This window comes from Puntigrus tetrazona, chromosome 6 (genome assembly GCF_018831695.1).
Source record: "Puntigrus tetrazona isolate hp1 chromosome 6, ASM1883169v1, whole genome shotgun sequence".
Taxonomy (NCBI): Eukaryota; Metazoa; Chordata; class Actinopteri; order Cypriniformes; family Cyprinidae; genus Puntigrus; species Puntigrus tetrazona.
The window spans coordinates 1445428-1517102 of NC_056704.1; the positions used below are offsets into that span (position 1 = coordinate 1445428).

General features: G+C 37.9%; 4 protein-coding genes across 10 annotated transcripts in view; all 4 read left to right on the top strand.

Annotated features, from left to right (window-relative positions):
• The first annotated feature begins 262 nt into the window (after nt 1-262).
• Nucleotides 263-15188, top strand: kdm4aa (lysine (K)-specific demethylase 4A, genome duplicate a). Of its 3 annotated transcripts, none has more exons than XM_043241484.1 (22): nt 263-379; nt 1496-1655; nt 1749-1924; nt 2329-2443; nt 2530-2723; nt 3260-3309; nt 3397-3500; nt 3584-3721; nt 3802-4193; nt 5090-5268; nt 5349-7189; nt 8390-8480; nt 9182-9363; nt 9473-9668; nt 9843-9919; nt 10198-10253; nt 11211-11319; nt 11611-11799; nt 12486-12656; nt 12932-13051; nt 13126-13218; nt 13763-15188. In XM_043241484.1, the coding sequence occupies exons 2-22, from the start codon at nt 1509-1511 to the stop codon at nt 13898-13900; spliced, it is 4758 nt and encodes a 1585-aa protein (XP_043097419.1). In that variant the 5' UTR covers nt 263-379; nt 1496-1508; the 3' UTR covers nt 13901-15188. The 3 variants fall into 3 exon arrangements, 2 of the variants coding, with proteins under 2 accessions (XP_043097419.1, XP_043097420.1); XM_043241485.1 differs by having other exon boundaries at nt 5093-5268; XR_006251156.1 differs by lacking the exons at nt 8390-8480; nt 9182-9363; nt 9473-9668; ... (6 more) ...; nt 13126-13218; nt 13763-15188 and adding an exon at nt 4715-4755 and having other exon boundaries at nt 5349-5490.
• Nucleotides 15189-15999: 811 nt separating this feature from the next.
• LOC122346755 (E3 ubiquitin-protein ligase RBBP6-like) lies at nt 16000-20217 on the top strand (the record flags this gene model as incomplete). The annotated part of the gene is made up of 7 exons (XM_043241609.1): nt 16000-16153; nt 16369-16468; nt 16569-16609; nt 17234-17336; nt 17409-17505; nt 17585-17724; nt 17806-20217. Coding segments are annotated over 7 exons (1092 nt in total), but the record flags the coding sequence as incomplete, so codon positions are not given.
• A 473-nt stretch (nt 20218-20690) lies between these two features.
• st3gal3a (ST3 beta-galactoside alpha-2,3-sialyltransferase 3a) lies at nt 20691-53789 on the top strand. Of its 4 annotated transcripts, none has more exons than XM_043242043.1 (12): nt 20691-20891; nt 23013-23161; nt 27034-27081; nt 29950-29992; nt 32816-32908; nt 37130-37224; nt 40681-40744; nt 40879-40974; nt 41201-41387; nt 48435-48614; nt 51083-51229; nt 53117-53789. In XM_043242043.1, the coding sequence occupies exons 2-12, from the start codon at nt 23044-23046 to the stop codon at nt 53204-53206; spliced, it is 1161 nt and encodes a 386-aa protein (XP_043097978.1). In that variant the 5' UTR covers nt 20691-20891; nt 23013-23043; the 3' UTR covers nt 53207-53789. The 4 variants fall into 4 exon arrangements, with proteins under 4 accessions (XP_043097978.1, XP_043097980.1, XP_043097979.1 ...); XM_043242044.1 differs by having other exon boundaries at nt 20694-20891; nt 48468-48614; XM_043242045.1 differs by lacking the exon at nt 27034-27081.
• A 7476-nt stretch (nt 53790-61265) lies between these two features.
• Nucleotides 61266-71675, top strand: part of LOC122346563 (neurturin) — an 18063-nt gene continuing 7653 nt past the window's right edge. The window contains exon 1 of one of the 2 annotated variants that reach the window (XM_043241281.1): nt 61266-62952. In XM_043241281.1, the coding sequence (XP_043097216.1) occupies nt 62922-62952 (31 nt within the window). In that variant the 5' untranslated portion in view covers nt 61266-62921. Of the gene's footprint in view, nt 62953-71458 lie in introns of those variants that run through there. The other variant, XM_043241278.1, reaches the window with a different exon arrangement.

The following is a 71675-nucleotide window of genomic DNA, read 5'->3' on the forward strand; positions in this document are numbered from 1 at the left end:
TATAGAGTTATGTATTCAAAAATACCTAGACTATGTATGATTGTCTTATTTGATATATATCACATATGAAGCATGTGAAGCACGTGTAGGTTGTATGAACTCTATTAGAAGGGATTATATATCTAGGATACATGTTCTCTGGGCTCATATGATTCATATTTTCGACACTATCTATAGGGCCCCATATGGTTCACGCGGAGTGAGCTGATTAGGGGGCGCGCGCAGGGGGAACGCCTTCTTCCATCTTTGTAAACAGTGAGGGCGCATGCGCAGTCGCGCCGCACTCTAATGGAGGACATGTCTGGTCTGCAATCGTGTTTTTCTGCGCTGTTTTTCTGAGTCGCGCCCTCGACACCCGTCAGCTGCCCCCTCGACACCCGTGAGTAAACTCCCGTCGTCCTCTCCTGACTCGTGTGATCGGGTGTCTGTGTGTGTGGAGTGCTTTCGTCTGTGTTTTAGTGCGTGAACGCCGTGTTTACAGTAGTTAGCCGTCAGGCTCATCAAAGTTTGGAGCGGATCAACCATTCGTGTAATAACGCAGTTATACGCGACAAAAAGCCGTTAATTACACCGTGTGAGTGGACGTGAGCGTGTGTGTGTTGAGCTGAGGCGGTGTGTGTGTGTGTGACAGGAGTAAGTTTGTGTTCATTTGAGCGCCTTTAGCCGTCAGTGTGTTTGTTGTTATTTTTTGTGATGAGTTTGAGAGATCTCTGGGTGAAAACTTTTAGAGCTCCCGAACAGAACCTGATCATCAGATCACGACGGATTCATAAATATGATGGGGTTTTTTTTATTGAACGCTCTGTATGGTTAGGTATGATATGTTTATCAGGCTAATGTCAGCTAGCATGCTAGTATGAGTTTACAGGTGCCTCAACATTCATGATAACAGCAGTTATTAAAGTCTGCGGTGGGTTATGTTTTATGTGCTTGAATCAAATAGTGCACCGAGTGTATTTATTCATATAAAGCTGCAATAACTTCAATGAGCCTGTCAACTATCAACTATAGTTATTTAGATGTATTATTTCATGTTTAGATCAATAGAAGCGTGATCTTTGTCCTATAATCAACTTTTTCTTTGTGTTTAATCAGTATTTGTTTGTATTTAGTTCCAACAGGTTGGAATATTTATACTTGTTTTATTATTATTATTGGTTATCTGGGTTTCTGTGTGATTTATTGGTTATAGTTATATTTAAATATGATGTTAAAAATGTTTAGAATTACATTTAAATAATATTTAATTAATTTAGGTATTGTATATTTGTTACATTTTTAAGTAATGATTAAATGTATTCGTTTTAAGCTTTTTCTTGTCGTGCAAGTATTTTGAAAACGTGTTTATAACTAAGTCTAGTTTACTAGTTGGTTAGGTGTGGTGTGGTTGTTTTTCAAAAAAACAACAACAAAAAAAAAAACATTGGTACGATACGTTACGTGTTTTGTGTGTGTGTTTGTTGCTGAAATCTTCACCTTCCCGTCTCTCCTGCAGTCCGAGCGGCAGAATGGCTTCAGACTCGGTCTCTCAAAGCTCCCAGAGTCCTGCCACCAGGATCATGACCTTTCATCCCACAAAAGAGGAGTTCAAAGACTTCAACAGATACATCGCATATATGGAGTCTCAGGGTGCTCACAGAGCCGGGATGGCTAAGGTCAGTGTATAAGATTTCCGTTCTGCTCAGACTTTTTTTTTTTGGTTGTTGTGGATGATCTTTGCATGGCTCGCTTGCGTGCTTGTTTGTCAGGTGGTGCCACCGAAGGACTGGAAGCCCCGGCGCACGTACGATGACATCGATGACCTGGTGATCTCCACACCTATTCAACAGGTGGTCACTGGCAAATCAGGTCTGTTCACTCAGTACAACATCCAGAAGAAGCCCATGAGCGTCCGGGAGTTCCGCAAAACCGCCAACACAGACAAGTGAGCAGAAGACTTATGAATAAATATTCCTGATGATAGAATTTAAGAAATGCAAATTGCTTTAAAGTAATACTAACATGCTCCACCTTCGACGTGACCGTTTCTGAACGTTTTGAAAATGGCGAAAACTTTTTTATTAGTTCAGAAGAACAGCATATACATACTTGAAACCTTTTGTGACAAATATAACTTGATAATTTAATGCATCCTTAAGTATTAATTTCTTTCAATAGTGCTAGTTTGAAAACTTTTGAATGTTAGCGAAAGAAACGTGCTATAATAATATCCTAGCCTACTTTTGATGCATAAAAGTAAATCCACTTTTTCACTCTGGACACATGAAGTTAATTCACTGAGAATGTTCTGTCGTACCACAGTAAACATGTTCTCTATCTCGACTGCAGGTTCTGTAATCCCAGATATGCTGATTTTGATGAACTAGAGAGGAAATATTGGAAGAATTTAACATTTAATCCACCACTATACGGGGCAGATGTCAGCGGGACCCTCTATGATCCAGTGAGTAATCTGCCCTTTTTTTATTGCTGAATATTTTTATTTGCACCGTTTACAGTGTGCTAATAGTTGTACGTGACTGTATACAGGACGTGACGGAGTGGAATATTGGCCGTCTCAACACTATTTTGGACACGGTGGAGAGAGAGAGCGGAATCACAATCAAAGGAGTCAACACCCCGTATCTTTACTTCGGGATGTGGAAGAGCACGTTCGCCTGGCACACAGAGGACATGGACCTCTACAGCATCAACTACCTGCACTTTGGAGAACCCAAGTCCTGGTAACGTCACGGCTACATCTTGTTTTTGCTCAGCGGATTCGTTGAGTCATTGCATTGATTCAGACCAGGTTTCATTTTAAAAGGAGCTCATTTGTTCACATTCACGACCATTCGGGGGTTTGTTGTTGTTTCTTTAAGAAGTTACTATATTCAGCGAGGATGCCTTACATTGATCAAAAGTGACAGTAAAGACACTTATGTACATTATCTATTCTTCATTTCTATTTCCAATAAGTGCTGTTTTTTCACTTTCTGTTCGTTAGAGAATCCTGAAAAACATAGAAGCAGCATCTTTCTACATTGATAATAATCAAATCAGCATACTAGAATGATTTCTGAAGGATCATGTGTCATTCGACAGGAAAGGATTACATTGTAAATATATGAAAATAAAAAGCAGTTCTTATAAGAGATATAACAGTAATAATATATCAGATCCCATATATGCAGCGTTGGTGAGCAAATGAGCGAATGCTTATACTATTCGTGCTGGCCTGAAGCTTTTAAAAGCATTTTTTACTTGGTCTCATCTGCAGGTACATCGTGCCTCCAGAACATGGGAAGCGATTGGAGCGTCTTGCTAAAGGTGCAGTGGTCTTCTGAACACATCTCGTTTGTTCCTGTTCCTCCTCGGCTGCTCATTAATGAGCTCTTTTCATTTATATTCATGCAGGATTTTTTCCTGGAAGTGCCCAAAGTTGTGAAGCCTTCCTGCGACACAAAATGACTTTAATTTCACCGTCTATTCTGAGGAAGTATGGAATACCCTTCGAGAAGGTCGGTTGCTTGATTTTTATCATCCTATCCTGTAATGCCTGATTTTATCTCGCAATTTGACTTCTTCCCGCTTAATTCGCCAGGTCACACAGGAAGCAGGCCAGTTCATTGTGACCTTCCCGTATGGATATCATGCTGGGTTTAACCATGGCTTCAACTGTGCAGAATCTACCAACTTCGCCACTCAGCGCTGGATCGATTATGGAAAGCTGGCGACATTAGTACGTTATTTCGTATACATCGTTTATCCCTCGGTTTTCAAGGATTATGCTTGTTTGCTGATGTGCATTTCCTCTCTCAGTGTTCCTGCCGGAAGGACATGGTGAAGATATCCATGGATGTGTTTGTCCGCAAGTTCCAGCCAGAACGCTATAAACTTTGGAAAGCAGGAAAGGACAGCGTGCCCATCGACCACTCAAAGCCCACACCAGAGGCAGCGGAGTTCCTGACGGGTGGAAAGAAAGATGAGAAGAACGAGACAGGAGAGCTCAGTGATAGCAGCAGAGCAGAAACGGCTGGGGAGGAGCGGAACCCCAACACGGACGGCGGAGAGGAGGCCAAGGCTGAAATGTTGAAAAGGGAAACAGGTGGTGCGAAGGAGAAAGAAGAAGCAGAGAAAGGAGGCCTGGAGGTAGAGGAGAAGAAGCCTGTTAGTGACGAAGAACCAAGCAGCACCTCAGAGCAGGTCAACAGGTGTGTAAAAAGAAAACACGCCACCATTTTTGCAATCTCCGTCTCAGATGCTAACAGGAGCTTGCTTTGCTTTTAGTCTGTGGTTCATTTGTTGACACGGTGAGCGTGTCATGATCGTGAAGTGCTCAAGTACTCGTTCACACAATTCCTAAGATGTTTGGGCAATTACATGTTACTGTACAAACCTACCCAGTGCTAAACTTCATGGACACTTTTTATTCGTTGTTCTGTTTCGGATCCTGATGTTGAGCGGGTGTAAATGTTAATGTATTTGTACAGCACTGTTCACGCTATGCTGTGTTGTGTGTAGAGTGACAGCTGAGGGGCGTTGTTAGGTATGGCATGCAGCTAAGTGACGTGCAATACAATGAGACGCCAAGTGCCTTGTTGTTTATATATAATGGTTATAAAACAATAAGAAATATTTAGAACATAAATTTTCATTTAGGATTATTGTATGAAGCAAAATTGTTTGTTTTTTTTGTTTCTTTATTACGAAATGTTTCTGTTATTTTCAATAGAGTGGAACAGGTGAAAACAAACTTGGATGAAGGTTGGAAATGTAAATTTAAAAAAAAAGATACATGCACCAAAACTGATATTTTTTATAAAAACTTAAAATATAAAAATAAGTGTTTTTTCTAAATATTATTAAATGCTGTATATAATACTAAAATCACACTGAGCTGAAGTTGAAGGATATGCTAAAAGATACAGTAATTGATTAGAATATTTTTCTAAAACTAGTAAATACTTTTCTAAAGCTTTCAGTAAATACTTTCCCACAGTGAATATACTATAAACATGGTTTTAAATTTTTTACGATAAATCATCTTAGGCTCTAGTGCACAGTTCTCATGATTCATAATCTTTTTTTTAATCCTCTCCTCATACAGTAGCAGTCCAAAGCAGAATTTGGGGCAGAAACGGCTCAGACCCAGCCCTGATGATGGAGCAAAAGAAGACGACAATCAAGTAAAGGTAGAAAAAGAGGAGGAAGTTGAGAAGAAGAAATCCAAACTCAGCCAGACTGAGGCAGATGACAAGAATGAACAATCAATCTCCGCTGACCCAGGTAGAGTCTCGCATACAGCAGATGATACACGGGCAATGTTGTAACAAAAAGGCTAAAACGGCCAATATGTATTTCTGTAGGTTATGCACAAGCTCAGGAGACAATGGAGACAGACACGCCTCCTCCACAGCAGCCAGAAAATCAAGCACCTCCCGGCGTGGAGGTGGAGCTCTCGCCGTCCTCCAGCAGTGACATCACAATGCAGCAAAGAGATGACGTCACTGCCTCTGAACCCAACGACGTCACCTCATCCTCACAATCCACAAACAGCATCGCTGATGGTGGGACTCTGAGCATTGAGGTCACCTCTCAGTCCGAACACATCACACAAAGCTGTGATGTCCAAAGCAAGCCTGATGATATCACTCCAAACGGTGACCTCACTGAAGCCCAGCAGAGTGACATCACAGCCCATTCGTGTTCCAGTGACATCCCTGCTGTTGATGTTATGCCTCTCACATCTGTAACCAGCAGTATCTCCTCTCTGCATGGCATTACCTCTACCCACTCCAGTGATGTCTCTACAGAACCCAGTGACAGCACTGTAAATACCATCATACCTAGTCCAAGCGAGCCTGGCATTAACTCCTCCCACACCTATGATGTCCATCCAGAACCCAGCAGCATCATCGTCAGCCCTATAAATGAACCTGGCATTAACCTCTCTCACACCTGTAATGTCACCACAGAACCCTGTGACATCATCATCAGCGCTGATGAACTCAGCATTAGCCCCGCCCACAGCTGTGACGTCCAGCCGGAACCAAGAAACATCACCATCAGTGCTGAAAAGGAACCCAGCATTATCCCCGCCCAAAGCTGTGATGTCCACCCAGAACCCAGCAACATCACCATCAGCTCTAAAAAAGAACCCAGCATTAACTCCGCCCACAGCTGTGATGTCCAACCAGAATCCAGCGACTTCACCATCAATGCTGAAAAAGAACAGAGCATTAGCTCCGCCCACAGCTGTGATGTCCAACCAGAATCCAGCGACATCACCATCAGCTCTAAAACAGAACGCAGCATTAACTCCGCCCACAGCTGTGACGCTCAGCCAGAATCCAATGATGAAAACAAACCCAGCATTAGCATTAGCTGTGATATCCAATTTGAACTGAGCAACATCATCAACCCTGAACACAAACCCAGTGTAAACTCCTCCCACACCATTGATGCTCAACCAGACCCTACCAACATCACTGTCAGTGAACACGAATCCAGAATTAGCTCCGCCCAAAGCAGTGATGTCCAACCACAACTCAGCACCATCTTCTTCGAACCTAAACACGAGCCCAGTGTTAACTCCGCCCACACCTGTGACGTTACCACAGAATCCTCCCACATCAGCCCTAAACATGAACCTGGCGTTAGCTCGTCCCCCAGCAGTGATATCCAACCAGAACTCGGCAACATCACCAGCAGTCATAAACCTCAACCTGGCTTTAGCTCCTCCCACACCTGTGATGTCACCGCAGATCCCAGCGGCATCACTGAAGACGAACCCAGCCTTACCTCTGCCTACATCTGTGATGTCCAACCAGAACTCGGCAACATCACCGTCAGCCCTGAACACGAGCCCAGTATTAACTCCGCCCTCGTATACGATGTAATCACTGAACCCATCGACATCAGCGTCGGCCCTAAACGCAAACCTAGCGTCAACTCCATCCACACGTATGATGTCATCACCGAACCCGGCAGCAGCGCCGTCAACCTCAAGCTCAGCTCTGCGTCGGGGGGCGGCGGTCAGGTGTGTCCACCTGCGGTCCAGCACATCTTCCAGAGAACACTGAGCCCCGCAGAGGTGCTGCATGTCCACAGCTACGCTAAAGGAGATTACAGCGATCTCGAGCCGCGCATTCGGCACGAGAGAGACCGAGACAGTGACTCCGATAGCGAGTCTCAAGAGGACAGCAAGGTGCGTGTGTGCTATTTGTTCAAGCAGACGATTTATTAAAAGGAATAGCTGCGTGAATGATATTGATTGGTAGACCAGCGTCTGTCACCCTGGTTCCCTTGACAAAACGCTAAAGGGTTAGTTCACCTCAAAAATGAAAATTACCCCATATTTTACTCACCCCAAAGCCATCCTAGGTGTATATGACTTTCTTCTTTCAGGCGAACACAGTCCAAGTTCTTTAAAAATGTATCCAGGCTCTCTGTCACCAAGTTTCTTCATGATTCGTGATAATCTTCACCGATAAACACAATGAATCCTAAAATACAGTCGCCAAAGTTAAAAGTTAGATTATGACACATTACGCCGTGGTTGCATGACAGTAAGCTTCCATTAGCGCTTTAATTAAAAAGTATTTTCCCAGAAAATTTTTTTAGAATAGTTTGCAAGAGCGAGATTAGACTGTAAAAGAGACTAGTGGGTAGATGAGTGTGGCTTTATTCCCAGACAGCCTCTGTAGTCCCATTTAGCCACTTTTTAGCAATTAGGCCCGTATTTTAAGACGAATAAAAGCTATAAAGTTCTCAAGGGAGTATTGATGTTGTAGAACAAAACGTAAAAACATCTTGAGCTTGTGATCAACACAGACTTTATTTCAGACATTTAACCAAAAACCCGTTGACGGTGGAACCAGAAGGTTTTAGGACTCATTCCCGCAGCACTTTTTAATGCATTGTGAACCCAAAATTAGTTCCTGACATGTTTCTCCCTGAATGCCTGCGCTTTAGATCGTGGAGGATGCAGCAAACTATGTTGTTACGGGCAGCATCACTTTAATGTTTAAATTACACTCAACTGCATCACACACCTGGATATGAACCCACGCTGCTCTTTATCATCTGATGAATAACTCCTGCCATCTATTAATGACATGCATGAATATCCCACTTAATAAAAGTTTGTGCACCACCTGTTTTCCAGGAGCAATAGAAGAGCGATGTTAATCTCTCCAGGCAGTATAATAGTATAATAAACCTAATTTACTCAGAAAAGAAAGTGCTGAAAAGAACGAGAATAACTCAGTATTAACAAATAACTTAACCCCCACGTTTAATTGGGTGTTCAATCACGTCACAAACCCAGTGCAGTTCCGTCCTGAATCACTGGAGGCTTTGCTAGCTCTTCTTGTTGTATTAAGTGTGAATATGTGTTGTCCTGCAGAAAGAAGCTGAACACCCAGTAGAAGCTCAGCACAGACTTCCCAGACTCCCCCGGCACCATCCTCTGATGAAGGACAGCATCAGCGATGAAGGTCAGTTTCAGGCTGTGTCGTTTTTGGTAACTAAAATATAATCGGCAAAATAGAAATATTTTTTCAATCCTAAAGCTAAAATCGAATACTAAACGACAGTACACGATGAATACTAAACATCTAAAAATAAAAGATATATTAATTTGTGGCTACCCGTGAAAACGGGATTTAACTTCAATTTAAGTGATAGTAAAAAATTCTTAATTAATGGCCGTGAAAATCGTTCCTTTCCCCCGTGTTTTCCACAGTAAGTGGAAAAAAGTGATCAGCAATAAAATAAACGAGGTGTTTTCAGAGCTCTCCACAGTGGGATCTGAAACACCACAACTATAAAAAGCGCTCTCTTCATTTTATCAAATGATCATAATCACATTTGGGCCTATTAATTTTTATTATCCTGCTACTAGCCTTTTATTTAGACTAAACTCACTTTCATTCGGGTGAGAAAGCTAGCGTTTGGAGAGTTATTAGTGTACTGTGTATGTCCCCGCAATAGATGCTTTTGCAGTATTAAGGGTAACGATGAATAGATTAATTGATCGTTAATTTAAACAACGATCAAAGTGATTGCAAACGGACACCTCTAACATGAATGCTTTATTCAGCACACTTAACTGGAATACCAGATATTACGGCGACAGAATATGTACCGTAAATCACACTGCTAAAGGTTGATGTAATGGATGTGTGTGCATGCGCAGAGCTGCAGGATCAGGCTGCTTCGGAGGAGGACGGGCTGGACGGAGAGGCCTGGGCGCGACCTTTGACCCAGCTGTGGCAGAACAGACCGTATAATCCAGAAAGAGAGCGAGAGTACAACAGAGAGATGGGTCTGCGGCCTCCGTACTGCGCTGTGTGCGCGCTCTTCCAGGCTCATCAGCGGGTACGCCCGCCTGCTTCAGAGATCTGTGCTTATCTGTTTCCTGCCACTAAGTATGTAGAGTGTCTGACGCTTCCTGTGCTTTCCGGTAAGACGTCTCGCTTGTGTTCAGTCTGAAGGTGGTGAGAGCGAGCCGGCCGTGGTGCTTCCCGGGGGTCAGATGAGGACCAAGCCTCTGATTCCAGAGAGATGTTTCACCACCACCACTGAGGACAGCGCAGATGTCCTGCCGTCCACGGCTCACCTGGAGGAGGACGGCACCAGTCTGCTCATCAGCTGCTCCCTGTGCAGTGTCCGTGTGCACACTAGTGAGTACTGCCCTCACAACCTGCATAGAGCTGTTTTTTTCCACTCATTAGATGCCTGTTTGTGATACTCCTTCCACCCACGATGATGCTGACGACATAAAAGTAATTTCAACATATTTTTCCAGTAAAGTGTGTGTATGGATAATCAGGTCTGATTCATTCACTCTGTTCTAGGTTGTTATGGTGTGGCTCCAGCAAGAGTCTCCAAAGACTGGAAATGTGCCCGCTGTAAAGCTAACGCCCTCACCGAGGTACACCTACACCAGACATGTAGTGGCACAAAAAACATTCACACACTTACAGAAATAGTTAACCCATAAATCTTGTACAATTGAAAGCAGATAGAGTGTTTTACTTGAACAGTGTATTTTTCTTCAAAATTAAATTGAGGTTTTCTTTGTTTCTTGACGAATAGTTTTGGCCTACTCTGCACCTGCATTAAAAACATAGCTGTCTTTTATCACTATATTCATTCATATAGCAGGAAGTGTTGTAAATTTCTGATGTTTGAACTTTTAATTCTTAACAGAGTTGCTGTCTGTGTTCGTTGAGAGGTGGAGCGTTGCACAGAGCCAATAATGGCAAGTAAGTAAAAAAAAAAGTCCACTAGAGGGCAGAACTGACATCTCATGATACACGCTGACCCCTGAACTAGAAGCTACCCACATCTTAAACTGTTAGAAGTGTGTTTTTGAGTGCTTTTTGAGATCACAGAAATCATTCGTTGCTTGGGTTTCATAAAATCTCATTTGGAACACGTTGTAACACAGTTAAATTAAATTAAACATAATTTTTGCTACTGTAGTACAACAGTAAAAAAGGAGAAACATCTATATTTTTTCATCACAGAGAAATATCAGGGGGCTTTCACACTGGGTTGTTAAAGGAACCTAATTTTGGGAACTAGCCCAAAGCGTTGTCCTTCTTAGAACTACATTTTTCCCTAGAGCTGCACTCAGCAGCGTCAACCTGGACTTCGGCATTGGTTAATCTATCACCGGTTTCCATGTTTTTAGAGTTAGTTTGTGTAAGTGTGTGTATAAATAAATGCTAGGCGCAGTGATGCATCAGCTTACAGTAACGTCACTGCTCGTCTCTATTGTGTTGGGTGAGACCTACTCTCATGCAAGAGCTAATTTTGTTTCCCCTTTAGAGGCTTTCACACAGCTAAAATCATTCCCAGTTCCTGTGGTGCAAACACTTCAGAAAGCAGCTATTTCCGTCAATAGTTATAGGAACTATTAACTGTTTTTCCGATGCCAATGCCCAAATGATAATTACAAATAGACTCAAAGGCAAAACAATAAATTACAGTAATTCAGGAAGGAAATGTATTTGTCACGACTATAATAATGTATGATGTCCCGTTGTAAAAAATGTAAGCGGTCCTAAAAATACAATTCTCCGAAACGCAATATAGTTGTTTTGATTCTACGGTCAAATGTGACTTGGACGTGATCTGGAGAGGTTTTGTGAGATTGATCCCGCTGGATCAGTTAACGTGTGTCATCCCAGGTTCCTAACATGTGTCCGTGTGTTCAGATGGGTTCACGTCCTGTGTGCGGTGGCAGTGCTGGAAGCTCGCTTTGTGAACCTCTCTGAGCGGTCGCCCGTGGACCTCAGCGGCATTCCCCTACAGAGATTCAAGCTGGTGAGTTTCTCTTCCCTTCTCTAGCGTCTGTGAACATCACACTTTTCTAAAATGTGGCCAAACCTCCATTAATTAACCGCTCGGTGGGTTCTAGCTCACGCTGTCCATGGTTTGTGTTAAAGAACAACACGTGTTGCGCCATTGTAACTTCAGGATGCTGACTTTTACTGAAAGTGCTTTGGTGTAAGCAGTCACGGGGTTATTTATATCTGCACTCTGAGACCTTTGCTCATGTCCCCCTTCCTCTGAGCTGACTTCCTGTGAGCTAATCTCCCTCTTATGGGCTTGCAGAAATGCTATTACTGCAAACGGCGGATGAAGAAAACGTTGGGCTGCTGTGTGCAGTGTTCTCACGGTCGCTGCCCCACCTCATATCACCCGACCTGCGCACAGGCCGCCGGCGTCATCATGCACCCTGACGACTGGCCCTTCGTCGTCTATGTCACTTGTTGCCGTCACAAAGGGCCAGTGCAATCTGAGGTACGTCGTGCGCTGAAACATGACTGCATCGTAATGTGAGCGCTACAGGTGCTTGTACAAATAACCTCTTCCTGCTTCCCTTTCCCGTTTCCTTTTCATACTAGAATAATGTATAGCTTATTCTTTCTTCAAACCATAATTAAAAAAAATACATTTAGAAGAGTGTGAAAAGACTCAAAGACTGGCCTCTGTTGCTAAAATAGAAATAGCGTATTTTATTTAATTCATATTTAATCATGATCACCGTTTCTGTTTTTTCTGGACTACATGCAGTGTTTACCCACTGGTTATTGATCGTAAGGATCCGCAGTTTTGAATACTTTTCCTTTAAACAGATACATTTTCTTGCTCTGTGTTTTGCTTAATCTTTCCAACCTGGAAACAACATGCACACATTCTCTCCACAGTGCAAAAAAAGTGCTGATATGAGCTGAAAACACCAGCAAACTTGAGTTTTGAGATGTTTTGCAGAAATAAAAGTCTAATGCGGTGCTGTTTGTGTTACTAAATCTGGAAGCAAAGCGTGTGAAACTGCATTAATTTGGATTAAAAGGGCACAATAGTCATAAATAATAATTCTGATTGTATTTTTGGTGTAAATAATCGTGTGTTTAACGACGATTTAGCAAATAGCCGTCCTGTTTGTTTCTGCTGTGATGAGCGATCCCTCTCTTTCTCCTCTCCAGCGTAATAAAGCAGCCATGAGAGAGCTCAGTGTTGGTCAGAAGGTCATCTGCAAGCACAAAAATGGACGCTACTACCAGTGTGAAGTCATACAGCTGACAAAAGAGACTTTTTATGAGGTCAACTTTGATGATGGCTCCTTCAGCGATAACCTTTTCCCAGAGGACATTGTGGTAAGACGTGGGATTTGGTCTATTCTCTGCAGCAGTTTAGAAAAGGTGCATTTAACCAGTTTTAGTAGATCTAATTATCGTTGGCAAGGAAAAACCAGGCAATATTGGTTGCAAAGCTTCATATTTTTGTGGAAAGTTCAAAAGAATAGCATTTACGTGATACTAAAATCTTTCGTAATATTCTAAGTGTCACTTTTGATGCATTTTGAATGATGGTGTATGAATGGCCTCAAAATACTGTATATTTAAGATGTATTTTGCGTGGTTTGGCGTAGAACCGAGACTGCGCTCAGCTGGGTCCTCCTCCGCAGGGGGAAGTGGTTCAGGTCAGATGGACAGATGGTCTTGTCTATGGAGCCAAATTCGTGGCAGCTCATGTTATTCAGATGTACCAGGTAAACGTCCCACAGAAGCGTTTCAGCGGTTCGCTCTGCATTTAGAGGTTTAGTAAACCACTGCTTCTCTTCAGGTGGAGTTTGAGGACGGATCGCAGCTGACTGCTAAAAGAGATGATGTCTACACCCTCGATGAAGAGCTGCCCAAGAGGGTCAAATCTCGTCTGGTGAGCTCATCCGTTACGGGTTACTGCAAGTCAACATATGATGTGACTTCTTAATTCTTAACCTCGTCAATTACAATTAATAATTCAATATCTTCAACATATACAATGGTTCAAAAGTTAAAAATGGGGGAAATTATTTTTAATGATAACTCGATAGCATACTCTTTTGGTGAGGCTATTATTGCAACTTTTTATTTAACAGTTTTTATTTAAGTTAACAGTTTAATTCTGTACACTAATTACTCCAACCAGTTACAGTGACTAAATAAAATACTTAACTATGTATATATAGGCGGCCAACCATTTTAGATTAAATAGTTTTACATTTCTTCGTCATTTTTAATTTGATGATTTCACTTGCCGTGCTTCATGGGATTGTAGTTCTATGTTAAACTTTGAAACTCTTCTAGAGTGAGTGCTGCGCCTTCTCCGACTGACTGGCTTTTTGATTTTTGTTTGCACCTCTTTTTTGGTAATCTTTCTAAATGTGAATGGAAAAAAAATAGTTCAGCTAACGCACTATTTCTGCATGCGTGTGATTCAGTCCAAGGCGTCTGACATGCGTTTTGATGGCATGTTCGGAGAGAAGAAGGTCCAGGAGAGCAAGAGGCAGAGAGTGATCAACTCCAGGTACAGAGGCGACTACATCGAGCCCGTCATCTACCGAGCCATCATGGAGTAGCCAGCGACGACCCAGCCTTCAGAAGAAACCACCAGCACTCATCCAGTGACTCTAGCACTCCCTGCCAGTGTCGGTAGCGCTCAGTTCGCAGGGGTCGCTCCTCGACTCTCTCTTCTCTGTATGGGTCTAGAGTCGAGGCAGGGTGTTCCACAGTGTCTTTTTCAGAAAAAGCAGCTCTTTTTTTTGGGTGTGAGTCACACACGTTTAACCTCAGAGCTGTGAAACAAACACCCTAGAAACACATCAGCGTGCAGCATACCTTTTGGTCGCTCTAAACCACATCCATTTTATACAGCATATTTGTAACCTCCATTTCATAAAATATCTACTTTTATCAAACTGCATTAATTTATTTGACTTAATCGAGGGTGCTGTTCTACCCGTATTTTACCAATCAGAGGTGCCATTGCCATTTTATGAATGCAGATCTCCTTTTTTTTCGTTTTTTTTTTTTTAAAGATCTACACTGCCGTAAAACCGCGCAGACGGATCCCGATTATTGTACATTATTTGGAACATAATGAATTCAGCGTGTCTTTGAGTCGTTTTTTTACAAGCCTATTTATTACTGGTGCTTTACAGAAGTCAATTTTGCAATAGGAGTTCCAGTGCTGGCGGAGTTGGACACCGATAGGTTCTGTTTTTTCGGACCGAGTAGACGCCGTTCTCTCTACGATCCCAGGATAAGGATGTCACTTTCACAGCCGTTCAAGCCCTGCCTTGCACTCTGGTTCAGTACTCTTTCATTCAGGCGTTTCTATTAATGTAGCTTCTTACTGCTGTCGACATTTTATCAGACGCCCCACGGTTTTAATAAGCTATTTTTGCACTTCTCAGCTGTACTTTTATGAATTGCCATCTTTGTCCTCGCGGTAGCCAAGCTCTAGAGACCGAAACGCACTTCTGAAAGCCGAGGAGGTCGTTGTTCGGACTGTCTAGCCGACAGCGTTTGAAGAAAGTAAGGTTGTTGCAGTCCTTCAGTCGTTCAATAGATAGATAGGGCTAATCTTCACTATAAAAAAAGAAAATTATAAAAGATTTTTTCTATTAAGAAGCCTATTTTATTGCTTTGTTTTATAATACATGTTTAATGTTCATATACTGTGAGATAGAAGTTGTATGTAGTTAATTTAAGAAATCTCGAGCTTTCGGCACGTTTCTTCTGCCTTGTGTTGCTTTCAAACATGAGCCTTGTTCTTACTGCACTTCTGAATGCAGAGGCCCTAGGACTTCCATACATGTATTTTGTAAAAATCATTAATGTGCATCAGTAAAAGATGTGAGCTGACATGTTTCTTATACTGGTGTGTCTTTTTTTTTTCAACAGTAACTAGATTTACTGATTTAATAATGCATTGCATTTTATTTATCGAATCATACTTGTATAAGGAAAAATAAAATAAGAAAAAATAAGGAAAGGTGTAATCATACACACACACACACACACATATACATATATATATATATATAATGAAACAATATTTTGCAGACAATTCTAGTGAAAAGAAAATCACTACACAACATTTAAATAGATTTAAGGGATTATGCATTAACAGTGGGACAAATTTATGGACAAGCTTTCAGTAATAGGTTGTTCCTTTTATTTAATTGACTGATAAAATGATAATTTAGTTCAAATATTAAAGCATAGCATAGCGGATGGACGGATTTTCTTTGCTTTTATTAATGTGGAAATTGTGCTGCAACCAGATTTCATAATTGGATAGGCTGGGTACAAATTAAAAAATGTTCAAAATGTGAGAGATTTCCATCCAGAGTCCCGACTACAAACACGGGAAATCTCGCAAAATCTCTCGCGATTTGAGAATAAGTTTTCTTTTTTTAATATATTAAAAACACCAGCCTGTCCTTCCGAGCAGAAAGGGAAGAAATCGGCTCAAAATCAGCCCGATTATCTTGTGGTGTGAACCCGGCCTTAGGACTTTAAAACTCCTGTAGTGTGAGCCCGGATTAAAAATGTAAGAAAGAACGGGAGAGATGCGCGTGAGTCCCGCGTCATTACGTATCCACGGCAACGTTCCGTAAACACGACTCTCATCCACAGAGCTGATAGTTAATCGACCGATAGCGGTTTTTGATCGTTTAGACCAGTTTTGTTTTGCGTGGTGAAATCTCAACGACACGATCTCGAAGGCGTTCACGTCACTGTGAGAGAGTTAAAACGACAAATCATGAGACGAGAGGGACTGAAGCTCTGTGACCTGCGGATCAGCAGCGTGCAAACCAGTGAAGGTGAGTTCAGAGCCAAAAAATACACTAAACATCAAGTACAGACCAATGAAGACCAGGGAGTTCAGATCCACACCGAACTAAACCTCAACGTTTAGAACACAAATCAATGCTTTCACGTTAAGACGCTTGTGGGAATATAGTGCTGTAGTGTTACCAAAGCAAGGGATCGTATTTTGATATGTTTAATAGAATACTGCTGTGTTTTTTGCTGTCAGAATACACTGAAGATGAAGCTCTGGTTCCCAACAACACATCAGTCATCATCAGACGAGACCCTGCTCTTGAGCTCAAATCCACAAATAAAAGCTTTGTCAGGTAAGTCACGTGACACGGACACAACTTTCATCATTTAGATGTACTATAAGGAATCGTCAGTCTGTTGTTGGGGCTTTAGTTATTTTGTTTGGTTTTGCAGTAATCGGCCTGATTCATCATGTGGATCTTCACCAACCGTATGTAGAAAATTGCATTTGGTTTAATGTTTAATAAATGTTCTTTGTCGAATATTCTCTTTTTTAATGATGCTCGATTGTATAACAAACTGTTGAATCAATGACCCAATTCCCCCGAACGATTTTAAATAATATTTTTATTCTTTATGCTCTGTTGTACAATTTTACTTTACATTTTCTGTGAACAACCACATTTTCTGTATGATTCCTGCGACGTTGCACAATAAAACTATTATTAATTCCCTGACATTCAAGGCCCTGCGTGTTCCTTCTGATTGTGTTTCTGTAGATGAGCGTCTCGTTCTTGTCTGATTAATGTCTCTGGTCTCCAAACTCTGTGTCTGACCTCACTATTGTTTTAAATAAGCCTTGTGTCTCGTAGCAGAGGTAAAATTCCTCTTGTGTTCATGTTTATTTCAGCAGCAGGTTGATTCCTCACCAGTTTCACTGGATCTGCTTCTGAAGGTATTGAAATGAAAGAAATACGCTGCACTGTAATGAACCTCAGTGTTTGCGTATGAAGTGTCGTAATGAAGACAATAAGTGCTGAATATCAAAACACACTGACACAAAAGCAGCTTCTTCCAGGAGGTTTGAGTGTCTTGGTGCTAAACATTAAAACGTTGAATGCCTGTGAAACAGACTGAGAATCTGGCCGAGGCAAATGCATCAGAGGAGGACAAACTCAAAGCTGTGATGTTCCAGTCCAGTCTGTGCTATTATTCCAGCAGGTGAGTGTTCAGACACAGACAGACAATGAATCTGTGATATATGAGAGATGCTCACGACCTGACATTCATCAGTGATGCGATGAAGCTGGTCGGACTGCTTCCACCAAACTACATCTGCTTCTGCTGTAGGATTCCTGGACTTCACATTAAAACCTGCCTGAGTAACATGGTAACCGGGCTTTTAGAGATCACAGCTGCTCTTTTCACGTTAGTCTGTCAGAGTCTGAAAGTCACTCGTGAATTCACAGGACATGAGTTGTGCTCCTCATAAACGCATACGGAGATGTGCAGGGATTCCTCCTAGTTTTCTGGTGGAGGTGGATGACCCTGACAGAGAGGGAGTCATGATGGACAGCAGTGGAAAATACGTCATTCCTGTTATGGATGCGTGAGTTTACTGCACTTGGTCTTGCTGCAGGTTCTAGTGTTTGTCAATGTCTTGTGTTTGAATCGTGTTTGATCTGTTCAGTGATGCCTATGCGCTCTGGAAGAAAAAGAAGCCAGCCTTCTCACCCCAGAATGAACCTGCAACCTCAACCTCATCCTCATCCTCATCTGATCCGGTTCCTGCGACGCTGCTGTGTCTGATCTGTAAAGATCTGCTGAACGATGCTGTGATGATTCCCTGCTGCAGGAGCAGCTACTGCGATGAATGTGAGCGTCCCATCAAACAAACATCAGCCAGAAACAATCAGCCTGTTTCTGACCATCTTTTGATGTCAGGTATCATAACGTGTTTGCTGGAGTCTGACGGACGCGTTTGTCCAACCTGCAGACAGCCACAGGTTCCTCCTGACAGTCTGACCGCAAACACTGTTTTGCGTCAAGTAAGACCTTGTTTCTTCTTGTGGTTCATCTTCCGCGTCTTCATTTCAGTACCATTTTTGGAATTCATTTTTTTTAATTCAGGAGGTGGATCATTTTAAAAACGGAACCAGTTCACGTTCTTACCCGAGTCCAAAGCATGCTCCTCAGTCTCAGTCATCCATCCCAGGATCTTCATTGAAGAGGCATTGGGATGAAAGAGGGAATCATTCCTGCTCTAGATCTCCTCAAAAGAGATATAAGGACCAGAAGAGAACGCGCTACTGAAACACTTTTTATTCCTGCATTGGAGAAACCTTGTGAAGTATCACTCCTGAAAATAAACACAAAGCATCAAAATGAATTTGTGTTTGTATTTTTTATATTGTTAGGAAGTATAGAATATTGCAGAATGGAGTTTGTTGTTAAATACTCACATATTGACCTTTCGCTCCCAAATTCATATTTCAACATTAGTTTAAAATAATCATATTTAATGAATATTGATACTGCATGGTATTGTTCTACATAAAAAAATAAGATCAAGTCATGATATTTCAACATATTTTGTTGAACCTAGAACAACATTTGAAATGATCTCTACACCTAATCCTAAACTTACCCATGAGTAATGTCTAAAACCAGGGGAAATGATAGATGAATGTCACTGATGTACAAGCACCAAGCACTGATTGTAAGCCTAACCTACACAAAAACGATCAAATGTTTTCTCAAGTCTCAGTGTTGTTCCAGGAACCCATCGAACTCAGCAAAATCAGGTTCTGCAAGGGAAGACTGCCAAAACCGTCTTTAACGCCTCTTCATACCAATTGTTAACAAACGGTCTATTTTTATTTTTTAGAGCGAAGGTTTCGATATGACGCTGAAGCGCAACAGTATGCTGATCTGTCTGTGACAGGAAACAGAAAGTCTTTTCTTTCATCTTTCATGATTAAATTGTTTCGTAGAGATCTGAAAATGAACTTATGATGACCTAAATTAGCATGAGATCGCTGCTCAAAGATCAACGTGTACGTGCGTGCATGTGTGTGAAATGTTTTCAAGCCAGTTTTCACACAAGCAGGAGCAAACTTAGCCATTAGGCAGAGGTAGGCGAACGCCTTGGGCCCCCAAAAGCCAAGGGCCCTAACATGACTTTCACATATCAGATGCTTAAGTGCGGAAATGCTGAAGGTGGCTGTGTATGTTTTTTTATCACCACAACGACCATCTGGGTGTTGAACGTGCACGTCTTGTGTATCCTGCTTGTAGCAAATAATATTTTTTTTTTCTGCTGCACACACTTATCTATCCATCTCTCTCTCTCTCTGCGTCTGCTCTGTTCAGCTGCGCTTTCAGTTAAAGCATGCTGCTTCTCTAATGTTACATGGTAGTGCTGCAGATATAAATGTAGTTTTTGTCTTTATCTCATGTGTAGCTTATTAGATTTTATCAGACGACGGCTCGGTTATAAATTAGGATTAACATCTTGGAAGAGGCTGGTTATGTAGTCTTAATGGGTCGCGTTTCAGCCATTACTGTCTGTTGTCTGACATTGAAACAGTAAAATATATCAAGGAAAAGTTTTGTTTGGAAATTTAGCTGCATCAAAATACAGTATACGGGCACAGAGAGGCAACATGTAATAAGTGTACATGTTGCATGTGCAGAACAAGTGTAGCCTAAAAAGGTTTGCGTCAGTAAATATATTACATAATATGATATATTACACTTCTGACTTATCCACTTAAAAAAAAAAAAAAATGGTTTAAAAGTTGTTTCTCAATCAATTGCTACTTTGTGGTCCAGAATAAAAGCTAAAATAATAATTTTCATGTCAATAAAAGTATCCCATTATAACACGCAGGCTGCATTCAGTTGATTAATTTAGAAGATTTCGTTTTTTCCAAATTGACTTTAGAATAAGAACAATGCAAACCAAACCAAACGTTCCCTTCCTTTGCTCACAGATGTGAGAACAGGCAGTGCAGTGTGTTATTGTGAAGCGCTCTTCCATCATCCTGCGGATAAGACTTTTTCTAAACTGTCCTTGGATTAGAACAGACTGCGGTCAACATTTACGAGGCAAAAAAAAAAAAAAAAAAAAAGACTAAATGTGCACTTCCACTGAGAATTAACTTCTGTGGAAGTTGGACCTCACTGACATCATAAGGGATTTTCCCTCTGAAAAACCCAGGTAGTAATATCTCTGCATCTTTTGACCAACAAAGTAGTTACAGAGCTAGGTACACAAGCGGATGAGTTTTGTTTTTTAAACACCAAAATCATAAAAGTTACGTTTGTCACCACGTGTACGTAGATCACCACAAGACCTTTAAAGATGTATGGGTGATCTATATTTGTGGTACAGCGCATGGAAAAACTGAGGAACTTGAGCGCAATGGCAACTGTCATTGTCTTCAAGTTCCTCAGTTTTTCGATGGCACTGTATTTTGGTAATTGTCTGACACACGATCGTCTGTCTATGTTTCAGACTGTGTTTTTGGTCTTGTGTGTTCAAGCCAATAGCAGTTCAGGCCTGACAGAAGGTCCTCCTCCTCCTTCTCCTCCTCCTCCTCAACCTTTACGGGATGAACTCTGTTTTCTCTTCACTTCGCTCACCCGGGGAATCGAGCTGATAAGAGATAAAAGACATGCTTTCCCCTTCCCTCCAGACGAGCTGCGACGAGCGACGCGCGAGACAGCGGTGTTTTTACGGACATGTTTACATTATCGCTCCGTTTCTCTGAGGTAAAAGGACAGTTAGCCTTTCACGCGCGCCGAGCGTTTTGTTGACGTTTTGTCTGTTGTAACGGCTTCTTATCAACCCCGTGTGCCGTTTAACGTTAATTGTGCGGTTCACGTACTTGACGCGAGTCGGTGGGCCGAGAGGTGCTTTTAAGATTTAGCTTAAGCGCTAACCGGATGTGCCTGTTACCGTTATGTAGCGGTAGCCCGCGACCGGTAGCCCAGCAGTTTCCATTGGTTACCAGGATTAATCGAGTCGTTAATGATTGTTAAAAACGCTTACTGGTTATATATTTAATTTAAGCGTGTCTCGCAGTTTGGTGGGTTTAAAACACTGAAGTAATCCTATTTCATTTGTACTAAAAGTACTGTGGTGATGCGATTTTTGGACATTTAACAGTTAGCATTATTTGGAAATACACTATAGTGAAGTAGCCTACCTGGGAGCACCATTTAAATACTGTAGTGTTTGATTCGTTTGCAAATTGCGTTTCAGAAAAGATATTGTTGTTATTTTATGCTATGGAATATATAATATTATATAAAGGTGATACATTAACATTAGGAAACACGGTAATCTCCTTATTTGATGTATGTTGACAGTAATTTTATGTTTTAAAGTTATGTTTAGGTATAGGAAGAGTTCAGGCTTCTTTATTATTTTCATATGTAGAATAATCTATTAACATATGCTCAAAAATGACTAACAACTAGTTAATAGTCAATATTTTAATCTTATCAAGCTTAATACAATAATATGGTATGTTCTATAATATTCATAAACATTTTTATCATAATTATATTGGAATATTTCATTTTATTATATTCATTATAAAGTAAAATATGTAATCAAATACAGAATATTACATGCACCACATAGACTTGGTTTTAAATTGCGATGGAAGATACTGTAGGACTATTTTTTTCTTTTTTCGTTATAGGAAGAACTGTTGTTTGATATCATACAGTTACTGTAACATGATATTGCTACTGTACTTTTTTAAATAAGGGTAATCAATTAAAATAATATGTCAGATGAGACCTAATTTTTATATTATGTAAACTTGTTCAAATATATTATCCAGTTATAGTTTATTATAATTATTAAATAGTATAATATACAATTTTATTATATATATATATATATATATATATATATATATATATATATATATATATATATATATATATATATATATATATATAATACGCTGTATTATAGTTAATTGTATATGGAAATTCCCTTCTTTAGGATCTATATTATGGTAAAAGTCCCAGCAGGTTTCATTACTGTATCATGGTATCGGTAAAATACTTCTTTTTGAGGGTAATCATTTGTGTTGAAAAAGATCTTGTTATTAAATTATGTAATAAATAAATTATATTATAATCATTGTAAAAATATTTAATGAAATGGTAAATAATTTGTTGCACAATACACTGTAATTATTTGTTATGTTATTCAATTATATATCCTTAAGAAAGCATACAACTGGAATTGAAAATGTTTTTCTATCCTATTAGAAGCTAATATATTAAACCTGCTGTTATTTTAACATTATATTAATAATATGTTGTTGGTTTTATATTATGGTATATTAAAATTCATGCTTCCGAAAATGTAAATATTAGTTATGGTATTAAAGCTCATGCTTACAAAAAATATTTGTTGTTGGATTTAATGTGGAAACCAATAAAGAGGAAGTTTTTTTTTTAAAATTATTATTATTATTATAACAGACCGCATGGTTAAATCGGGTAGAAATATCTCCTTAAAGCAACAGTTACATGCATCAACTTATAAACTACTTCCAGAATATTTGCTTACATTAGCTATAATCTTAAAGGGTTAGTAGCAACTAGAGTAGTTTGATAGAAACAGGTTATTCTGCGGGCCTGTCACTGCATGTTCTGATCGTATCTACACAAAAGTAACACATCTCTGTTATTCCTGACCCACGTTGAACTCATCGGTCATGTTGCAATAACATTTTACTTTTTGTTTTATGCCATTTAAATAAAAGCCGGTTCGGGATGCAAACTGTTCCGAGTCGAAAGGCAGAACATCAGTTTACGAAGTTGACGAAGGTTACCGATCAGCGTGTTGCGTGCTTGTGCTTTCAGGTGACTCGGCCCAGATGAAGCTTCGAGTGAGATGATCAGGATGAAGTCCACACGGAGCTTCATGTTTTTAATTTGTCCCATCATGGTGCTGATATTCCTCTACTATTCGTCTGGCAGACTGCACCTACGGAGCCCGGTCCAGAAATCTCGTGAGTTTATATGTCTTCACGTGACTATTTTCTTACATGGAACACAAAAAGGAAACTTCCAGCAAACATGCCTTTAAATTGTTTAGTGTAATGATGTTTTCGGCTACAGTTGGTCGGCGGTGAATGAATCAGCGTGATGGACTTGTCTAGCTCTAGTTAGTCACACACAAGAATATCTTTATGTATGGCGCCATTTAGAGAACGTTTGATGGCGGGGATCTTTGGAAATGCATTTTGTCTTTTTGAGGCTTTTTTTTTTTTTTCAATTCTCCAAAAAGTGAAATGTGACAACTGTCGCCTCTCTATATCTGGTTTCCCACCAAAGATATGTAAGGTTAAAATGAAGTCTGTTGGTTTATCGCTTTGTTTTATCGTTTTGATTCTGCCTAGTTTTCTTGTTTAGCATCAGATCACTGAGGAAGCGACTAAGACCCTGGAAAATAAAGGTTTTCTTATGTTGTAATGGCCAGAGGAGGGAGCTAAGGGTCCATCGCTGTTCATGTCCACCCCATGGATTAAGTCAAAAAGGCTAAAAATGGCCAGCTTTAAAAACTAAATAATTCAAAAAACGATCTGCGATGGAAGTTTGCTTAGAATTACGATTGCTCAGCAAAAAGACCTGTTTTTGTTTCTTTAAATATTTCGCATTTCACAAAAGCATGTTTTAGATTTGCTGCTGATAACACGTTTCGTGTATGATTGCGTTCGTGCAAGTAATGCCCTCAGAAGTCACACTGGTAAGACAGCACCAGCACGGTCACACGTCACAAGATAAAATTAGACGCTGTGAAATCCGATATCATTTCCTCCTCAAAACTAATGCTGTAAATGAGGAAATTAATTACACCACTGACAGAATTTGATTCATAGAGCTGTTAGCAACACTACTATTAGAAACTACTGTTTAAAGGTCTAAGGTCGCTAATTTAATTTAATTTTATTTATTTATTTTTTTCAAAGGAAGTCAAAATAGACGCTGACATGGCTTTGAATAAATGTGGGCTGTAATACTTCTCAAAGGAAGTCTCTTGTGCTCAACAAGGCTGCATTTATTTGTTATATAATAATAAAAACTGTTTTGTTAAATATTGCAATTCAAAATAGTGGTTTTCAATTGAAATGTTTTGGAAAAAAAATACATTTGTTCCTTTTAACAAGTTTTCAGCATCATTACTTAAGTCTTCGGTGTCACATTATTCTTCATTCATTATTAATAATGAGGTGCAGTTTTATAAGGATTATTTATTGAATAGAAAGTTCAAAAAGAGCACATTTATTTGAAATGGAAATCTTTTGTAACATTGTAAATGCCTGTACGGTCACTTTTAATTGATTTAATGGATCTTTCTTTAAAAAAAAAAACGCTGACCCTAAACCTTTGAGTAGTAGTGTATATTGGCATGTATTATAAATTGCTTTGTGATTTAAAGAGCAGATATGTTTCATGTTTGTGATAATGAAACAATAGAAATATGAATCTGTTGTTCTCTCTCTGTAATACTGTCCCTCAGGGCTTGACATTAACCAGCCACTGTGGTTAGTGGTTTTTCTAATTTACTAGCCCCTCAGCATTTTCACTGACCCCAATATTTACAGCAATTTCCCCTAACCGTATTAAATGCATGCATAATATTTTTTATAACAAATTCTCAGGCATGTTATTAATAATTTCACCTAATATAACAAGATAATGTTACTTGTTACCAATCGTATGAAATCAGTGCCTACATTCGCCAGGATGTGGGAGCATTTTAAAGTCATTAAAACCTTCAAACGATTCGTTCAGGAGGCTTGATTCATTTAAGAATGCTGAATCATTGACTCAAATGATTCAAACTTCAAAAACGCGAATCTAACAAAACACAGCTGCCCTGTGTCGCAAGTTGCAATTCCAACTTTATATCTCGCAATTTTATGACTGGCAGTTGCGACTTTATTTTGCAATTCTGAGAAGAAAAAGTCCGAATTGTGAGATAAAAAGTTGCGATAAATTTTTATTTTTTATTCAGTGGCGGATACAAGCTTCCATAGATTATTTATCTGGTCGGGCAAGAGAATGCTCTTCTTTCTTGCCTCTTCAAAAAGTCTGCTTGTCTCAGATATGCATTAACGTTGCATTCTACAAATTCAAGCCACCAGAGTGTATTACATGCCACAGCTGACATCCACCCGCATTCGGCTGTTAATGTCAAGCCCTGCTGACACGAAAACATTTGCAGTTATTACATTAAAGAGAACAAAAACGTGGTTGGTAATTAAACCTTGTTTGTAACTAGTAAATTATTTATGGAGTTCAGGTAACAAAGTAGTTTTAACATGCATTGGAACTGGGAATAATCTCTTTAACAAACTCTGATCAGCATTTGTTAGTAATTTGGCTGCATTTTGCTTTTTGGCTCATACAACAGAAGAACGTTTCAGGACTTTTTCTCCTTCACCAGGCTGCCTCAGTCTAAAATTGAACCACAAAATGCTACCATATTGCTTACTGTGCAACTAGTGTAATTCATAAGCATGTAAGTGCAAAAACAGAAAATCAGGTTTTCTCTGTTCACAGTCACACAGACATTTCTAGCTCTGCATTTTGCACACACACATATGGTGCTATGGATTCTATGAATATTCTTGGTTCTCTCCAAAGTCCACCTGGCAGAACCTTTTTAAAAAAAATTGATGTTTGGTACAATTGTCTGTTTAATAGTCCATCAAATAATGCAGATGATCTGGTAAAATATCCCTGTTTTTCAAAACACACACTTGATTATTAGCGTTTTCCATATTTTTCAAAGAATTTTCAAATCTAATTCTTTTTTTTTCCACAGTGAAAATGTATTCAGCTTCGGGCTTTCAAAGATGTAGATGAGTTTAGCATTCCATCTCTTGCTAACCAGTGGATGCCCTGCAGTGAATGGGTGCCATCAGAATGAGGGTCTGAACAGCTGATAAAAACATCACAATAGTTCAAATCTTATGAAGTGAAAATAGATCAAAATATTTCGATTTTTAAAATTTGCCCAAAATATGTGTTATTTCAATAATAAAACTCAAAATCCACCCTCATATTCATCTAAAGCTGTTTCGTAAATGGTGCCGATTATGTTCCTGACGACGTTTTACTGGAGAAATTAGAAATTATAGCTGGAAAGCAGTGATTCTCAGTTAAAATTATGTTCATTATAGGTTTATTTCTTACAGTCTTGCAGCTTTTCACTTTACACGATGTTAATTGCTGGACTGTTTGGGCTCTCGTTCTGACGGCACCCATTCACTACAGAGCATCCGTTGCTGACCAAGTGACACAGTGCCACATTTCTCCAAATTTCTAGCTCATCTACAAATCACACGACCTGAGGGTTTGATGAATTGTTCTTTTAAGCACAATTTCTGTGTCCAATTAATTAATTATAAGTAATTAAAGAGAGGGTACTCTTGAAATACTCAGTCAGTCGTGCCCAGACTGGAAATCATGCTGTACTCGCTAAACTGGTTTATTAGCTGATTAGTTGTTAATTGTATGCATTGCAGCATTCCTCATTTTTTCATTGAATGTAAATGCTGAATTTGTGAAAGCACTGCTTATTCTCCAGTATTTCTCATACGCATAAAAGAATGCATTGTTTTGAACAGTGTGTGTGCCTCTGAAGGTCTGTTTGTTTTTACTTTAGTCGCATCATGTTGAATTTGTTGTCTGATCTGCTAGCCAGCGTATCAGATGTTAAGCGAAGTCACGGCCTTGTTTCGCTGTCGTCGCTCGAGTCCGGGTGCTGCTGCTGTTCAACACCGTTTACAGAGGCACTAAAAGCATCTGATCTCAGTCAAACAGAGGTGATGACATGCCTTCTGTGTGCTGAACTCACACTCTTGTGTTTCAGAGGCTGATTTGGATAGGTTTCTCTCCGCGGGACGTGTAGTAGCTTCAGGTAGAGGTCTACCGTATACTGATTCTACAGTAATTTTGGGAGATCAATTTGCATAATTTCATTATTAAGGCAGATCAGTGTTGAAAGCAGCCGTGCTGAGTCGTGTTTTCTTAAAAATGCATTAAATCGAAATCTTATTTAACAATACATATCTTTAATTTTTGATCAATTTGTATGCAAAAACATTTTTTTTTTTTTTAAATTGTTTTTTTTTTAGCTAATCAAAACAACCCAACTGCGATTTGATTGAGATTAATTGGAATAGACTCTTCGAATGTAAAAAATAATGCTCGTTTTCTCAAGCATCCTGGTTCAGCACCACTCAAAATACGAAAAAGAAATAAAATAATGAAATCATTCAGTTGCACATTTGGTCTCCCAACATTATGAAGCTTCTCCATTGCATTTCTAGTACGCAAAGCAGAATTTTTCCCTGCACATTCAGTACAAAGACATCTGTCGTGCTTCTGTCTGATGAAACGAAGTTAATGAAGATTTATATTCTTATGCTTTGCAGATTTTATGCCATATCAAGCGCTGGTGAAAAACCTCTTGTGAACACTATTAAAAAGTCTTAAACCTGGAATGATTTATGTGCTGTACTAAACATTGGTCTATTAACATGGTCTAGTGAATCCCGGTCTAGTCCTTCCCATATTAAAATCTAGATTACAGTAATGACACTACCGCTAATACTACCAATAACGTCGACATAGGGATGGATACTGACTTGAAAAATGATTATAACAGATGTAACAAATGTATTTGAAGAAATGTCAGATCTATCAACAATATCTGTGACCTGCACATGCCATTTAAATGAATCCTGCAGGTATTCCTCCGTTTCAAAGGCGTAGCGGCACGTCGCAGATGTTGTCAGTAGAGCGTAAGCTGCTTTTGACCTAGTATATATCTGGAGTTGAGCGGTGTGGCGGCAGCTAGCTGACAGAAGCACTGTGATCTTTGTAAGATGATTTCTGCTGTGACTAACACCTGCTGCAGCTCCTGAGACTTCTAATGCAACTTCACCAGAACACCAGCCTCAACAACCCCAGAGATCATGTGCCTGCATTGTCTTTCTTTCTTCCTTCCTTCTTCATCTGTTCTTTTAGCTGTTTCGTTCATTCCAGTTCTTGGGTTCCTTTTTCTATCTTTGGTTCGTTCTTTCTTCTTCGTTTGTCGTCGGTGCTTTAATTCTTTTCTTTCATTAGTTTTTACGGTTACACTTTATATAGTCCGCTTTAGACAATATACCAACTACATTTCAGCTAGTGATTAATCTGCATGTCTACTAACCCCGAGAGTCGACTGTTAGGGTTAGTAGAAGAAGTTGACACATACTTGCTCATTAAAATAAAGTGTTTTTAAGCAGACAGTCTATTAATACTCTAGTGACTGCAAGTTTCTTTCTCTTATTCTTTCGTTTCTTCTTTTTTCTTCTTCTTTTATTTGATTGTTTGTTCCGCTGTCAGTTGCTCATTAGCATGCTAGAATATTAGTTATTAATTAGTGCTAATTAAGCACATATTAACACCTTATTCTACATCCCTAATACCTAAACGTACCTTACTAACTATTACAAATAGGTCAATTAAGAATTTATTGTTATTTGTTAACAAATGTTACCTGTGGTAAAGTGTTATCATTCTTTTTTCGCTTTTAATAATGTTTCTTTTTTTTTGTTTGTTTATATTTGTTCATTAGTTGTTGTTTGTTCATATGTTTTTATGTCTTTCTATTGTTGATATATTTTCAATCTTTCTTTTTTCAGACGATCGTTTTTCCCTTCTTTGTTTATTTTCTCTTTTCTTTCGTTTTGTTCATTCATTCTATCTTTCTTTCTCAGGTCATGTAATCGGCTTATTTGATCAAAAATATGTCTTGAGATATGTCAAAAATATGTCTTGACCTATTTTTAAGGGTTCTTTCTATGTTTATCTTTTTTTGTTTTGTTTTAGTTTTTTTTTTTTTTTTTTACAGATTTCACGTAGCATCACTTCAAAACTGTATTACCTGATTCACTGAACTATGCAGTCTAATGTAGCACTTAGAACAATAACATATCTTACTTAATAGACTTTTTATAATTACATAAACGTCATATTTAATCTTAATTTTATCAGCTTGCATAAGGGTGTGATCATGTCATCCTTATCATTCTCTAGTCAGGTATTCGAATGTATTTTATAGCTAAGATATACAAAATAACACTCCTAGCAGTGCTAGTCATATGCTTTTTACCCGCACTTTTTTTTATTCTCGCATCAAACAGGATTTCATGGCCATATTGCAGCTGTACATATTTTCATTTAAAGTTTGTGAAATGTTTGGCCAAAACATGCAAATGCTTGACCAGTGCACTGCAAGCGCACATTCTCCATGTATTGAGCTGTAGGTAGATCATTCTAAACACATTTATCAATCCCAACAAGACTACTTTAAAATGAATAGTTCACTAAAGTGAGAAAGCTAGGCATACTTGCATTGTACTCTGCAGTGTTTGTGGTTTTTTCCTTTTTTTTTTTGCACAGAGTATGTTTCAGTATTTTCCTTCCTGGCTGTTTAGAGTCAACTCTGGGAGTCATAATCAATTTTGTTTTGTCTGGTTTTTTTTGGTGCTTCTGACTGTCACACATATATATACCACCCATGTTGGCCTATAACAGTAATCAGCCTCTCACATTTCCTACTGTGTAACTGCAATAATAACCTCTTTCTCTGCGCTCTCAATAACAGATATAGTTTTCTGCCGAAATATATCCTTTCCTTCCTGTTGGCTCAGTGACGATAACACACTGCGTCTCTCTCTCTTCTTTCTCTTTCAGGGACGTAAACTCTGTTGATTTCTTGTATCTCTTTTCTCTTTAGAATACGACAAGCAAGGATTTCTTACCAAGCTTGACAGAAAACTGTAAGTAACACATGGCTGAGGCTGTCGGTTCTGTTCCAAAACCTAGCCAGTCGCCTACATAGGCAGCATTTCATACCTTATTTCTTTACGCGCATTTTAAGGTGAGATCTCATATTTAGCCACCTTTTTCCAAAAAAAAAAAAAAGATAATAAAGTAAATGGACTACTTCACCCAAAATTTGTTTAACATTTGTTATGCTACAGTTTAAATGTTAATATTTTACCAAAGCATCGAATAGAAACATGAATAGAATAGAAACATTAATTTGTTAACATTTAATACAAACATTTTATTGTTAAAAACTGAGCCATTTGGGCTGTAACTACATTGATCTATAAATGTATAACACACACGCGCGCACACACACACACACACACATATAATAATTTTTATTGTTATTTATAGTATGTATATTTTTTTTAATTATTTTTGCAATATAAATTTGATTAATTATTAAACATTTTTGAAAATTAAATCTTTCATTTCTGTTTGTTTCATTTTTAAAACAGGGTGTTGATATATGACTACTTACCTAGTCCTTTGGTTTAATATTTCATATAATCATTAATGGACTTATAATGGACTCATAGAAGCCTCTGTGTTTTAATGTACAATAGAAGTGCGGTTAATCTGTTTCTATATATGTTACTGTAGTATAAAACGCACTCATTCCCCCAACATTTAATGCTCTTTTGTACTCTTTTCTAATCTTTCACGAGTTACTGTTTGTATGACACCAAATAACTTCAGTTGGGTCGTTGCCTTCGAAGGCAGCTGGCTATGTAGGGCGAGAGCGCTCACTAGGTTTCGTAACAGAATTTCAGAGTGTGCATGTATGTGTGTAAGTTCACTTTGGCCTGTACTGTCCAGCAATTTGTCTCTCTTTATAACTCGGCTTGTTGTTTATTTGAGCTTTACTTTGGAAGGATAATTAATTGCGCCCTAAAGCATTTCTAATGAATGATCTCTTGGCTCTCACCCAGCCTTGTCTGATTTAACAGTCCTGATTGTATCTGTATGGGAGGTCCGTTTACCCGAAGTAAAACATGGCTCGACCTCTCTTATTACCATTAACGGCCACCTGTATAAATGACACTGTCAACAGGTCATCTTTATATGTCCAGCGCTCACAGTATTGATGTAAACTTACTAGAAAGTTTCCATTTGCCCGCCTGTGAATTAGTGGGTTTATATTGGCGCTTATATAAAATAAACTACTCCTCACACAAGTTGTCATCTCATGGAGCAGGCTTGTACATCATTGCACATCCTCTGGGCACCGTGAGCTCGACACAGCTGCTTTTTCTTCTCTCCAGACTCCAAAGCATTTAGTAAGATACAGAGCTCCGTTTTAGGCATGTTAATCTGCTTGAGAAACTTAAATCAATCAAATTTAAATGAGCGTGGTCTGGGGCATTTTAATTACTCCCAAGATTTATTTCTTTTAATTTTAATTATTATATCAACATCTGTATTGTTCGTATTTTACGTAAAGGACTTGTTTTTTTGTTAGAATAGTTTAAGGTGAATTTTACACCATACTGTTAAAAAACTTGGGATCGGTAAGATTTTTCGTCTTTTTACATTTACACTGCCGGTCAAAATGTTTAGGTCGGTAAGACTTGTAATGGTTTTTGAAGAAGTCTCTTATGCTCATCAAGGCTGCATTCGTTTGATTAAAAATACAGAAAAACAACTAAATGTCATTACAAAATAATGGTTTCTGTTTTAATATGCTAAAGTTGAATATATTTCTGTGAATTTTCTTCAGCCATTGCTGCAGTCTAAAGTGTCAAATGATCCTTCAGAAATCATTGTTCATTTATTATTAGTGCTGCTTAATTAATTTATTTTTTGTCTGGGTATGTATGATGAATAAATAGTAGAGCATTTATTTATAATAGAAATCTTTTCTAACAATATACACTATTCAAAAGTTCAGGGTCAGTACATTTTTATTCTTTTTTAAAAAAAGTAAAAAATGTAAAGTTTAAATTAAACCTTTTATTTAGCAAAGATGTGAATTTATGAAAATTTAGAAAATTTATGAGAGGTGATATAAAAGATTTATTTTGTTACAAACTATTTATATTTTGAATACATGCTGTTCTTTTTCACTTTTTAATCATCCAAGAATCCTGAAAAAGTAATGCAGTTTCCAAAAAATATTTGGCAGCACAACTATTGCCAACATTGATAATTCTTATAATAAATCGGCATATCGCCGTGATTTTAAAGGATCATGTGACACTTTAGACTGGAGTGGCTGATGGACATTCAGTTTTGCATAACAGAAATAAATTATACTATACTAATATATTAAAATACTAATTATTATGTTATATTGTAACAACATTTTGCAAGATTACGTTTTGATTAAATAAACGCAGTCTTCATGAGCGTATACGTTAGTGTATTTAATTAGAAAATCTGCTAAAACTGATATTTTATTAAGTGGTATTATTTTAAAATAATCGTATGGATATATTATATTATAAAATGTCATTTATTTTTAGCATCGTGTTTCTAATGGTTTGTCAGAAATCATTCTAATACGCTGAATTACTGCTCAACTTTTCTGATTATTATCGATGTTCATACTTTTGCAATCAATGTAATGCATCATTGCAAGTTCTTTCACCAAAAAACCTACACTTAAGCCGTGCATTATAAAGAAAAGCGCTCATGTACTCAATGCAGTACTGTGTACTGTACAGTAAAGTATTGTGAAACAGTAAAGAGTTAGTGTAACCTGCTGGGAGTTATCTGTGATACTCTGCTAGGACGCTACCGAATGATCATTTTCTGTCTTTGGTTCGCAGGCCTCTGGAGCTGCAGTATAAATATGGTAATCTCAGTAAAGGCGAGTGTAAACCGGGTTACGCAGAGGCCAAGATGACTTCAATCTACCCAAAGTAAGCTGATCTCATTGTGCGCCGTGACAATTCACAATTTCATATTTGTAAATGTGCATGCAGCTCATCTTCCTGCTATTACAACCTTGCAGAACGACAAAGGACATTTGCCTTGAAAGTGCAAGGAGTTTACTCTAGTTGACCTTTCCAATTAGATTTCTTTATCGCTTCTGTACAAGCATTGCTAGTTAGTGACTAGCGAGCTGGTTAGTGTTGCTTGCATCAGCTTGTCCAGATGAAATCATCTTGAAAGTGCGCAGAACGATCTCATACTGGTAACTAGCCATGTGATATTTAACTAGCTTTACCCAGCTTTGGAGGTTTATTCTGTTTTGGATTATTTATTCATTTTTCAGAAGGAGTGAGAACGTACAGTAGAAAGGTAGAGAACAGTTTTGTCAGCTACGTAGGACTTGACCTTCTTCTTCTTCTTCTTCTTCTTCTTCTTCTTCTTGTAGAATCGTGCATCACTTCATGTGTGTTGCGCAGTTTTGTATAAAGCCATTACAGAGTGAGGATGCAATGCTCTTGAGAGAAGCATAGAATGACATTTCCTTCTTCTCTTTTAAATAATTCAGCGTCTGAGAAGATTCCCCACCGTGAATGCTCTTTATCCCTTATGTGTTGATTTAAGGCATGTTTCAGAAAAGTGTCTGCGGAGCGCCTCGCTGGCAGCAGAAATGATGCAGATCTTTTTTTGGGTCTGTTGTGCTCCTCTGAGCTCCCAGTGCGTGAGAAACCCGTGCTTCTGATTCACGCGACTGACACGCAAAGCTTTCCTTTAGCCGAAAGAGTCCTGCCTGAGCCTCTGAGATTAATATAAACCACCGTTTATGGATCGTATTCATTCTTGCATTATCTCAATCCTTTTTGTTTAGTTTTATTTTTTATCGTTCTTCACTTATTTGTTTTCTGGTTCTTGGATCAGGTCAAAACACACATTATAAAATCAAATATACATAGTTAATAGTGTATTGTTAGAACCATTATGGTTTTAAATTTGTGATAATGTTTTAAATATATATATAAAATGTTAAAAATCACAAATGTCATAATCCAAAAACATGTTTCCAGTTATATATATATATATATATATATATATATATATATATATATATATATATATATATATATATATATATATATATATATATATATATATATCCAAGATGCTTCAAGAAACTTAACTGCAAAGCTACCTAAAAAAACTATGCACAGGTGCACAGAGGATATTTATTTTATTTTTAATAGTGCAGCATGTTCTTATAGTACAGTGACCCCCTAAATGGCAAAAGCTGAGTTGTGTAAAATTGGGACTCAGGACCAGATCACATGACTCAGGTTGGTCTTGATCCTGAACCTTTCTGCTGTAAGTGGAGTCAGATGGGAATATTAAATAGACCATGACATCTACAGTGTTTGTTGAGACACTAAATCTACAGCATTTAGTTGGCCTTGTAATTAGCATTTGCTACGCGTTGTTGAACATGAACCTGTTTACAGCCTGACCACTGCTCTGGAAATAAAATAGTCAAGAGCACACTTGCATTTATGTGCTTACACAACACATGTGAATCATAAATAGCATTAGAGGTCACGCTCAAAAGACTTAGTTCTGTTTAACTCAAATGAGTTCGCTTTGATGCTTAATATTGGTGTCCTTTGGAGAAATGTAAATATAGTAAACATTAAATTAAACATTAATTACTGTCATACAGTTTTACCATGATTTATAGTAAACACCCAATAAAATGTCATTCAGTAAATAAATAAAATTCCTTTAAAATAAATACATAAATATATAATAATAAAAAAAAAAATATATATATATATATATATATATATATATATATATATATATATATATATGTATATGTGACACTGAATGAAGAAGGAACATTATTTCAGCCGTATTTTGATGTTTTATTTTCACATTAGTAATTTAAAATACTAAAGCAGATAGTTTAATTAATGAAATGCAGACACTGAAATGGGACGTCTAACATGGTCAAATATTAAATAAACATGTAACACTTTACAATAAGGTGTCATTTGTTAGCATTACTTAATGTATTAACTAACATAAACAATACTCTATTTATTCATCTTTGTTAATGTTCATAAAGATACAATCATTCATGTTAGTTCACAGTGCGTTAATGTTAACAAACACAAATTTAGATTTTAACTATGCGTTAGTAAATGAGACACTAGCATTAACTACAATCAGTAAATGCGGTAGAAGTATTGTTCATTCTTGGTTCCTGGTCACTAATGTTAACTAATGAACCTCATTGTAAAGTGTTACCAATAAATCTGTTTGGCAGCTCAGATTAGTTGATTTTGTGAGAAACTGATTAAAAATGATTTCCAGGTGCAGTTTTAGTAATTTAATAACTTTAGGCAACAATCTCTTAGAAGCACCTGCTGAAACCTTCTGAAATGCTTCATCTTAACATTTATTCTGTGAAAATGTGGCTCATTTAAAATCGGTATTATGAAATGAATATCCAATTATAGTCAAGGACTCGTGCATGCCGTAATCCTAGTAATTATGAAGGGTTCACATACTTTTCTCACAAGTGTACGTGTTTGGAGGTTCGAGGCGGTGAGAAACGCAGGAGTGCGTGTCACCTTCACTTACAGTGTCGGGACGTGAGGAAGCACAGAGTCGTGGTGCAGCCGTGGGAATGGGATACACCGGACCACCTGTGTCATTAGTGCATTACTCCAGGGCTCGGACAGCTGCGTACGGCCTGACCCAAGTGTTCAGGTGGTGTTTTGTCAGCCACTCAGATGTTCGGTGGAGTTTGTGACGTGGATGTTGTATCAGGTGCACTCTGGGTAGAGGATGTTGACAGACATCGAGGCGTTTCTCCTTGAAATGCAGCTTTGCCAGGTGGTATTTGTGGACAGAATGGGAGTTTTTCCACAGGCAGCGTTAATGATTGTTTGCATAACATGCTATAGGTGTTGCTGCTACACAGCATTAAACAATAAAGCTGTTTTTTGTAAAGACATACCCAAGACCTATTATAATCTATTGGTCGCATTATGCAGTTTTTTTTTAATTCCTTGTACTTTATTATTAGTTTTTTATTTGTTTGGTGTTTTTGGCCATTCTTAAGAAACGATACAATAATTGTTTCACACAGTTATTGTTAAAATTAATTGTAAAATTGTTTTTTTTACATAATGCCACAATACATTTTTTTATATAAAAATACATTTGTTTATAATTTATAATTAAATCTAAATATTTTGCCTATAAATAATAATAAATTCTGTCAAGTTCATTAGTATAAACGCTCTATTTTCGGTCATCAAGCAGCATTGTAACCCAATGTCATCAGAGCAAGAATAATCAATCAGTCTAATCATATTAGTGGCAGACATTCTGATAGCGAGTGTAATAACACTTTAACTAGTGTCATATAGCTTAACCACAAAGATCAAATTTAACTTGGTGAATTATTCAGCTAAAAACAGTTCCCGGTCATACATTCAATCATTTCAGTTTCTTTTCTTTCCAGCGTCAAGTATATAGAAAGTCCTCATTCCTCATTTGTAGGTAATTTCAAGTTCAAAATGCTTTCCATCCATTGTGAAAATAATATTAATATTTTACAAATGGTTTTATTTCACAATTTTAGTCTTCTGACTGAAAATAGCATTTCAGATGAGAATCTTCGGTGGAAATTTTAGTTTTTGTGGGAAAAAGCCATTCAGATTGCAAAAATAATTGTCATCTCACAGTCATATATATATATATATATATATATATATATATATATATATATATATATATATATATATATATATAGTTTGCCTCCTTAAACAGCTTCATTGTAGTAGTTTCCACGGTTTCTTTCATTCTTTTTTTCAGAAATGTAGTTTGGCTGTAGTCTAATGTCTTTAAGTGAGAAGCTTTGTATCTTGGTGATCTCAGCTTCTTATAAGTCTCTCTGCTTGTTTTGAGGAAAGGTCAAGTTTAGGCTGGACTTTCTTAGACATTCCAGCGCTCATCTCTTACTAACTGATAAACACACCGTTGGCCAGTGGATTATGGGTAACGCAAACCTCGTAATCCTTCCAAATATTCCACTGTTTGAGATATTCCACCGGATATCAAAGTATCGCACCCCTTTTCTCATGCGGAGCGATTAGCGTGCTTGTTTTAACTTGCGTTTTCTCTCTTTGTTTTATTATTTATTGTTTTAGGTTTTCAAAACCTGCCCCCATGTTCCTTGATCCAAATTTCAAGCGGCTATCAAAGATCAGCAGTTACCTGCCTCCGTTTGGAATAAGAACACAAGGTATTTCATTCTTTCAATCAAAGTTTGTTTTATTTTACATGAATATAAATGGGTTTAGTTAAAACATGATTTCAAAATCCTTAAAACGTGTTAAGAACATCTTCTGCAATACTCTGGTAAAAGGAGATCATTGGTTTCGTTAACAGACGATCCGATTAAAACATATTCAGTATATCATAAACAACAGAACAATCATAACTCACACACTTGATTCAGGCGGGCCTAGTTCTCCCTGAGGAGGCCAAGTAAATGAGTGTTTCACAAGACGTGCTTTGTAATCTCAGACGCCTGTGTTTTTCCTCACACAAACTCTGAACAAATCACAAAGGAAATCACAACCTGTTGTTCAGTCAGAAAGTGCTCTGAGAAATCAAATGCTAGTCGGATAGGAATCTCGGCGATTGTTGTATGTTTGTATTTTCACAGTTCTTCTCAGATATTTTCAGGTGTCTATGATTATGCATAAATGTAAATGTTGTACTTCATTAAGGGTCTAGTAGTGAGGCAAAAAGTCAATTAAGAATTCAGATGTTTTCTTTAACACTGAAAATAGCATTGTCGTAATGCATCAGTCCAGGCGTTTATTCTGCACATCCATTATTTTTATATTCTATCGTATTGTACACTGCTGGTCAAATGTTTGAATAATTACATTTTAAAATAGTACAATTTACTTATTTGAATAAACAAATTTTTATGTTAAATTATGAAATATGACAATTTGAAATTACTTAATTAGGAGTTTCATTAGAAAGTTTAAGAGATCAGCGTGTATTTAAAATAGAAACCTTTTCTAACATTATAAATGTCTTTACTGTCTCTTTTAATTAATTTGATGCTGCCTTACTGAATAAAAGTGTTCGTTTTTAGCCACGCTTTATTTTAAGGTCAGTTCTCGCTATTAACAAATTAGGTATTTATTGTGATCGTCCATTTTAGACATTGAACTAACTAACTACATGTCAACAAATTCTCATTAATTTGCAACTACATGTCTACTAACTTTCAGAGTAGACTGTTAGGGAAGGTTTAGAGTTAGTAGTCATACTTTCGTATATTTTCAAAGTTTCTCACAGTCGGTATGTTGTGGCCCCGTAAAAGAATTAAGTAGATATTAAGCAGACAGTCTACTAATACTAGTTGCAGTTACTTACTCTTAGTCTAAAGTGGACTATCAAAATAAAGTGTTACCCAAACCATTAACAACATTTTTTTCCTAAAACTCCTAATTAAAGCTTAGTAAGTTAGTTGTTAAATGTAGGTGTTGAGTTGGATTATGCATGGCCATGCAGAATATGTGCTTTATAAGTATTAATTATAAACAGCTAATATGTTAATAATAGGCATGCTAATAAGCAACTAGTTAATAGTGAGAATTGGTTCCTATGCTAAAGTATTAATTAATTCCTTTCTTTTTAATCTTACTCACCCTAGACATTTAAAATGGTAATGTATTATGTGCATAGCAAACACCAGGATACCCCGGTGATATTAATGTTTGCACATGACCTACAAATGAGGAAAAAATAAATATTAGGTAGATGGTTTGTGGATGTTAAACTAACGTCCACTTAGTCACCAGTCACCAAGGGCTCCTGCAGGTAAGGTGGAAGCTATTTTCTCGTGGCCTCTATTCAATCACCTTTTCCGTGGTGTGCTTTCAGATGTTTAAACCAGAAACATGAGGCATTTCTCCTTTCCACTCACCTTCGTTCGTGTCAGCCCTGGAGGTTTTTGGGTGTAATTACCTTCCAGCCTGATTAAATCACGAATGCACATGTTAAGTGATGAGCTGTACTCCGTTTAGCTGCTTTGGCAGATGGTGTGGGACATTAAGAGCAGAGCTGTCGGCATCTCTGCGTCCGTCCCGCTGATGTTTCACAAGCCGTGCCTTTCAGCAGAAACACTTGTGCTTGAGTTACATGTCTGCGTGGGAATTACTGCTGTCTAATGTGCTCTAATGTGATGTTGAGATGAAAAGCACTTAAAATGCCGCTCATGCTTTTAAACAGAGCCCTAACCCTATGGATTAAACTTTTTATGCTGCATGAAGGATGCGTTAAATGGAGTGGCATGTTGAGGAAAGGAGTGATATTACTTTTCCAAGTAATCTGGATAACATTGTTTGGTTAGGCACGGTATAAAATGGAACAAAAGTGATGCAGAATATTGGTTTTGGTGTTGTGGAATTACGAACAAATCCTGTTCTGTTATCTTTAGCATAAAGAGCTTGCCTTTCGGTGGAAGTTTTACTAAATATAGTATGGTGGATTGTGCGCAAGATAAAGAGTGTTCTTAACTTGTTCTTGAGTGTGTTTGAAGCTGCGATGCAGGTTTTTTCCCAGGAGGCTACAGCACCGTCGGTAGCGTGTGACCGGCCTTCTTTAGAAATGTCCCTCATCTAAAAATAAGAATTAGCTGAAAACGTGCTCACCCTCAGTCCATCTAAAATGTTACGGGTTCGTGTCTTGATCAGAACAGGGTTTGAGAAATGTAGCATTCCCTCACTTGTTCACCAGTATACCCTCTGAAGTGAACGAGAGCCCAAACGGCTGATCAGAACATCACAAAGGTCCACAAGTAATCCACACCAGTCCACCAGTTAAAGACTTATAAAATCAAGGGTAGTGTGTTTAAGAGAAATCTTTTGAAGCGCCCCTATATATGGATAAATTACCTTCAAAATGACCTTTTTCATCTCTAAATGAATAAAAACATCCTGCAGAGTTTTAAATCTGAAAGTACACCATGCAAAAAGTATGAGTCGATTCTGAATCATTTAAACGAGTCGATTTTAGAATGAATCCCAAGCCATTACATGTTGACGTCAGCATGAAACATCTGCCCGCCGCTTGTTGCTCGAGCAGATCTTTTGGAATATGGAGCTTTTGCATATAAGACTATGAAAGACTTGATCTTGATCAACCTGCTAAAAATATGAACCTATAGGGGCACTTTAAACCGTCTTTCATTTGCCTAAACTGTTTGATCTGTGCATATTTCTCTCCTGATTCCAAAAAGCTGCTTTTTTCACTAGAGAAAGCAATGATAATAATAGAGGGCTCATATTTTATCACTTGTTTATTTGTGGATTATTGTGATGTTTTTTCAGCAGTTTGGACTCTGACGGCACCCATTCACTGCAGAGCATACATTGCTGAAAAAGTGATGCAATGCTACTATTCTCCAAATCTGTTCTTGTGAAAAAATAAACTCATTCATGTTGCAAAAAATGTGAACGAGTGGGTGGTTTGACTCATTTTGAATCGCACTACGAGTAATATTAGTCAGCATAGATGCCTCAGTTCACCATAGTTTGCAAACAAACAGCTCATGAGAGCATAAACTGAGTAACTGTACTCTTTAGTTAACTAATTTGTGTTTAGTTGTTATAGTTTGGGGTGTTTTATTAAGTTTACCTCTCTAAGTAAATAATTGCATTTTCTCTGTCCACAGAAAAAATCACTGATCATATTTTACAAGCTACAAAGAGATATTCACTGGGCTCAGAACTGGACAGGTAATTAACGTCCACATAATCACCAAAACACAGTCAGACTCACTGCTTTTCTTTTGCAGGAAACAAATAATTAGTTTATTAAAGAATGAACCGTATGAACCATAAAAATCATGTTTTGTCATTTTCTCCTGTAGTATTAGTTGTAAGAAGTGTATTATTATTGGCAACGGAGGCATTCTGTTCAATAAGTCCCTGGGATCCCAAATCGACCAGTATGATGTCGTTGTAAGGTAAGTTATTGTAGAAATAAAATATTTTATTAATTATTGCTTGGAAATTTTTCTCTCTCTCTCTCTAAATTTGGCATGCTAACACAGATCAGTTGAGAAGAAGAGCAAGTTATTTTCAAAGCAAACGTAAACAGTTAATAATGTTCACCGCTGAATCCTGTACGTTAATGGCAGGAAGTAAAAGGAGACGTTTTGGAAGTCATATTGATGTGTCCTCTGGGTTTAGACTGAACGAGGCTCCAGTCGCTGGGTTCGAGAAGGACGTCGGCTCAAAGACCACCATGCGTATCACGTACCCTGAAGGAGCCATCCAGAAACCCGAGCGCTACGAGAAGAGCTCGCTGTTCGTCTTATCTGCCTTTAAACCCATGGACTTCAAATGGCTGCGTTACATGGTGTTTAATGAAAAGCTGGTAAGGCGTCCAAACAACTGACCACTCACACCTGAATCAGATGCTCTACTTTTTTTCGTTATTTATTTAGTCACTGTTTCAGGTTTTAATTTGATTTTTATTTGTATTCAGCGACAGGAATGTAGCATTCTCAGTTGTGTTTTTTTAAGTGTTTAATGCTACTCCACAGATTTCTTTTAAAATTAGCAAAGAAAATGTCTGCTAAAAATGAATTAAACTGTGAGGGTTTATGAAGAACATTTGCTGGTGTACACATTTACCAATAGGGGGCAGCATAGTGTGTTCTCTGAACAATCATTTTAAATATGAATGCCTAGAGTCAAAAAAATAGATAGAAACAAGCTATCTTCTTTACATTTTCCATAATATTTTTTGTTACAGAGCAGCTATAATGTAATCATAAATATCAAACACTTTTGCTGGAAAAAGCATTGCATACAAAGTGGATCATCAACACATTTTTACCAATGCTTTTAAGTCACTTTTAGAAAGCTAGATATGTTTATCTTGCTGACAAATCAGCAGAAGTTACATTAAAACTGTGTTTTCAAGGAGCAGAAACAGATGTGCAAGGTCACAAGGTTTTCACGATGTCGCCGAGTTAAAAACTGACCACTTCTAAAGTTGAGTTTATGAAATATAGGACAAAAGTGTGTCACCACAGGTACCTGTGAAAGTATGTTGGCATTGTGGTTTGATTGAGTAAGAGGCGGATATGGGTTTTGTGTTTGATGTGTCTTTGATATGCAGCTGTGTGCGAGGCCAGCGTCTTTGTGAGTCAGCCAGTGTAGTGTTTCCTCAGGTGACTGACAGGAGCTCAGTGATGTGCTTAATTGTGCGGTCTGGCCCGGAGAATGGCCACCTTATCTCCCGGGTTTGGGTTTAGTCAAGCAGCTCTTTCTCTGTGTTATCTCCAGCATGCTAATGAAAATGGTGCACACATCTGGTCTCTCTTCTGTTAGAGGACCTTCTCCCATGATGAAAGCTGACTCTAGTTCGCTTAGCTCAAGGATATTTCCGCATTATTTGGATCCCCAGGTCACAGCACTCTAGTAAAGGTCAGCGGTGTGTAACCGGTCACGAGGAGCTACTTGTAATATTTCTGTTTTGGCACTGAATGTTTTTCAGTCACTCTTATAATGATAATAATAATGATTATTATTATTTTCATTTATTTATTTATGTTTTTATCCTCATTTATTTATTTATTTATTTATTTTTATTTAATTTAATTTATTTTCAATTTATTTTTTGTAGGCCACAATCGATATAGTGTAGTGAGCAATGTTTTAGTTTTAAAATGTATCTTTTTTACAACTTTTTTTTTCTTTAATGGCCCATTAAAAGTCCCATTGTAGAGATTTATGCAAAGCAAGCCACACAAAGGCCTCACACAGGTAGTGGGAGGTAAATTCAGTGTTTTTGTATCCTGATAAGGTTAGTGGCTGAGATTTGTTGGTATTTCTTTAGAAATACTCTATATAGCACGGTTTCCCTTGGGCAGCAGCTTGACTTTCTCTTTCTAAAAACACCGATAACGTTTCTTCTGCCTTCTATATACTACTCCATTAGAATTCCCACCGCAAGCCGAAAAGCCATTAGGACTGAGAGAGAATCGTAGGTTCAGAGAATCTGGGACATGAGTGTTGTCGGCTGAAGGGATCATAAAAAAAGAATTTTAAGAAAGTTACATTTTTAAAATTTAAACCCACAAAAAAGGATCCTAAAGTATAAAAAAATTGTCTGATTTGCTGATTTGGTCCTTAATATTTAAATTATCCATGTTGAAAACAGCTTGATATTTTTGTTACCGTTGGGTTCTGTTTTCTTTGATGAATTAACTTTTGAAAAAACTGCACTTTTCTGTCACTTTTAAACAATTTAATGCATTCTTGCTATATAAAACTATTCCCTTCCCCGAACAGAATAGTAGAATAGTGAGCCACTGCATTAAAAGTGTTTAAATAGATATTTTTACAGTATACAATAATTGCTGCCTCAGGTGGTGTTAAAAAAAGACAAAAACATGTATATTCATCCGTTATGATTGCACATGTATACGGTAGTCAACATTTGAAGTGGATCAAAACCTTTCATCAAAGTTGTCCCACAACCTAAAACCAATATGCGTTCTTGTCTTCGATTGCATTTTTTGATGTTGACTACTGTATACCACAGTAACTGATATTGTGTTAGCATGTTCGAGTGTTTAGTGGAAAACATGACTAGTGCTATTTAGTTGGTCTTAAATTATTTAATTTGCTTCTAAAAGTCTTAAAAAGGTTTTACGTTTCGTTCTCTTAAAATACAGCTCACTCTGGAGGGGGAAAAAAAAAATAGTTTCGTGCCATAGCGTGCGTTTTAAATAGATCCATTACCGTTTACTGCCAAAACAGTGATTTACTGAACAAACTGAACAATAAATGAACCAATTTAAGTTGAATTCATGTGCAATTTTGCGTAATGATAAACAGACTTAAACCGAAAAACTTTGCGGCTCAGAGCAGCGAAATAAATTCTTCATATAATTGTTTTCAGTTAAAACGTCTCTTCCACTTTGAGAGCATTATCCGTCACTGACCCGTCCATGTGAAACATTCATCCCCGTCCTACTGCATGCTACAATCACAGCTCTAATTTACACATGAAATCAAGCGGAACGTGTTAATTCGGTGAAGGTTTTGAAGTGTGCAAATATTCTACCGTTCAAAACATTCAGACAGGAGTACTGATGAGGATAATTGGGAGGTCAGAGATGAAGTAGATGTTTTTCCTTTGTGTGTGTTTATTGGCCGTAGTCTTCGCTAGTGATTCTTTGACGCGGAAATACTCTCATTACTTGAATCTCTGTTGATTTGGAGTTAAATGGCAGCTATGTCTTCGGAAAGCAAAAGAGCGGCCAAGATGTCTTGTCGTAAATGATGCGTCAAAACAGCTAAATCATCGGCCTGTTTAGACTAATGCCACCATATGTGAGATGTTAGGAGGTTTTGCTCAGCTGTCCAAGCTGAGGACGGGTCGTCGCTGTCCTCTGCTTTTGTCTCCTCTTTGAAATCGGCTTCAAACGTGGCCATACGGAAAGGCAAACACGAGCAGGTGGACGAGGGGTCAGTAAACTAGCTGCTGTCACGTCAGGTGAGTGATCGCAAAGGAACGCTGAAAGAACTTTTTAGTAGAAGGTATTAAAAAACGAAGAGAGCATTTAAAAAGCCATTACAGTCCGTTTGAGAAGATTGATATTTACTCAAGAAGAGAAGGGATTAAGATGATTTGACGGGAATCGACTGTAGGAACTTTTCAAAGAAAATTACAATTTGAAAAAAAATTTTTATTTAAATGAAATGTAAAGAAAAGATGAGATAAAATGTACAAGATTTGACGTCATTTAGAAAAGTACGGAAGAAACATTTTTAGAACCGTTCACAAGATGATTAAAAAAAGAATTAAAAATTGATTTCATTTGACTAAGATGATTTGATTCAAATCTGAGGCCATTTGAGATAGATTACAAGATTTGACTGAGATGATTTGATGTGACTCAAATTTAAAAGCAATTACTGATCTATTCTTCTCTAACTGTTCTCAGATGTAAAAGATCTGGTGTGAAAAGAGAAGGAACATTTAAATGAAAAAGTCTCGCAAGAATATCTATAAAAGATTCAGTTTAACTAAGATGGTGTGCTGTTATTCGAATTTGATAACATTCAAGAAGGTTTGCAATGATTTGAGAACATTTAGAAAGAAAGATTTTGAAGATTTAATTCATCAATGTGACTAAATGTTTTACCCAACAAGCTCAATTTAAAAGCTGTTTAGTGGATCCTCCTTTAATAAGTTTTTTCTGATCTAGGCCGTATTAAGCATGCTGTCTAGGTAGGTAACTCACTATGGATTGAAACAGAGCTCAAGTCTTATGAATCATTAGATGCTTTGTATGACATCTTCAGCTTACACACTGCAATACAATGGTGTTTATGAGTGTCAAGTGTCCTCAGAGTCTGGTGATTCAGACATGAGGAGACAGAGGGCTGGGGGTCAGTGTCAGGGTCAGCGGCCCCTACCGCTCCACAGACGGCTGCAGAAAACCACAGTGGTTTATGAATGCCACAGTGTGTGTCGGCCCGCTGGAAACTGATGGATTGTGTGATAACGTCTGCGACTCGCACCTCCAGAGTGTCAGAGCCACTGAGAGCGGCCATTGTCGTGAATGAGTCGCAATGGCTTCCAGCGCAGGAAAACCCAGGGCCCTCTCCACGCCCACAGGTTACAGCCTAACGTCATCACGCAAAAATGTGTCAGGAACTCTTTTAACCAAAGCAAGGGAAGTTTGAAAAACTAAGGGCTTCGGAAATTACCCATCAGAGAAAGTATGTGTGTGGATATGCACATCAGATATGACTGAAAGTAATGACTTGTGATTCAGTTAGTGAATCACTAAGAGTTCAGTGAGTGACTGGTTCGTTTTGTTGATTCAACTTCAAAGACTTTTTCATTAATTGCAAGTTTAATGGTTTCTGGAAGTCAAGTGCCATTCATTTTGTCCATAGATAAAAAAAGTTTTGAAGTTTTAAAGATAACAATTATGTGCTCTCTTTTTTTTTTTTTAGGACAAAGTGTTTATATTGTCAGGGATAAAATAGCTTGTTATGATTTTATCAGTTGCATTAAAAATTCACACAAAGAAAGTAGAATAATTTATTGAAATGAAAACATTGTTACTGTTAATAAACGCGTTATTTATTCACTCATTCAAGCATTTATTATTGAAGATTAAGTATCATGTTTATGCATCCATCCATGAACATCTATGTACAGTTTAATATTTATTTAAACATACATTTTATTTGTTTGTGTATTTATGTAGTCAACCAATCTTCATTCCAGATCCAAATTTAATTTGTATGTATTTTTTTATCTAGTTATTTATAATGATGGACTGTATATTATCCCTTAATTATGACTTAAAAGAGCCCTAATTTAATCTCTAATATTCTTATTTATATATATATATATATATATATATATATATATATATATATATATATATATATATATATATATATATATATATACACAATTACAGGGGATCAGTTTTTTGAAGAATTATTTTTAAATCTTATATAATTTAGAAAAATATTTCCAAAAGTATGTTTGTGGAAAAAATTTGGAGGTCATGATTTTTAGGACACTTTTTCCGCCTACAATTAAATCTTATTTTTATCTTATTATTTAATTTTATATAAAAAAATTCTTAATATTTTTATTTTTATATTCATTTGTTTTTCTCAGTTTCATCGTACATTGTGAGCTCACATTTCAGCCAAAATCTAGCTTCTGCCACAGTGCTGTACATTCAGCGGTGTGGTCAGATTAGTTTTCCGCTTGTTGCTACGGCAGTGTTGAGTGACCGAGTTTGTAATACAGCACAATGAGCCATTTGGACACATCGGCAGACATTCACCAGCCAGAGTTCAGAGTTTGTAATCATTAGTCAGCTCTTCTGCAGGTCTGTTTCCAGCAGCTGGGTGACAGGTATCAGAGAAACTCTGCATACAAAGGCGACGTAGGAGGTGGATCCTGCCAGTGTGTGATTGATACGGGGTCTTCCTTGCCTTTGTGGCTTTGTTTGCTCTTCTTGTTTTTCATGGGGCCTTTAAATGGCCCCTCTCCTCTGCACCGTGCAGGGTATTGTGTTCTCTCTCTGCCCGAGCCACGTCACATTTTCCACCTGTGTGTTTATGACTCTTGCCCTATGAGTCCAGCACCCAACAACAGATCGATTCACCTCTGCTGCAGTGCTCGCTCGTTTTCAGCATCCTTACTAATGCTGGCCAGGCCTCGAGTACAGCGATGACCTTTATGCAGTCAAATCTGAATATTGCTGTGCTTTAATAAAAAGCCACTTGACTTGACTTTTTAAATTGATTGCATGACAAAAGCTTGTGATCAGTAAGATTTTTTATTGACGAAATTAACGCTTTTGTTCAGCAACTTCTTAAAAGTGACTTTAAAGACATTTTATAATGTTACAAAACATTTTTAAATAAATGATGTTCTTTTAAACTTTCAACTTTCAACGTTTCATTATCAGAAATTATTACTTAGCTGCAAATCAGCAAATTAGAATGATTTCTGAAGGATCATGTGACACTAAAGGGACTAAATAACATTTTCAAATATAGTGAAATAGACAACGGATGTTTTAAATTGCAATAATATTTACTTTGCTTCATTTTTGATCAAATAAATGCAGCTTTGGTGAACGTCGGAGACTTATTTCGAAAACAGGAAAGACGTACCGTCGCTAATGTTTAAATGACAGCGACTTGTTTATGGTGTGAAATCAAATTCATCATTCTTGGAAATCTGTGTATTCAGTAGCATATGTGTGAACGTAACTGACACAGCTTGAGGTCGTATTTAGCGTTAAACCTTCGGACCTTAACGCGAAATAACAAACCTGCGATGTCAGAAGTTAAAAACCACATTGATAGTGTTACTCCGTGACACACGTGGTTTGTATTACACCAAAAAACCACAAGTTAAGGCTCCCTGGGCCAAAGCCCTTGTTTTTGTGTAGTTGTGCGACCCTCAGTAAAGACTGTCCCTCCCTGGAATAAGAAACACGGACAGGACTTAATTACGCGGTGTGTTTATTTGTAGTACAGTGACTCGGGATACAGTTTGACGAAATCCCACCGGAGTCGTTGCTCCTAAACGTCTAGCAGAGTTACTTCTTCCCAGGTGTGTCCGAAAGATCCTTCATCTCAGCTGCAGGTGAAGCGGGCGTCTCACGAGGAGAGCAGGAGCTCTGTGTTCGGACACGCTCTTGGCGTCACCCTTTTTATTCTGATTATCAAAGTGAGCGGCTTATTTACTCAGCTGAGAGCGTTATTCAGCGGCCCCGAGTGACTGTTCTGTGTCAGCTTCACTTTAGGCCTTTCTGCGCTCATAATAGCGCATTCAGTGTTTGAGTGTTTGAAAAGAAATCCTGGTAGCCAAGTCACGCAGGTTTATTCTTTTCATTTGTTTCTTGTATTAATTCAGTGTCTCCTGTGTTCCGCTCCTGATGTCTTTCAGCGGAGTATGGAGGGATTCTGGAAGTCCGTGGCACGTGTCGTTCCCAGAGAGCCAGAAGACATACGGATCCTGAACCCGTATTTCATCCAGGAAGCGGCCTTCAGATTCATCGGCCTTCCACACAACAATGGCGTCATGGGAAGAGGGGTGAGGAGCACACACTGATCAATCCAAAACAGAACGTAATAGAACTGAAAACTTTCTCCTCTTTGAAAAAGACCAGAGGCCAGTTGCATAAACAGATGTCTTAGGAACTAGTTAGACCGTCTGACTTTCGCATTCAAATTAGCCCAGTTTTATTTATGAGTCTGATTGGCTGCAACCTTTTATTTTCTGATTATTACTGCAAATTGTCTTTTAAATAAATATTTTATGAAGAACATAACATTTGCATATGTTATAAAGCTTAAAATATATTATGCACACATACTTTTCTTGTTTTACAGGCTGTTTTAAAGATCATTATTTGGTGCAACGGAATATGTTCAAATGCTTTAACGCTCAAAAAATACATGATATTTCAAATACAGTACACTATTGTAGCTCCTCTATGCCTCAAACACTTTTCTACAAAGCCCCTCCTTCCGACAAGCACCGTCTGCTCTGATTGGCCAGCTGACACAGCGCATTGTGATTGGAACGAACCCCACAAGCACCCCACCCCTTGCCATAATCGCGAATTCAGCTTTCAAAATAAACGTAAAGACAGTTAATAATGTCCCTAATAAAGTCTGAGAGAGGAACAGAGTCGTGTGACACAGTGCTCGTAAGCATTTGCAGCACAAGCCGCACTGACTCCACTGTGATGTAAGTGACCCGGTGTCTCTCACACACTTTCACACACGATGCAGATTGCGCTGCGCTGTGAAACGCATTCATTTAATTGCTTGCTCCAGTCAATAGCAAATACTATGTTTTATACATTATAGAGGAAAAACGTTAGGACCAGCCTTAAAACTTAGATTCGTTTTAAGACTTCTCTAAGCAGTTACAGGTTTATTCTTTGTTAAAATAATAGTGAGTTAAGGTGCAGTGATTTATAAAATGGTTAGTTCCATTCCTGGACTCTGATTGGTCGGCTGTTGTGTTTTATTCACGATACAGAACTGCTTCGCTACGTAAGCCGTCCCCCATATTGTGGCGGTCTGATTTGAAGTCATTCTCCATAGTAATCAATGGATATTCGAAGAGCACAACCTCTCATACCGTATTGCTTACATATAACATGAAATATTTGAAGTATAAAGTATTAATGAACTTTTAATGGAAAATGAATTATGTTCCTAAAAAAATATGTAGAGCGAGAGACAGAGAGACCTGTTAATCATTGCAAAAAAAAGTCACTCTTGTAATTTCAACAAAACCTCATCTGTGATAGATACATATTACAGACATACCAACAAAAAATATTAATAAATGTATATGTACATGATCTAAAATGTACTGAAATGACCCTAGACTGTGTCACTGTGGTCAGTGGATCATCCTTTATTGTTGAACCCTTTGAGATGAAGTTGAAATGAAGTGTTGGACCGTCACGTCTCCACCTGATCCAGAGACTGTTTGCTTTCTGCTGCTATGGAGACACGGTTGGAGGGGCTTGAGCTGTGATGCGTTTCCTGTTATCAGCATGCAGGCGGAGTGTCTGGGGCCGGATTAGTCCAGAGAGTGTCTCTCTGTGGTGATAAGACTTTCACATCGAAACTTGTCTCTCCAGCCTGGACTGGATGATGTCTCTCTGCTGATACACACACACACACACACACACACACACACGTCCTGCTCTGTCTGTGTCTCTGATAAAGTCAGTCACGCAGGGCATTATCTGTACTGAAGTGTGTGAGCAGTGCACTCGACTGCCCTCAGTGTCCAGTCCATCCATTGTTGTTCAGCCTTGGCTCAACTCATTTCATCTGTTTTTTTTCCACTGGACTGTACAGTATAAATTTTACTGAATTGAAATTTTATCGCTTATAGAAAATGACTACTCAAGTACAAATCTTAGTTGTTTTTTTATGTTCAAACAGACATTTTGTGCAGTTGAATACTTTGTTACATTAATTTTGTGCAAACAATATTGTTGTAAATACAAACTACATTCTATATAGAGATGACTGATTTGTAAAAGTATCTTTTTGTTAAAAATGTAGTTTATAAAATTGATCTGAATGGTTCATTCGAATCGAATTCGCATAACGAATCTGTCAGAATCAGATTTGTAAGTGAATCACAGATCGTTTGTACACTTATGTTATTTTAACTCTAATAATCTTGATTTATATAAATTCTTCAAACAATCGTTAATTCAAGAGTAGTTCAAAATATCAGTCACAGGTTTATGAATGAAAGTAGATATTTTATATTAAGCACAATTATATTCTTATTTAATATTTTTGACAAATTTGTATCATTTTTTTCCCACATATACTTGTAATTTTTCCCATTAATTTTATTAAAAGACCATTTGCAGTAATAACCAGAAATATTTATTTTAATAATTGTAATTTTTCTTAACTTTTCTTCACCTCCATGCTCATGTATGACTGCTGGGTATCTTATACGCTGTGACTGAACACTTATAGCCATGCAGTACTAAAAGTGTTTTGTTTTTTCAGAATATTCCTACACTGGGGACTGTTGCAATCACGATGGCTCTCCATAACTGCGATGAGGTGGCTGTGGCCGGATTCGGATATGACATGAACACACCTCACGCTCCTCTGCACTACTATGAGAAACTCATGATGTCTGCAATCAAAGAGGTAAGAGCACCACAGCACACTCACCTGACCTGAAGGATTAAAAGCAGCCTGATTTTCAAGTTAATTGTCAGCATTGAACCCTTCTGTTCTCTTTCCATTAAAAGGAGGGTTTCGCAGTAATGCTATAGAACCATTTTTACCTTTTAGCGAAGAATTAAGCATCTTTTCTTTAATATGAACATTTCGTGGATGTTCATGTAGAACCTTTATTTTGTTTGTTTGATAGCAGATAATGACGGAGATATTCACTGCAGGGAAATTTTGCCCGTCACATTGGAAATCTCTGGGGGATTTTTGTCACTTTCAGTGGCTTTTTTTGTTTTATCATAGTTAACAGAAATGTCCTTGTTTTGGTGTCTAAGTGAGATGAGTGGTATGTAAATTTGTAAATGTGTCTCAATGTGTACATCCTCGCTGGTTGATGATCTTTGGGAATATCCCGTCCGTTGAGTCACGTCCACAAACAGGTCACATGACCTCACGCTGCTCTCTGTTCCAGGAACATGCAGAAACCTGAGAGGTCAGAGTAATGAGGCAGCACTGGCAGTCTGAGCTGTTTGTGTGTCCTTCTTTCAGTGTTGAGGAAACTACTTAGATACTGTAGCTTTGCCAAGCTTCTAATAAAATCAAGCACTCGGATGCTACAAGATACTAACAGGCTTCAGCGATGCCGATGGTCAAGTCAGGCCATGCTTCCTTCAAAATGTAGATGGTTTTCTACAAAGCGTTACACAGGGAAGAAACAGAATCAGCGATGCATACTTGAAAAATAATATTTTGCTGTATAACTGAAAAGACAATAGTCTCATTATTCAGCTCAAGTTGGTTCATCTCTGTTTCAGTTCATCAGCTATAAAATAAGGTCAACTGGGGAAAGTTAAATGCATCACAGAAAATAAAACTTTTATCCCTCATAACAGAGATAAGTAAACATTTCTAAAAAATATTTAGTTTTAAGTAAGGGAATGAAACTCGCTAATGCTTTAAAACCCTCAAAAATGTCAAATATTTAAAAAAATGTTTACAATACTTTTTTGAGATTGAATAAGTTAAATTGGTGTCAAAATATATTGTTAAATATATATCAAACAGATAAATTTAGTTGATAAACATAAGTCTGTGCGCCTATTAGTTTATGCAAGGGAAATTCATTTTTTAGTTTTTTACATTTAATTTTTATTATTATTATAATTTTAAGTATGTTTCAATCGTGAGCAATTTAAAATCAAAGAAAACTTTATTGAATTCAATTAATTTCCATTGTGGTTAATACTGGTAATATATTTTTAGATAAAATTTCAGTTTTGGAAAAAGTGGCTTTAGGTGAATAGCATTCGATTATGGCTTATAAAATAATGATACTTCAGGTCAAAGCAGATGTGTAATATGATAATAGTATGCAGATTTTGAATGCAATATGAGGGTTAAGCTTGCAAAACATAAAATTGCATGTACAAGATTTCATCACCGCTATCTATTTGAATCTTGCAGGTCAGTGCGAAAAACATATTGGCTTTTATGATGCAACATACTTGCAAAATGCTTATCCAAACACCTATGCTGTGTGAAACTGAGCTATTTCAAGTGCAATGGGTTTTTTTTTTTTTGCAATAACAGGATGCATTCTGTGTCTTAAAAGGATGATTAAGCTGAAATGTCAGATCAGTAGATGGCACTTTATTTCATTTTTTCTCTTTGCTTAGAAGAGCGCCTCTGTTGTCGCATATGTTTACTTTAGGTGGACCGTCCGAAGCGCTTTTGTGGCTCGTGAAATCAAAAACAAAGCCACATGTGCAGACGTCATAGCCCTTTTAAAAGCAGCACTTCTGATGAGCGTTTACCCTATTGTGCTTCTTCTCTTTCTCTCTCTCTCTCTCACACACCCAGTCATGGACACACAACATATCCAAAGAGAAAGAGTTTCTCCGAAAACTGGTGAAGGGGGGCGTCATCCAGGACCTGACAAACGGGATCTGACGTCACATCCTCGTCGTGCTGCTGACAGAGAGTATTCACCATATCACTGGTGACCGGCATCCCAGCCGATGGACGTGAGCCGTCAAACCTCCAGAGACGTTTGAGCCAATCGCATGATGCCGGCGGGAGGAAACGACCTCACCTCATATGCTGGACGGTATCCATGGCAACCTCACCTCAAACATGGTAATGCTTGTTTTAAGATGCCACGTAGGCGGGAAAGAGTCCGTCCCTTTGCGCCGCGTCCGGTGCCGGCAGAGACTGGAAACGTGCTGCTTTCTCCTGTTTTTTTTACTCCACTGTATTCGGTATTTATTAGACAGTATTTTAATCACGTCATTAAGATGCTTTATTTTTTAAGCTGAGTCAGCTTGATTGCTTTAATAATGTTCTCTTCAATCTCAGGCTATGCACAACAGCACACAACGAACGATTGTCACTGTTGATTTTCTGCTGCTCTTCTGACGTGTGCCATTAAACCAATTGGTATCCACTTGTTTCCTGCGCCTTGCACATGTATATCCATCTCTGTGTATAACCAGATCATGAGACCAGGAGGATTAAAGTATTATCAAGATTTCTACATTCAGTCTGAAACGGGCTTTTCTTTTGAATTGTCAGTTGATGTGCAAAGGGCTGTTCACACGAAAGCATCTTTTTTTGTAGTTTTTTTTTTTTTCAACCGCCAAAACAGTGGGCCAATCAGAAGACACCGGAGGCGGGGCAAGTGTTGCAAGACAATAAAAGCACAGAAAATTTAACCTTTAACCCACAATTGGGTCCATTTTGACCCGGAAGAGATACGTTAACAAAAATAGTTTTTAGTATAGCAAGGAAACTTGCTCAAAATACACACAACTGTCTCTTTTAGATATATTTATTAATTCAGTCCTTCATTCAGATTGTTTACAGTAATGTACTTACATGTTTTTAACTTATATCTCAGGCAGCTCTGGGCCTCAATTTAGATGAAAACCAACTATTGACGAACGAAGAATAAAAAAGATAAAAAATTTTGAACACTTTAACAATGTAAAGTTTATGCGACTGAAATTTCTTATTTTTGATATATGTATGTTTAATAATTTTGGGGTTTAGCAATCATAAACTGTAATCAAAGAAATGTAATTCAATTCAACTACATTACTCACGATTCTGCAATGAAATTGATGAATGTCTATGTATTAGATCAACTTTAAATTAACAGTTTAATACAGTACTTCTAACACTGTTGTAATAGTTTTGTCTGAAAACACTTTTAAAGTTACAGTATAGCATTTATTTATATAATAGTATATACACCATACAATAATACATATTTATATAGAACTTGCAGATTGTTTCAAAGCTGTTTCACATTAATAAAGATCATTAAATGTTTTTAACCATCTATAAAGCAATCTCTCTCTCTCTCTCTCTCTCTCTCTCTCTCTCTCTCTCTCTCTCTCTCTCTCTCTCTCTCTCTCTCTCTCTCTCTCTCTCTCTCTCTCTCTCTCTCTCTCTCTCTCTCTCTCTCTCTCTCTCTCTCTCTCTCTCTCTCTCTCTCTCTCTGTCTCTCTCTCTCTCTCTCTCTCTCTCTCTCTCTCTCTCTCTCTCTCTCTCTCTCTCTCTCTCTCTCTCTCTCTCTCTCTCTCTCTCTCTCTCTCTCTCTCTCTCTCTCTCTCTCTCTCTCTCTCTCTCTCTCTCTCTCTCTCTCTCTCTCTCTCTCTCTCTCTCTCTCTCTCTCTCTCTCTCTCTCTCTCTCTCTCTCTCTCTCTCTCTCTCTCTCTCTCTCTCTCTCTCTCTCTCTCTCTCTCTCTCTCTCTCTCTCTCTCTCTCTCTCTCTCTCTCTCTCTCTCTCTCTCTCTCTCTCTCTCTCTCTCTTCTCACCTCAAAAAAATCAGGCGTTCATTTTATCAGTCGTATTGTAAAGGCAAGCTTTGCCGCTCTTTCATCACCCTGCTCAACCAATCAGATTGAAGAACTGGACCTAACCGCTTTATATAACAGACCGTTACTCACCTAAACACATTTGTCATTGACTTGTGTTCATTCTACTGTTACATGATTGCAAAACACCAGCACCTGTTTATGGAAAGCTCATGTTTATCATTCAAAACTTCCACCTGATCAACCTGCCTTTTTTTTTACTTTCTTTTTTTCAAACAAACAGTTGGATGTTTATGTGTGCTGCGGAAGAAAACACTCCAGCTGCTCGTCTCATGACTCACGGCGGTCGTGGGGGGTTTTCAGGCTCCTTGTGCCAAAAGGTTAATGGAGATATTAGGAATTTTTAAAGGGTCTGTGCTGTTCCTGGAAATCCTTCTGTTTGGTATCCAGCCGATCTGGATTCATATAACCACGTCTTATTCTTTCTGTCTTTTGTGGCATGAAGTTCTGCTCCAGGCTGTTCAGAATCATGTAACGACAAAACAGATGTGATTATAGTTATTCGCGTGTGGAGATGTGTCTGGTGGGTAATGTGTTTACTGTTTAGCTGTGATCAGCTGCTGCTTTTCTATCCGTCTGTATGGAGTTCATTGAGGCTTTGTTCAATCTCTTTTATACAGATTCACTTCCGCTGGAGAAACACGAGTGGTCTTGGAGAACTAATATAATATTAAACGATGGCCTTCCTTTTTAAAGAGATTGAACCAGAAACCTGCTAGTTACCAGACTAGTTATAGAGAATTGCTCTAGATCAGTGGCAGAAATGAGAAGCAATATTGACATTTTTAATTGTTTAATTTGGTATATTTAACACAAAATATATTGTTTATTTTTAAATATTAAACCTCAAAAATACAGTAAAATTCTTTGGTTCTATTCGATTGTAATACGATTTTATCTATTTAAAAATGTAATTTATTTCTTTAATCAAAGCTGAATTTTCAGCATCATTACTCCAGTGTTGCATGATTCTTTTTTTTTTTTAAGTTTAATTTTTGTAGTTTTATTGGAAAGATATACAGTTCAAAGCATCTGCCTACGACATCGGTCACTTTTACAACATTTCCAGCGATTCAGGGGAACAGAAAACTGCTCGATGTTCTTCATGGCAAAAGCATGTATCTTTCCATTATACAAAAACTATTTGCAAAAGAAAGAGGATGTAGGCACAACATTTATACGTAGAACACAAAACATAGATCCTATAACAATTTGATGCAATAGTTAAATACTCAATCCATTTAGACCAGACATATCTTTTTGGTTATTCATACAGTAAGTCATTTTCTTCATAATAAACATACTTTTTACAACATCAAACCAGTCCAGCATTTAAGGATTGCAAGAATTATTCTATACATGTATTTGTTTTACAACACCAGAACCTAAAATGCAGATAATATATTGTTAAAACAGTTTATGTGACCCCAGTAGCTCAACTCCTGTTTTGCTACAATAGGAGAATACTTTTTTTTTTTTTTTGTGCAAAGAAAACAAAAATAACATAATTTGCTCAACCATTATTTTTTTGGAGTTAAGTCAAATTGTCAATTTGTTTTCTTTGCGAAAAAAAAAAATATTCTTGTAGCATGGCAAAGCTGAAGTTGAGCCATTGATGTCAGAAGGACTGTTTTAGCGATGTCTTCACTGTATGTTTCTAGAGCTGGGAACATGGTGCTGCTGTGTATGGAGGGACAGGCAGCTCTCTGATTTCATCAAAAAGATCTTCATTTGTGTTTCGAAGAGGAATGAAGGTTTGGCAGGTTTGGAGCGACACGAGGGTGAGTAAATAAGGCCAGGATTTAAATTCTGGGGTAAACTAACCCTTTCGGGCATAATTTGAACATGCTGACATTCAGAAAAGAAATATTTTTGATTTTATTATGAATGTTTAAAACTTTTTTTCGATGAATAGGAAGTTCAAAAGAAGAGCTTTTATTTGGAATAGAAATGCTTTATTATAATTTATGATGTTGTAAATGCTTTTACCGTCTGTTTTGATCAATTTAAATATTATTTATTTTTTTTAACTTCAGAAATGGCTTCAAAACAGGATTCAATTTTAAAGCCGTTTTCTCTCTGCATTTGTAACCGAAGTGCGTTTCCGACACCGGAAAGTGTGTCAATGTAACGTTGGGTTACTGAAATCCTCCTTCATTCACGGCCTTGCCTTGTGTTTTTGCTTCAGCCAACTCTGTCCTTGAGATTCTTTCAGGCTTGTAACATCTCCATCGATACAGCGGCCGGACGCTTCACGGCTGTCTGTGGCAGATCCACTGCAAAAACAGCACAGTTATTAAGGAGCCTTCCGTAGCGTGTCTTAACGGTGAAATGTAAATCTTTTGAACGGATGAATGGCGTGGCTGTGTGGTGTTCGGAGCGTGCCTTGCCTTCAACCTGCTCTGCCCGGTGCGCTCCGGACAGATTTAGAAAGGAGTGTGAGATCACAGACAGCAACGGGCAGGTGTCTCCTATTTAAAGACAATCCTTGACCTGGATGTGCGGCGCGGGACGAGGGTGCCGGAGAAGCGAGCGGAGGGCCGGGACGGGCCCTGACAGGTGCGTCTGTCCACGTAGGTGGGCCTTCGGGTCACATCCTGACGGCTTCACACTCGGCAGGGTTCGGTTACAGCCGGGCTGAAAGGCCGGCGTGTGGCGCGTTTCTGTGCTCGGCCTGCGAAGAATCACTCGGCTCGGGCTTTATTCTTCCCGACAGGTCGTCCGCTCGCACCCTCTCTTCAGGCGTCCGACGGAAAACACAGCCAGGGCCGTTTCCGCCGCGTCAAATCAAGCATTTAGACAGAGCGGACGCATTCAAACTGCACGGGCTAGGTAGAAATTCAAGTGTAAAAAAAAGCGCTTGATTAAACGCGTGTAATGCAAACTTTTACTTTTGTATTACCGCTTAGTTTTGCTTTCTGGAGCCTGCATTAAAACCGTGTGATTTTTATGTAGATTTGAATGACTCTGATTCTGACTCTGAAACATTCATATTTAATGCGATGCCGTACGCGTGTGTGAACTTCACAAGAAGAAAAAAAACTAAAACTCTGAATGTTCTCTGTAAAGCTATACCGTGTACTTGTAACTTGCGAGAAGGACGGATCTGATGAAGAAGATAAAGGATTTGAGGCCCTTCTGGGAAGTGTGTGTGTGTGTGTGTGTGTGTGTTTACCTCAGAGTCAAGCATCCTCTCTATGTGCTGCTGCATTCTCTGGCTGGAGGCACTAAATATAAACTCCAGTGCTGTTTGCTATATAGTTTAGTTTATAGTATGTCTTAAAGAGGTCAGCGTGAGCTGTTTTCCAACATGAACGATCATTCCTTGAATAGTTCCCTTTCTGCCGCCGGTTCGGAGTCTGTGTTTGAATGAAGGTTTTGAATCTATGAAGAACTAAATGTTTTGCATTCGCTATTTTATTAGCATCATAAGCGATGTTTGCGACACTATACCTTTTGAATGGATTTTTTTGCTCTCTATTTGTTTTGTATTTTTTTGATGTAATTTTACATATCCTTCAGAAATCGTTTTAATATGTTGATTCACTGTTTGAAAAACTTAATAAACGTATTATTATATACTTATTATATTTTACTAACACCAAATAAAAGTCAAAACATCAAAAAACAAGGCCATATTAACTATAATAACCCCCGATTTAATAAAAAAAAATACTGCAATCATATGAAAACTAGTAATTTAGTAATACTAGCATTTCGGTGATAATAAATAACAATGGAATAAAGCCATAACTCCTTAATGATAATCCTATGGAAGCATGTAACTCGGCCTGCAGACACGAATGCCTCCTCGAGTCAAGTGTCTTGTGTTGAGGAGATCCGAGGTGTTACCGCTGCTTTGGTCTCCAGCAGGGATGAGGAAGAGGAGGGATTCAGCAGCTTGACCCGAACCGCAGGAGTCCGATCCCGGAGCCGTGGACCTCCAGGGCTCCTCAGCCGGTGACCGTCACAGTCCCACAGAGCTAATGTGTTTCTGCTGCTCAAGAGCTTCCTCACCAGTGACAGCCGAGTGAGAGGTCTCAGCGGGACACTGGACACACATGAAGGACGCAGGGACTCGGGGGCAAAGGTCACGCTCTGAGGGCAGCGCTGAATCACACCCTCAGGCCTCCGCTGATGTAATAATGCATTTTGATTATATGCACCCCGAAGAAGGAGACTGCTGTAGATAACTAGAAGAATTAAGTGCACTGAAAGGTATTTGAGAATACGTTCAAATTATTTGATCATCGCAATATACAGATGCGTAACGGGTGGGATGCATCGTTTTTTTCACAGCTAAGAAGCGACTGAATGCAGTATATGCAAAAAATGGCGATAAAATTAGGGAATATCAATAAAACAGGTTTTTGGAAGTAAAAATAAAAGCGACTGTAGAAGGAAGAAAATAGCTTAAAATATATGTTAAGGTATTTTATTTTATTTTAAACAACTGCTGATTTTTAGTCAGATATTTAGTTCCAAAGGTTATTGTAATTTTTAAAAAGACGGAAAATAAAAAACAAATAATGACTAAAATCTAAAAAACTAGATTTGAGCAACATTTCTCATATTCATTTTGTGAAACTTGATGCACAACAAAATGATTAAATGTAAAAAATAAAAGCTGATTCAAAATCGTAGCATGTTTGCGTGAGTTAGATCTAGCAATTCTTTTACTATAAATATGGCGTAAGTCAATGTATTTACTCGGACCGGACTACGTGGATGCAAAATATATTTTGAAACATTTATATTTAGTATATATTAGTGTTAAAACAAGGTGTATAGTCCTAGTTTGGGCTCGAGCCATAGTGAGCTTTAGATTGATGGCGTCGGTCAACACATGCAATTTCATACTGGCTCAGGCGCAGCATATCTCATATGTTATTTATTTCCCAAGCCATTTATTAATGTAAATTATTCTTTCATTGCCCTGATTAAATATCAGGTCACAAGACTAAAAAGAGTGTAAAATTCTGGCTCCCAATGTTGGCACACTTTGTCAAAATATACCAAATCTAAGGACTTTCTTGTGGAAAAACAGCACGCTTTTTCTTTTAATTAGCTTGATGTTATCCAGACTGGCCTTTTTTTTTTTTTTTTAGGAGGAATTGTGAAAACACGCAGTCTGGCTCCATCACATCTGTCTGAACGCGGCTCGGCTCCGGCTCCGGCTCCGTGATCGTACTACGGGGACCGACTTTCCCTCACACTCCGAGATCTTACAAGCGAAGCGCTTTGTTTTCGCAGCTGAAGAGCGTATCCTTGAATATATATCACTCTGACAGACGCCGAGCGGAGCGAATGAGCATCGAAATCAAATCATATTCGTCATTAGTCCGCTTTCACGGCCTGCTTTATTGTGGGAGACGTGCAGTGTGAAACCACGCTTGAGGGACATAGATGAATGAACAAAGTTTGAAGGCCTTTGAATTGATATCAGTATCAAAGAAAGTTGCTTTTGTGGGAATGAATAATACCACAAAACTTGCAAGCAAAAAATAAATCAATAAAATCTTTATTAAGAGCAAAAGTAATAAGTGAACATAGTAAAAAAAATTTATTTTGTTATTTTATTATTTTAAATGTTTGCTTATAGACCGTTTGTGTGTGACTAGTGTCTATTTAAAATTTCATGCATTTTTTGTTTGATTTTACTTGTTTTTTTATCTAAAATATTTGATTATGGAAATTTTAAGTGTCCAAAAATATTTTAGTATTTTTTATTTTGCGGGATGTCACAAAAATGCACATTAGTAAGAAGGTATGCTATTATAAACCGTGTGTTATACTGTTATATGTTTAATATATAATATAAATGTTCACAATTTCCGCAATATACACAATGCAATGTTAAAATAAACCAACAAAACTAGAAAGAAACTATAATCGATGTAATGAATGCAATTGTTAAATGACAGTTTATGCAATATGCACAAAGCTATCTATTGCTCTTGCTTCGTAACAATAAGAAAAGTTCAGATGTAATGCGGTGTGTGTGGGGTGTGATAGTCAGAGCAGGTGGGCTCCTTCTTGTTTGCTTTAAGCTACCCGTGTGTGTGTGTGTGTGTGTGTGTGTGTGTGTGCGCGTGTGTGCGTGTGTGTGTGTGTGTGTGTGTGTGTGTGTGTGTGTGTGTTCATCTCAAGAGCATGTCTGTGTGTCTGTCTTGTGTCTGTTGGCTCCTGACTGTCTCCTCTTTTTTTTGAAACTGTTGCCGATGTTTGGACTTCTGGTAAGAAATAGTTTCAGCATCCAGCGAGTGTATGCGTGACTCATACGTGTTGTAATGACTTTCATCAGCTTCCTAGCAAGCGCACGGGATCAGCCGGTGATTTTTGCACGGGCAGGCATCACTCATCTCAATATAATTTTTCACATAGCAGAGGCGTTGCCAGTTTAAGCAGTTTACGGGTTAGATTTGAACCTGCGGCCTTTGTATTTGCCCCCATCTTTAACCACAGCACCTCGTTTAAACCCTGGCAGAGGTTTTCCATCAGGACATCAGGGCAAGCATACTTGAGAAAGGTATCTTAATCCTCTTTCTCTGTCTGTTTCAGATGGACACACACACACACACACACACACAGAGCGTCTGAAAGCGGCGCAGGACTGCTTGAGCTGCGGCCAATCTTGATAAACTCCCGCCTCGGCATTGTGGGAAAGTGTGCTGTTTGCTTACCTGTCAGTTATTCTATTAGTCTGAAATCTGGTGTTGATATCAAGCACGCTGATTTTTATTCGAGCTGCGAAGTGAAGCAATCGCAGATAAGAGTGCACTTTCTGATTGAGCCAGAAAGCTTGGGTATTTGCCCTTTAAATCAGCACGTCTCATTAGTGTTTATTTAACATGTCACTGATTTCAATTTTCTCTTTCATTTTCGTAGCCCTTAAATAGAGGGCTGCTTTTTGGCTGCACAACTTTGCCAGGACAACGCGCCAAATTAAAATACACTTTATGCATTTACTGAAAAGGAACGGATTTGCAACCTGAGAGATTTATGCCTCCTTAATCCTCGTAGGCCTATTAAAGACGGCAACTAATTAATTATTACCGGGATGCGACGTAAATTGCCTGCTTTTGACTCAGGCATGAAAAAGGTAACCAAGGTAAGTAACTCCAACACGTTTCAGCAAATGCAAAATACTGAGAAAACTTTATGGGAGGCCCTCGCATTCCCTTCTGCAACTGTAAAAGTCTACTTATGTATAATATCAAGTGAAAGAATAGAATAGAGCTCAATTACTTGATACTTGATCTTCTTTCGCTCTTCTATGCTGCCGGCGACGCGACGGAACAGGACCCTTTATAATCAGCGACGCGAGTGACGCAGGCGCCCAATCGACCAATCAGAAGGCTCCCATTATAATCAGCGGAGCGCGCGACGCGGAATATCTCGGGAGCGCCGGAGTTTGTCGCGTCGCGTCGCTCGCTTGTAGCGCGTCATGTGATAGGGGCTGGTATTTGACACCTCGGGGGTTCAAAACTCTCGTGTGTTTATGGGACTTGATTTTGGCACGGACTCCCGCGTTTAGAGAGGAGAGCGCGTCCCGAGGAAGTACGGCGCGCGCGCGAGCTGCCCTGGACCCGACGCGTCTGGGTCAGTCGAGATAACCCTAGTTTCTGGTCGCACCGGACGCAGGTTTATGTGAAAAACGTGGATGTTCAGAATTATGCATCATCACTACAGGGAGAGGCCGAGAGGAAACATTTTAAGGAATACGTGTTCATTATCTGTGGATTATTTTCACTTGTCAGTTTCTTAATTTATTTCGCTCAAGTCCATGACAGGAGAGGTCGATCAGGACCGAAAAGGTAGGCTTGTGTATTTCCTTTTCTTTTCTTCAGTAAGTTTTTAAACTTTTTTTTTTGCATAATCACTTAATTTTAATATATTAATAATTCGTGTAGGCTATATTTACATTATATGTTTATTTTGGCATAGTCTTATTATGTTGCTTAATAGAAACAATGCTTATTTACTTTAGATAAAAATATATTAACTAGACAGAATTTACCCTGAAATAATTAGTTTGTCACAGAATATTCGATAAAATTTAACATTTTGAATTGCACTTTATTAAATATAATGTTTTTGTGTTTTAAAGTAGCACGAGTTCTTGGTCTTCGGTTCTCTGAATTCCTTAAAAATGTCCTTTTCCTTTATAAAGCCCTATAAATTCGCATCAGTTATTGTTGGATCTGCTGAAAGGTGGTTGATCCCCAAAAATTAAAGGAAAATAAAAGCCGCTTAACTGCTCGGCTTTTCTCGATCCCGTACAAACAGGTTGAAAACGCACCTCAAAACTCTTAATTAAGTGTATCCCTTTGCTTATTTGACAAGCTTTCCCCAGCTGACCGAGCTGATGATTGATTACGGGGCTGACAGTAAGTGTGCTCCTCAAAGAGCTGTTTTCCTGTCTGCGAGGGATGAAATCTGGACACAGTTAGAAGAGAATCCCGCTCTGGGCTCTTATTATGACCATTTGTGGTTCTCTAAGTCTGGTATCTCGCTAAGAAGTCTCACGTGCTGTGAATGTTCAGGTGCGTTGTTTTCCTCCCCATCCGTTCTCCACACCACCCCGCCGCTGTCTCTTTTTGTGAATGTCTTCGTAAAAGATTTGGATCGGACCGTGCGAGATTCGTAGCTTCCCACCTGTATCCCACCCATCTGGCACGTTTGCTGAGCAGGTAATATTGCATTTCAGTATCGGATTGCAAACACTTCCAGACAGACTGCAGGCTGCTCCCTGGATCAAAATCATTCATTTATTTGTCTGATGGCATGGTTTTATGTGACTAAGGCAATCGGGTATCACTGTAAAATTTGTAATACTGTTAATTTACAGCTCTTTATTAGATTTTGATTTTAATTGGAAATGAATTGTGCTAAAATGCATGTAACAGTTTAAATTACTAAATTGCTACTAACACAGTTCAGTTAAATATTTACTTTCTTTATCGGTTCATGACTTTAAAGAAGTGTACCTTCACTGATATTTCAGAAAATAGCGTTTAATCTGATTGTTGGGTTTTACGGTAAATTGCCGTTTTTTCCTTGAATTAATTACTTTGCCATTATTTAAGTTACTTTTGTTTGTTTTTTACAGATTCTTACTGTAAATTAATTACGGTTTATCACTGTTAAATGACATTTCGCGCAGTTTTTTTCTTTAATATCTGACGTTTGGAAAAATTAGAAAATAGTCTCTTTTTTTGGGGCGGAAATGAGAGCTATAAGATCCAGCACTAAAGTAAGCGGTGTCTAGCTGGATCCTCGGTTGCGGGTGAGCAGTTCTCCAAAAATAGGCAGTTTGGAAGCGATTATAGTGTATTACAGCTTTCGGCAGACAGTAAAACTGAAAAGGGCTGGACGCTTGCATTAGTGTCTCTTAAAGGAGGTGTGATTCAGACCCTTGAGCGTTAAGTGCCAGCACACCCAATCTATCACAGCAGCAGGAAAACGCAGCACAATAAAGACATTTCGTCACGAACACAGAGCGGGTCATAAACTAAAGAGACCCACCTATAATCACACAGAGGATCCCCAAACCTCCGTCAAGCCCTGTGGAGAAAACACCATATTCTGTGCATCTTTAAAACGAAGAGCACACCAATGACTCAGCACTGCTATTTAATCTTTCACCGTGACACAACAAATATCCAGAGAATTGAACTGCTGTAAAAATGAGCAAAGTCCGGTAGAATGCATTCTGGATCACGTTTGTTGTTTTTAAGAAAGTTTGAAATAATGTTCAGGGATGACCCTCAGAGAGCGTTTTAAATCACGCCCTCATTCACTATCCCCTACATGAGTTCACTAATATAGAGAATGAACACTAATGAGGGAATTCCAGCCAATGACGAACAGCTGCTGTTTACAAGAAAAGAGCAAGAAAAATGAACTACAACTGACTTCAGCCACAGATAAAATCAACTGAAATAAAGACATTAATATCTGATTAAACTACAGCTTCACACGTTCCTAACCAGACGGATGCTATTTCTGTCTACAGAAGTGCTTATTTTGAGAGTTAATAAATGATTTCATTTGTTTATTAAAAGAAATTAAAATTTCTTTTAATTGTTTTAAACATAAAATGCAAATACGTAAAATAGGTTTTAAAATGAATAATTGTTTTAAATATTAATAATAAATAATATAAAATAAATATATATTTTTAGACAAAAGACAGGAAGTGTTTTCTATGGAAACATGTTCTAAAAAACATTGGGTATTTTTAACTTTTATCTCATTTCTGACACTTTTCTCATTCATATCTAAGAATTCAGAGAAAAAAAGTCTGAACTGCAAGATATAAAATTAACATAGACTAACTAAAAAAAAAGAAATTCAAAACTGTTTCTATCTTGCAATTGGAGAAAATATAAACTCACGATTGCAGAAAGAAAGTCTGAATTATGATTATCCTTTTTGTTACCTTTTTTATATTTTTTATTTCTCCTAATTTGCAATCCTAACTATGCTCGAATATATGATTTGTTCCCTCTCGTGCATCCATATATTTTCTCTGATCCAGCGCATCGCTGGTGTTTGAATCGCTCAGGTGAATTTTTAGCGCCCATTTAATTTTGATGAAGCGAGTGTAGGTTTCGTGACTCTGTGCGCGTGGAAACAGGGCAGAGCATGAGTGTCAGGCGATCACACGGGACACAGGAGCGCCGTGGTGTTAGGAAGAATTATGGGCCGCAGTCACCGCATGGCAGTCTACCGCTGGATAATTTATTACAGCCTCCACTAATGAACAGCCTAGTTGTGCAATAATGAGAAACACCTTATCCAGGGTCAGAGCGGGGCAGACGGACACCAGAGCCCACGGAGAGAGGTCCGATTCTTACCTAAAGTTAAATACTGGTTTTGTATAAAGTCTGGTGCACATTGTACAAGTTCTTCTGGACGAGAACCGCCCACTTAGTTAAAGAAAGAAACCGCTGACTGAGATGACTTTTGTTTAGGGGCAAGTTTATGTACAAGATGGATATGATAAATTATGCAGAAATTAATTCACAACTCCAAAAAGTTATATGTACTGATAATTGCACTGAATAGACAGCTTTGCTTAGCTTTGCTTAGAGTGCCTTAGTCAAAACCCATCAAGATCCGAGGCTGCCAATCTGGAAAAACTTACCTTTTTTTTTTTTTTCATCCTTAAAACCTTGAAAACATAACTTAGTTTCCAGGAGGACCTGTGCACTCTTACTCCCAGACGTCAGCTAAAGTGAAGTTAGAGCTTTCCAGATCAAGAAGTGCTTTCCGGTTTTGTGTGTGGTTTTCAACAGATGGTCAGTAAACCGACTGTGAGCTAGTGAGACTAGTTAGATGCTAACTGAGCACGAATTATAGACCAACAATAAAAGGCCAATGATAACAAAAATTGGTTCACCTTTAGCTTTCTCATATAATGTGATCTTCATTACTTTCAGGCTCTAGAAACGTTTGTGGTATCACAATAAAAAAAAAAATTATATATATATATATATATATATATATATATATATATATATATATATATATATATATATATATATATATATATATATATATATATAATTTTATATATATATTTATTTATTTATTTTTTTTTATAAATATGTTTAATTCAGTGTGTTACGTGACTTACGTGTCTTTGAGACATTTTCTAGTGATTAATTGCTTATCAGTTTTAATGCACTGTAATTATTGTTTGTTTTGGGCAACGATGATCGCAAACCTTTCCCTCGAGAAGTGCTTTTTTCTGTCGAGTTCCAAACAGGATCTCAAACTTTGCTCACATTTAACAAGATTAATCTCATTGCGAACTCGTTTCTCATCAAATGATCGAGTTGCTCGCATTTTTTTAAAGGCTACCTATACTCTGCATGTTGACTTATAGACTCATTTTGTCTGTTTGTATTGATCTGTTTTTCCCCATCTATGTTTCTGCTGAGGATTTGAAGCGGTATGCTTGTGCTTGTACGCTGGATAGAGTGAAAATGCATGGAGTTCACTCGGCAAACTCAGCCGTGTGGAATGTTCTGTAATGTCATCAAAGTAAACAAATACAAACACTTTTGAGAATTCATCTCTTTTTCTTTTTCTCCTTCTGTCACTTCAGTGGGGCTCTCAATCTCGGCCTTCATTATTCCCAATAACACACCCAGATCTTTCCTTTGGCTCCCATTTCTCCGTCTGACAGCTCGGACCCCACAGCGAATGCGCTCACACACACGCACACACACACACACACACACACACGCACATGCGCGCTGGATTTTATTATTTGCGAGATGTTTTTGATTCATCATGTCAGTGAGCAGGTTCATCTGTCTTAATGGAGCTGACAGATGTGTGTATCTGTATACACCACGGAGAAACAAGGGGATGAGAGATAGATGGTTGTGTGAGAGTGTGTGTGTGTTCGCGGCCGGACATCTGGTTCTCCGCTGTCACGCTCGCACAGAAGTTTCTCAGTAGAGAATCCAAACAGACGCCTCTTCATTTACAGAAACAGAAACATGTTTAAATTCTGTCAGAGTTGTCCTCCAGAGCAGCTCGTCTCTCTTCGTTCCCAGGCGGGCTCGTGTACATCAATGTATACATCTCTGATCATCTCTCTGTCGCTCTTGTTCACAACAATAGATACTTCTAAAGGCAGCTTGACCGGCGCTTGCCTGTTAAAATCTCACGGCCGTGATGCAAGGCTGTTGCTATGCAGTGCGCAGGGCATTCTGGGTGGTTGCTAGGGGGTTCTGGGCAGTTGCTAGGTGGGTACGTACTGGAACAAATGAAGAGAGTTCATCCTCCAGTTTCTGTGACGTTCTGATCTCAGTATGCCTCGGGATTTCCTTCAGTTATTGGCCGCGGGGTTTGGTTTGCTGCTTTTAATGTTTGAAGGTGAACATTTTTCACATTTCTTCTAAAATAACACTTTCCCTCAACTACTTTCACACTTTTAGGAATGAAAAGTAAAGACGTCTACATGCTTTAAATGAGACGCATCACACATATATTTTCATAGACGTGCATTAGCTTTCAAAAGTTTGTGGACGGTAAGATTTTGAAATTGTAATGTTTTTTTCTGATGCTAAAGGCTGGATTTATTTGATCAAAACACAGAAAATTGATAAATATTTTTACAATTTTATATAAGTGTTTTCGATTTGAATAGAAGTTAAAGAGTCATTTAATCCTGTGATTTAATTTGAGTTTTCAGCATCATTACTAATTATTATCAGTGTTGAAAACTTCAGATTTTTGTATAAATCGTATTTTTTTGATGAATAGTTACAGCATTTATTTTAAACTGAAACATTTTAAATGTCACTTTTGATCAAGTCGATGCTTAATAAGCATAATAATGTTTTTCACAAATACTGTTTAACGTAGTGTGTTTGTTCAGGTATTATTTAGTTTTACATTTGCTCGTTTGCTTGGCCTTTTAGTGGCTGTTTATAGGCATCTCCGCTGGTTGAATGTGATTGGCGCGTGCAGCGCAGCATTAGCCTTTTAGCGTCACCGTCTGAAACCAGACACATCGTATCAGTTTCACCGCCCGTCTTCAAACACCTTCTCTTTGATGTATGTCAGAAGGATGTTGACTTAGGTTTCTTATCGTTTGATTTTAATGGCATGTTTGTTTTTTCAAAAAATATCCCTGTGTCATCAACATCTTGCCACATCAAAACCCTTGTTGGTTTAAAGCATGTTTTGGCATCCTTTCGCAGTGATGAATGATACGATTTCTTCACTTGAAGTTGAAAGAAGTTGCACAATCTTAAACTTATTTGCATGTTGTGATTTTGTGTGTTTGTGTTTGTAATATTTATTTGTGGACATGCATGCATGCATAAATAGGTAAATTGATATATATGGAAGTCTGCTTGAATTATTGAAATCATTTGAATTGTAATAATTAAAAAATAATATTTTTTTTTATTTTATAATTGAAATAAACATAGAAATATTAATTTAACAAACAAGAATTATATGTGGTAAATATACCACCCTTAATGTTATTAAAATTATATTTCTTCAAATTCTAAAAATATTAACTTAAAAATAAAATGAATAAACCTGCATGGAGATTGTTGTATAATTGATTTTAATTGTAATCATTTAAATGCTCGAGATATATTATTGTATAATTGAAATAAATATAGAAATATTAATTTAACAAATTAGAATTATATATGGAAATATACCACCCTTAATATTATTAAAATTATATTTCTGAAAATTCTAATTAAAAATTAATGTAAAAATATTAACTTAAAAATTAAATTAATAAACCTACATGGAGATTGTTGTATAGTTGACACTTAAAAATGTCTGAATGTCAAAGCATTTGGTGATCATATCAGGTGTCTCTTCATTATTTTTCAGTTGTCGTTTTAATCATTTTTAATCAATATATGAAGTTCTCACGGGTGTCCTAACAGAGGAGACACAGAGGTAGAGAATCACATTAACGATCAACATGATCCATCAATGCATCAGACATCTTGAGATTCAAGACTTGATTTTCCAATTCCAAAACGCAGATGAGTTTGGTGCAGGACATTATTTGTGCGGTTTTATTTAGCCATGTCAGACACTTCAGCTGTAACACTTGTAGTTTACAACTGAAGAGTGTCACCGAGAGTTTTAAATCTTCTGCTAACCTTTATGTCACTCGGTGAAGCTGCCAAACTCTGCAGATTGTGTCGGTGCACACAACGGCTTGCAGCCTTCGGCACTGGTGGGTTATTCATAGCAACGGAGTGCCGTAAACTTGATGGTTAAGGCTGCAGGTGAAACCGTCTCTCTAGGTCAGCTTCGAATTGCATCGCTACTTTCATCACACCCCGTTGCTTTAAACGCACGCCGTTTACGTGCAGCACCGGAGAATGTCTGCATGTTTATACATGTGTCCAAGGAAACCCTCAGAGCAATGCGATCGATGATGATATAATGTCAATTTAAGTGGAATGTTTTATAGTGTCTCGCATTAGAGTGATTGGCGCAGCATTGCTAAGCGTACTGACAGCTAGCTGCGTCGGGGGCAATGCATTACAAGTAAATTAAGTTACGTAATCGGATTACTTTTTTCGGGTAACACATTTACAAGAAAGTGTCTGACTTACTTTTTTGACACTAGTTGATTTACAGAGTACTCTTCTAGAGAAATGAGGAGTGCTGTGACTGCAGTGTGTGTGTGTGTGTGTGTGTGTGTGTGTGTGTGTGTGTGAAAACAACATATTACGTCGGTTCTAGACTAAATGTGAGCATGCATTTACGGTTTCTCAAAATCAGATTCAGCATTCCTCAAAATGAATAAAAACAGACAAATGCGAACTCAGAAAAGTGCACAGACTAGCAATAATTAAATGTTAAATATCACAAATACACTTAATGTATTTAATCCCAGTGTCTTTGCTGTTGACCTTAGATGATCCAGTTCTAACAAGCAAAAAAAAAAAAACTTTCTTCTCTCGCGTCCTGTTCTTCACTCGTCCAGGAAACGCAGCACAGCTGAATGGTTTGTTTGAGCTCTTTGAGTTTACGCTTCCTTCAGCCTAAGGCGTATTCATCTCACGTTTGGTGTGAAAGGGATTTTACATTTGTCAAAAACAACTTTTTCATTTTTTTAAAACAAGAACTGGTTGCCAAGGTGTCCTGTATGGTTGCTTAGTAAATAAAATAGTTGGCAGAGGCTATTTACACTAACTCCGCCCACCGAAGTGTGATTAGTTAGTTAGTTAGTTAGTTAGTTAGTTAACGTTACAAAAGCCAGTCATCAGATCCAGTGGCACTGATGATAAAGAGACTCTTTTCACTTTTTTCTCTCTTTTCAAATTTCTGATCACATCAGAAAAGCATACGTTTTTTAATAACAATGAAGGAAATAATCAAAAAGTAAAAAATTAAAGAAATCATCAAAAAGTTAAAAATAAAGTATGGGCTAGAGAGGGCTTTTGTCCCAATAAGACGGCATCCATTTATTAATTTTAATAAAAATGTACATTTTCACTCAATACGTTATTGCATTCTGTTTTATAATATATGAATGCCACTTATTGCCATTATTTAATAAGTAGTTAGCAGAATACTGATATTTTCACTTGCAAATAGCTGTTGCCTAATAATAATATTTTTCAAGGTGCTAAGCAACATTTTAGAGAAAGCCAAGTGATAAAATATATAATTTACTTTAGTAAAATGACAGAATAAATGCCAGTTATTTCATTTTAAACATGGTTTATTGTAGTAACACCTTTTTTGAATGAGGTATAAATTCGTCTTAAAATAGTCTACATGGAGATTATCCTTTGCAAAAGGATTATCATAGTTGTTCCTATTTTTAAAAATGTTAAAAACGCCCGGCTTATGAAAATAAAAAGCGCATCTCTGAGATAATCTGATGAACGACCATAGAAAAATTGGGCAAAATAAATTTAAAACGGCTATTTGAAGTGGTAATATTTGTTATATAATAGATTTACTAGCTAAATGCACGATAAAGGAAACTTGTTTACCACAGTCAGAAAGTATCTGACAT

Excerpts from the sequence above, each read along its gene's own strand:
- kdm4aa (XM_043241484.1), top strand. The coding sequence starts at position 1,509 with ATGGCTTCAGACTCGGTCTCTCAAAGCTCCCAGAGTCCTGCCACCAGG. Across the intron at positions 7,190-8,389 it reads AGTCTCAAGAGGACAGCAAG|AAAGAAGCTGAACACCCAGT; the intron begins GTGCGTGTGTGC and ends GTTGTCCTGCAG. Across the intron at positions 10,254-11,210 it reads CACAGAGCCAATAATGGCAA|ATGGGTTCACGTCCTGTGTG; the intron begins GTAAGTAAAAAA and ends CCGTGTGTTCAG.
- st3gal3a (XM_043242043.1), top strand. The coding sequence starts at position 23,044 with ATGATCAGGATGAAGTCCACACGGAGCTTCATGTTTTTAATTTGTCCC. Across the intron at positions 32,909-37,129 it reads ATGACTTCAATCTACCCAAA|GTTTTCAAAACCTGCCCCCA; the intron begins GTAAGCTGATCT and ends TTATTGTTTTAG. Across the intron at positions 40,975-41,200 it reads CAGTATGATGTCGTTGTAAG|ACTGAACGAGGCTCCAGTCG; the intron begins GTAAGTTATTGT and ends CTCTGGGTTTAG.